General features: G+C 43.5%; 4 protein-coding genes across 6 annotated transcripts; all 4 read right to left on the reverse strand.

The window, feature by feature from the left end:
- Positions 1–7,709: 7,709 nt before the first annotated feature.
- Positions 7,710–13,807, reverse strand: morf4l1 (mortality factor 4 like 1). Its single transcript, XM_086110228.1, has 12 exons — positions 13,677–13,807; positions 13,155–13,201; positions 13,019–13,086; positions 12,856–12,942; positions 11,973–12,050; positions 11,857–11,882; positions 10,816–10,907; positions 10,586–10,687; positions 9,647–9,735; positions 9,378–9,550; positions 8,129–8,213; positions 7,710–8,045 (listed from the first exon to the last, which is right to left on the reverse strand). Exons 1-12 carry the CDS (start codon positions 13,714–13,716, stop codon positions 7,961–7,963), a joined length of 972 nt encoding a protein of 323 aa, XP_085966354.1. The 5' UTR covers positions 13,717–13,807; the 3' UTR covers positions 7,710–7,960.
- A 715-nt stretch (positions 13,808–14,522) lies between these two features.
- Positions 14,523–25,378, reverse strand: pias1b (protein inhibitor of activated STAT, 1b). 2 transcript variants are annotated; one of them, XM_086109512.1, is made up of 14 exons: positions 25,334–25,378; positions 23,492–23,912; positions 23,321–23,405; positions 23,149–23,196; positions 22,251–22,341; positions 22,016–22,150; positions 21,816–21,921; positions 20,254–20,327; positions 19,979–20,139; positions 18,337–18,470; positions 17,529–17,700; positions 17,306–17,445; positions 16,421–16,458; positions 14,523–16,336 (listed from the first exon to the last, which is right to left on the reverse strand). In XM_086109512.1, the coding sequence occupies exons 1-14, from the start codon at positions 25,376–25,378 to the stop codon at positions 16,007–16,009; spliced, it is 1,980 nt and encodes a 659-aa protein (XP_085965638.1). In that variant the 3' UTR covers positions 14,523–16,006. The 2 variants fall into 2 exon arrangements, with proteins under 2 accessions (XP_085965638.1, XP_085965639.1); XM_086109513.1 differs by having other exon boundaries at positions 24,911–25,349.
- Positions 25,379–26,360: 982 nt separating this feature from the next.
- Positions 26,361–43,213, reverse strand: skor1b (SKI family transcriptional corepressor 1b). 2 transcript variants are annotated; one of them, XM_086109096.1, is made up of 10 exons: positions 43,087–43,213; positions 36,313–36,403; positions 32,259–32,504; positions 30,371–32,084; positions 30,124–30,217; positions 29,928–30,032; positions 29,757–29,813; positions 29,146–29,220; positions 27,723–27,797; positions 26,361–26,988 (listed from the first exon to the last, which is right to left on the reverse strand). In XM_086109096.1, exons 4-10 carry the CDS (start codon positions 32,063–32,065, stop codon positions 26,894–26,896), a joined length of 2,196 nt encoding a protein of 731 aa, XP_085965222.1. In that variant the 5' UTR covers positions 32,066–32,084; positions 32,259–32,504; positions 36,313–36,403; positions 43,087–43,213; the 3' UTR covers positions 26,361–26,893. The 2 variants fall into 2 exon arrangements, with proteins under 2 accessions (XP_085965222.1, XP_085965221.1); XM_086109095.1 differs by having other exon boundaries at positions 26,361–26,991.
- A 26,900-nt stretch (positions 43,214–70,113) lies between these two features.
- c4h15orf61 (chromosome 4 C15orf61 homolog) lies at positions 70,114–71,133 on the reverse strand. The gene is made up of 2 exons (XM_086109346.1): positions 70,483–71,133; positions 70,114–70,400 (listed from the first exon to the last, which is right to left on the reverse strand). Exons 1-2 carry the CDS (start codon positions 70,823–70,825, stop codon positions 70,273–70,275), a joined length of 471 nt encoding a protein of 156 aa, XP_085965472.1. The 5' UTR covers positions 70,826–71,133; the 3' UTR covers positions 70,114–70,272.
- Positions 71,134–71,260: the final 127 nt, after the last annotated feature.

Genomic DNA, 71,260 nt, shown 5'->3' on the forward strand with positions numbered 1-71,260 from the left:
TTGGCGGCGCTGACAGCGCAGATGAATGCTGTCTGTACACGAGCCAGCATAACAACTGCTCCTGCATGCACACTGAAGGCTGAGGGAGGCCTGCCAGCTCGGCATTCATGCATATTTGCCTCGGTGAACATCTGCCAGCGCAAATAATTGATGCTGTTCTCTCCGCTAATGGCCACTGGATCCCCTCTGATAAGTTTTCGACAACTTCTACACGTACAGTAAGCCTCATTCCCCTCCATCTTGACCACAGGTCACACTTGACGGCGAGGAGGAAATTCCCAGGCGGAAAAAAAAAAGAGTCAACTGCTTCCTGTCCCTGCTCGGCTTCTGGGTTAAGCATGCTGTCAAGGCTGCGTATGCACAACAGTCACCGGTCCTGATGGAGCGTTGCCGTTGGTGGGATCGCCACGGCGGCCCTTGACGCTCCACGCACGGCGGTGAATATCCAATGAGCACACTTGGAGGAGGATCAAAACATTTGAGCTCAACGATGCTACAGCGAGTCCAACAGCGCTCGTGTGATGTTCCAACACAACGCTATCAGGTGATTAAACATCCGAGGGGAGTCTCAAACGTCGCCACGAGCAGATGCTGGATTAATGATTAATTGACTCTGTGCCATTTCTGTTTCATCTAGACCGACCCACCAATGAGGGAGAATTTAATTCACTTATGACATCCAACTGACACTATGTGGAGGAAATAAAATTATTAGGACATGCCTCCTCAATTAATTAGTCAATAAGGGGTGGATGAGATATCCTTAGGACACACTTAGTCATATTACATCATCAACCATTGTGTGCTTTAAGCGAGATAGCCACCTATCAACTTTTAACACCATAAGTGATTTTTGGCAGCACGCCGCACTTGCGGTTAGCATATCCGGCTCACAATTCTGAGATTGGGGGTTTGAATTTGGGCTCCGGTGTACTGTTTTTTTTTTCCCAGCTACTCTGGATTCCTCCCGCAAACATTGAAAACTCTAAATTCTCCTAAAGGTGAATGCCCATAATTGTTTGTCCCGCCCTCACCATTGGTTGGCGACCAGTGTATGCCTACTGTCGCCCAAAATTGGATCCCAGCTCACCTGTGACACTAAAAGGACAAGTCTCGTCACCGAAACTACATATCTATTGTAGGACTGAGACTAATCTCGAAGGAGCAGCAGGTATCAGGATTATTCAACATTTACGATTGTTGGCCCTGATGGTGTTCATGAGCGGATCATAGAGGGGGCGGGGGGAAGAAAAAGAAAATCACTCTTGACCACCACATGTTAATTGCTCCAGATAATCTTTCGAGACATCCTGCAATCGAAAAGGGAGGAAATGCTTAAATTCGGCCTGATTAACAAAATGTGTGCGTCATACGTCAGTCGATTTGTGAAAGGCCACTTTTCCCTCCTAGGAAGGTACATTAAGAGATGCGTGAATTATTCTAGTGGGGGGGTTGGGGCGGGGACACAACACTTGGGGTAAACTGGAACATAGAATGTGAGTCAGTCACAAAAGTTACTCTATTCCATGGGGGGGGGGGGGGGGGGGACAACTCTCTATTTGTTTTTCCATTTCCACTTCCTGAAGTGGTAACAGGAAGATGTCCCAATGCGCCAGTACCAGTATTGTGACTTGCCTCTTAAATCATAATAAAACCCAGACCGCTCTGCTCCCAGAGACATACCATCCTCCATTACATAAGTCTGCTTTTGAAAAACAACACATAAAATGTTAGTACACACCTGAGGAGTGATTATAGTGTGTAAAACCCTTGAAGGGAGAATAAAACATCAAATGAACACATGCACAGGGGAAACGGGAGTGATGAAAGTGTGGAAACCCCCAGACGCACATCAAGTCTGCCAACATTTTTTTTTTAATACTTTACGTGTGTGTGTGTCAGTCGAGGCAAAGAGCTGTCGAGAAGTTCTCCTCATTACCTTTCCGCCGTTGCGCAGACTGGCAGGAGGTCAGCGTGCTGCACCCCAGACGCGAGCTGCTGTCAACAAGCAAGGAGAATAGTTAGAAGATCGAGGGCAGCGCCGTGGCTCGGCGAGGTCACGCTGAATCACTCAAGCCGGAGCTGACCGAGGACACGGCTGGACAACATGTCACGACTCAGAACTCCTAATGTCCTAATCAGCCACCAATCTAACGTACACGCCACTGCACATATGCATGTTGGCAGTCATACGGGCGGGGATCACGTCGCTGTTTTCACTACTATTTATGGACCTTGACTTCACAATTCTAGGTTGGAATCCACAGTGTAACGTGAACCTGAAAAGCACATTATCTGGTCTATGAGAAACAAACTCTTCACAGTGGGAGAGTTGTCCTGTTGATCTAACAATAACTGCACTATTATCGGGTGGCCTGGTGAAGTGGTTTTAGCTCATATCCTTGAAATTTTGAACAGTTTTAACATTTACAAAATCCATGCAGCTGGCGGAGGGAAAAAAAAATCATCTTAACACACCCCATACCACAGGATCATCAGTCAGGAGGATAATCTTTTTGACACATCCGAGTACAGGGCCTTTGCTGACTTTGACGGAAAGTATGGGGAAATTGTGATCGTTTTCCAGCTGTGAATGTGACTACGAAGGGTTATTTTTCTATATACGTTGTGTGATTGACCAACAACCAGTCCAGGATGTACCCCGCTTTTTGCCAAAAGTCAGATGAGGTAGGACATGTGACCCTAAGTAAGCTAAGCACTACAAAAAAAAAAGAAAAGAAAAGCACGTTCTATAATTTCACACATCAAAGTGATCATGTGTAGAGAGAAATTGCCCTTAGAAACCTCGTTTTATGGGGTTAAACCGGGCAACTCAATAAACTACTAACTTGCTTCACAGTGTACTTTGTAGCCAATATTGCCCTCTGCAGGTCAAAAGGGGAACCAAACTTCACTGGATACCCAACGATGAGTGTCTCCTACGGAGCTTAAGTCATACTGAGAGGTCTTTCCTTATTTTCTCCAGCTCATGTAGTCAAATAAGGCCGCAATGCAATTGCATGTCATTGCAAACTCCAACCATAATAACAGTGCTTCCTGGCTTACCACAGTTGCAGTTTTTGTAGTCACTCTGATACAAAAGTACTGCTTTGTACCAATGAACTATATTGATGAGAGTTGAGGAGTTTCGTGTAGTGCTTTGCATCGATCTTATAGCATTCGCGTGCCAAGAAACTACTGTATATTGAAGCCAGTTGAGAGATTTAATGTATGCTTTGCCGCCATCCTGTGGCATCTATAAGCAATTGAAAAACTTTTTCGAGGGGCACCAATTACTCAGACTTTCGCTTTTTGTAGCTCGGGTCGGTTCGAACAATTGGGTTGTTGAACATAGTCATGGAAAGAAATTATCACACCAACCTTGTTTCCTCAGCTTTTTTGTCGGTACGACAAAAGGTACATTTGTATGGCCTGGAGAGTGGTTCATGTAAACTGGTCTCTCTTGTGCCTTTTTCTTCGGCGCCTTCTTCTGACGTCACCACAAACTAGGCATAACAAACAGAGACCAGAGTGCATGAACCACTCTTAAGCATAAAGCCTCTAAACCGGGACGTTACACTAACAATGACAACAACAAATAGCCCAAAAGAGTTTAATTCACGAGCTGATCTACCTTCCCCAAAAATTGAAGAACACGTGGTGGTTTAACGTTTTTTTTTCCATCCCTGGAAACTCACCAATTATATGAATTGACACTATTGGCAATAGTGTCAATTAAATATGTTCTTGTAGTCACAGTAGTAGTATCTGTCCGTCCAGATTTCCTGATCACAAACACACATTAACAAGTCAGCGTGGCAGTAATATCTGTGTTTTATTCTAGCATGTGCCATGAGAGACAAGCAGCAGACGCAAGCTCACAAAACATGTGACGTCAAAGCTAAGTGAGAAAAGGCCTCAACGCCTACCGAAAGCTTTCATGAATTAGCCTCCCAGCGAGAAAGATCCTGGGCTCTGAAAGCGCTTCGATACTGTACTGCTTGCATTGGAAACAGATGGATCAAGCAGCCCTTTCCTTTATTTGGACTGAACTGTTATTGGAAGGACTTTCAGCGAGAACTGCCAACGCTGGCCGCCGTTCAGCAAAACAAATAGACACAGATGTAGTTTTCCATTTTACAGGCTGTTTATGTTGTGCAAATTCCTTCCCCCAGAAGAGGGGGATATGTTCTTTCATGTTTTAGTGGCTCCGACTGACCGCAGCCCTTTGTGGAGTGTACTTTTCCACTACTAATGACATGCAGTCACACAAAGCTCTGGCAGCCATGCACGGCTAAGACTCGCTGCCCAGTATCTAATTAGTCCACCACTAACTCCCAGTCTGGGGAAACATTCAGTACCACATTAAACGCTGGCGGTTTTTCACCTCAAAAAGAGTGCAGAGCAGATGGATTTGCTGTTGAGGAATCATGTGAGGCACAAATCGCCTCCATCAGTCAGTCTAAGTGACAACATTCTGGGGCTGCGGTTGTCACTGATCCCTCGTAGTCGAATTGATGCAGCTTGGAGGGAGCCGAGGATTGGATGACAGTTTTATGTGTTGCAATGACGCTTTGGTGGTTTGTGTGCACGCATGTGGATCTCCACTAAAACATGATGTCGATATTTAGACAACGGCGGAATTCAGTCGTGAAAACGCTGTGAAATCCTGACATCTAGTGGTTGCTTCGCATCACAACATCACCCGGCCCCAAAAAGAAAACCCAGGAACCACCGTGCAATACTTCCAGATAAGCGATTGCGCGCGTTTGTGTTTTTAACAGTATAACAGCCTAACCATGTGTGAAAAAGTACTTAGCCCAGTGGTTCTTAACCTTACTCGAGGTACTGAACCCAACCAGCTCATATGCACATTCACCGAACCCTTCATGAGTGAAAAATAAAAAAGATTTTTTACAAACGCATTTATTAAAAACAGAAAAAATCAACACAATTAGTAGCAGAATAAAGTACAAGGTGTTTAATTGTGCACAAAATGAACCAGCCAGCGATGGCCAAGGGGGCGCAATTGACATGCAGTGGTCTTAACCTCCATGGCAGAGGCTCTGTCGAACCCCTGAGACTGATATACCGAACCTCTAGGGTTCGCTCGAACCCAGGTTAAGAACCACTGACTTAGTTAGCTCCTTGTTGTGGCTAATCACATCTTGTAGTTCATTTTCACAGATCTGGCAGCACAGTGGTCGACTTGTTAGCATGTTGGCCTCACGGTGCAGAGGTGCAGGGTTCGATTCTGGGCCTGTGTGGAGTTTGCATGTTCACCCCGTGCCTGCGCTGGTTTTCTCCGTGTTACACCACTTTCCTCCCACATTCCAAAAACATGCATGGTAGGTTAATGGAACATTCTAAATTGGCCCTAGGTGCGACTGTGAGTGTGAATGGATGGTTTGTCTGCGTGCCCTGTGATTGACTGGCAACTGGTTCAGGGTGTCCCCCGCCTACTGCCCAAAGACAGCTGGGATAGGCTAAAAGCATGCCCGCGACCCTCCTGAGGACAAGCAGATCAGATAATGGATGGAATTCAGAGACCACATCCAGGCCTGCTCAATGAAGAAATAACCTTAATAGAACCAGTCTGACAAAATGAAGTTGTCTAAATGATCTCGAAAAGCTGCAACCATCCATCCATCCATCCATCCATCTTCTACCGCTTATCCGGGGCCGGGTCGCAGGGGCAACAGCTTTAGCAGGGAAGCCCAGACTTCCCTCTCCCTAGCTACTTCTTCCAGCTCTCCCCGGGGGATCCCGAGGCGTTCCCAGGCCAGCTGGGTGACATAGTCACTCCAGCGTGTCCTGGGTCTTCCCCGGGGTCTCCTCCCGGTGGGACATGCCCGGAACACCTCACCAGGGAGGCGTTCAGGAGGCATCCGAATCAGATGCCCAAGCCACCTCATCTGGCTGCAACCAAATTATCTAAAGAAATTTAAGAATGGATGAGAAATAAACACAAGTGAATCCTAACGCTCTAAGAGTCAAGCGAATCGCGATGAGAGACATTATCCACAAAGGGAAAAAATATGGAAGATCTGTCTTGGAGCGGCTAAGCGAAGAGAAATTACTACCATGAGAGCAAAGTGCCAACTGATACAAGAGGTCACAAAGCAACCCAGGACATAATCTAAAGAAGTGCTGGCCTCCCTCGCCTCAGTTAAAGTCAGTGTTAAGGACTCAACAATGACGAAGAGACCTGGCAAAAACGATATTCATTGCAGAGTTCCAAGACGGAAAACCCCTGCAGACCAAAAAGATCATGGCTCATCTTACTTTTGCAAAACACATTTACATGATTCCCAACACTTTTGGGAGAATATTCTATGGACTGACGAAAAGAAAGGTGGACTGTTTAGGAAGCTATGCATCCTGTTCCATCTCCCATAAATGTAATACAGCTTTTCTGGAAAACGACCTCATGCAAACAGTTCAACATAGTCTGGGGCTGCTTTGGCACTTCAGGACCTGAATGACTTGCTGTGATTGATGGAACCATAAACTCTGTTCTTTCCTAGAAAATCCTGTGGGAGAATGTTTGGCCATCAGTTTGTGAAATGAAGATGAAGAGCATTTGGGTTTGCATCACAACAAAACAACAACTGAAAACACATCAGCAAGTCAACTTTTCAATGGCTTAAAAAAACCTTTTGGAGTGGTATAATCGAAGTTCACAGTTGATTCTGATTGAAATGCTGTTTGTTGTTACATATTTTTATGCAGTTCAGGTTGCTGCCATTACGTTTAGCTGTGTGTGTTTCAATGCACTACCTGTTTGCACTGTGGTTGAGAGAGGAAAGTAATTTCATCTGCGCTGTATGTTGCACATAGAACATATTTGACAATAAAACTGACTTGACTTGACTAACCATTGTCGACCGCTAATTATCGACCGCTGCTCAATCCGAGCATCCCTAAGATGCATGTGCCAAATCTGAAGAGTACAAGAGGAGCAAGTACTTGAAATAACAACTGTCTATGATAGTGGTACTAATTTAAAGATATACATTTGGAAAATAAAGAGAATCATTGTCTCCTTCAAGCCAGTCTTAGTGATCTACATCTGGCATACAAAGAAAAAAATGGTTACATGTGGTTTTTGTTAAGTCCGATGGGGGAAATGGTATTAAGTAACCCCATCCCTCCAATGGTGCTTTTGGCCCTAACTAGTACAAGTCGGCCAGCGCCGACGAAACCACAAATCAGTCTAAAAACAAACATTTACCATCTTTGTTTTTTTCAAAGTCAAATACATCACTGCAATTGAGGGAAAGGCTGGTGTCTGGAAAACACCCGAGAGCTTGATATTTCTCTCTGCAGCATCACATGCTTCTCATCACATCTGCTGGCAACAACAGCGCACTGTGACACGGTCAACGCAAACCATCAGAGATCAATTCATGTTCTGAGAGGATTATCGCATTGAGGCTATTTTTCAAGTTGGAGAAATCATCACTTGATTGCTAGATCCGGAGCTGTCCGTGCAGTTTATCCTTTTGATGGGCCAAAAACAAACAAACCCATTTGAAATGTGATTCGCATTGACATTTTGCTTTGCCGGAGAACTTCCACATTATACCGCAGTGCGAAATACATTCCGGTTTATCTCATTCTCACTCAAGTGTTACAGCCAACAAACAAGCTTGGATTCTGAGAAAATCTTTCATGGAAGTCCCAGAGAGCAAAGCGAAGACACGTGATGAAATGAAGCACTTTTATTAGAAAACAATGACTGTATGTGAACAAAAACAAAGAACCAAAAGGTGAAATGTTGAAGTTCCTTGTCAAAAGACGGGTCGTAGAAACTAATGGGTGGTATTAAAAAAACATACCAATACAAGGAGAGCGTACTTAGCAGCTTTCCGAATGAAAAAAACTTGACGAGTTGGTCCGAGACTTCCTTGATGATCCACTCATCCTGATCCACGATAAGCTCTCCTAATCACAAAGTTCAAACGGCCTTACGGTGGTACTCCGGCGGGGCCACCTCGTAGTCGCTGGCGCTGAAGAGCGTCGCAGAGTTCTTGACGAGGTACCTGCAACGAAGAGACAAGCGTCACGTGTCTGCAGTGTTGTCCAGGCGAGAGCTGATGTGATGAGCCAGATTTAAAAAACTCACTTGAGGAAGTCTTGCAGGTAGGTGAGCAGCAGTGCCAGGCTCTTCTCATCCAGGGGAGTGTAAGCCAGCATGGCTCCGATTCGCACTTGCAAGACCAAATGGGGACGATATTATCAAGAAGCGCCACACATATCAGATTGAACAGCATCAAAAATACTGAGGCAAATTTTCCTGCACATTCCAAAAGGTGCTCTCTTGAAATGTGTTGACCGTGTAGAATTGTCATGGTCAAGGAATAGATTAGACATGGTCACAACCCGGTAACCACCTCACCACGACATCACCGCGGCTCAAGTGTTGATACGAAGCAGGATGGACGGATGGATTCTAAGTCAGTTCCAACTGGTCAGATCTTGGAGCAGAAATTGAAAACAGGCATTTGCCAACCTTCTGTTGTGCGTCCTTGTGAGCAGACAGGAGGAGTGCAGGTTGTAGTCCTCTCGTATTGTCTTTCAACTTGGAATGTTTTGAACGCACACACCTCACGAGACTGGCCATTGTGCTGACAACACGTTCTCAAATAGAACGGACACTAACCTGGCTGGTTTTCCAATTGGAAGCTTGTTTCTAAATCTTACAGCGAGTAGTTTAAATATTTCTAAGGGACTTATCAAATTACTACAATATTTGAAACCTCGGAAAAACGGTCACAGCACATGACAGGACTTGAACTTATTATAAACTAGTAAATGATAGTCTAATGTTTCATTCAATAACATGAGGAAAGGTGTCCAAAACTGACTGTAATTGTACTTTTTTCCTCATTGTATTTAATGATACTTTTGTTTTCATAATAACTGTTTTTCTTATGGTTCCTTGCCCAATAAATAATCTGTTTCTGAAAAACAATCCCGCCACTAATTACAGACACGACTCCCAGATCACTTCACTGTGTGCTTCCGCACGTCGAGTTTGAACACGAGCAGATCCTCTCAAGCTTGTTTACACACCCCGATGCATTGAAGTGCTCTCATGTGATTGGATAACTTGATATTCACATCACCAGAATTACCTCATGAAGTGACTGGTGGATGGATTTTTAGAATCATGCAATTTAATTCATACCGCATCATCATTTTGAATGATAGAAGTACGTATCATGGGAGGTAGGTTTATCACAGTAAATCACAATATGGGAGGATAATTGATTAAGACAGTACCCCCACCCCCACATAATCATGTTAACAATGCTATCCTAGTTTGCTAGCAGATAATAACAGAGGGAGTCATGTTGTGTAAGATGGTTTACCAAAGAGCCTTAAGAGGTGGGGGGCGCCATAGATCTGCGACATGGACGTATCTGGGTGGTTGGCCAAGATGTCTGCGTACTGCGGCCTCTCAAATTTGTAGAGCAGCTGCGTGCCCAGCATGACATTGAAATATTCCCGCACGCCGGCAACCACCTCGCTCACCGCAAACTCCCTGGAGCGATCAAGATCAAAGAACTTTTAAGTCTCCAGAGAACACTTTAAGAAAACAAGCAAACCTTTGCAGAGGAAGATTAGAAACGGGCGTTACTTGCTGTCAGAGGTTCCTCTCGATTTCTTGTAGTTTGCATAATCTTCAAGCACGGCATCTACGTTCTTCTTAGCAGGCAGATGGAAGAGCTGGAGACAGAAAACAAACACAGGGTGGTGATACTGGATTGAAAGGTCATCGGAACCACAGCACACTGGGCGACGAGACCGAAATCGACTGAAGTGAACATTCAAAATGGCAGCAAAAAAAGAGAACCCCCCCAAAAAAACAAAACCTGAGACAGTAAAAATGTCAAAGAATCACACAACACAAAGACACAAAATAACACATTTCAAAGCTCAGAGTATAACATATAGTATAGAATTGCAATGTTTTTATACTACACTGCGAGTTTTTTTTGGCAGCCATTTTGAAAGTTCCAGGTAATCCTTTTTGCCAATGATAGAACTGGCAACGCAGGAAAACAAACAACTGGACATTAATATCTGTTGAATTGGACAATGTTAGCGGCTAATGTGAATTTAAGTCTTCAGAAAAAGGTGGTTGACCGTTTCAGACTTGGGGTCATAACGCTCTCATTAGAGCTAGGATGCATGTCAAAGTAGACATTCTTAGTTTCGTTGCGACAAGGCGAAACATTTGAGATGCACTTTAGCACACAATCAGGGCATTTTTCAAAAACGACAACGCATGGGTGTTTCGAGGCAAAAATGGTCAATATTCATCAGGGGACCTGAAAACACTTCCAATCCTGTACATTTATATCTGCATAAGTGTGTGTGTATGTATGTATTATTATTATTAATATATATATATGTGTGTGTGTGTGTGTGTGTGTATAAAGCCTTAAAACATTCTTCCCCAGAAAGAACACCAGGGGTCACTGTTTTACCACTGACGGGAGTCACTGACTGCACGTCAATTCAGTTGCTCACGTCCAGCAGCCCAAAGATACGAACAAATAAACACACCACTAACCTGTTTTTGTCGCGTAATCAGATCCCAGTCATCTACAAGCCAAGGTTTCAGCTCCTCAGGAATTTTGACTTTTACTTCCACTCTGTTTATGAAGGTCTCCTCCTGCCCAAACAAGATCAAGTTACACGATGTTACACGAGACAGCCAACAGCACGTCTTTCCCAACACAGCACAAATAAACACAGTACAATGTGCTCGAACTTCAACGTATAGGAGAGTGGCGAACATACACTTTCAACAGTGGGGTCAACACGAGCCCTCTTCTTTCGTGGAGGGTGGGTGGGGTCACTTCCTGAACTTGGACCTTCTCCTGGACCAGGAGCTACAACAGACAAAGACACTTAACTCTCCCTTCATAATATCAAATAGAAATTGTCGGACAATCTTTTTTTGGTTTGATTTGACTCAGGTGGAAAAGGGCCAAACGAAATTCTGTGGGCTGAGTTAAAGACTGGCTGGAAACAAGAAATGGTCTCAAAATCGGGTACTTGTGCAATTTTTCCAAGCGAGGATGTGCCATCACTTGATAAAGAATGCTGTCTGTGCATGGCCTTTTGAATAACAATACTTTTTTCATTTCGAAATCTGGTAAAACCAGAAGCTCAAAAGAGCTGATAATGACATAATTAATATGCTTCAACCAAGTATTAGATGCACCCTAAATACAATAATAATTATAAACAATAATAATAATGACAATAATAATAGAATCATACAATTCCTGGTCAGCAAGTGTTGAGTCAATTTTTTAAAATTTTTTACGCTCGTTGCAAATTTGTCTCCAGCAAATCAGGTTTTCAAAATAATAACAATATAATATTTTATTTATTCATATTTGTGAAGCAAGGCTTGGATTCAGTAACAGGTGCAATTTTTTTTCTGAATTTACAATGTCTGGTGAAATCCATTATGCGCACGCTTTTATAGGTCAATCTTGAATCCAAAACATGAAAATATCTCAAAAACTTCATGCGCGAGGATAAAGTAAAGACATTTTTTAAATAGGCGTCAAAAATACATGAAGGAGCACAAAGTCGTCTGATTAAAATTTGCTATTGAGCAGTGTAATTTGTCATGGTTGTTTTAAATTACTTATATCCACTGCAGGTGACGAATATTTGTAAAACAGATTCGGTAAATCAAAACAGAGCTCCGGAATAACTTTTTAAAAACACTTTGATGTTAGTCTACATTAACAGACACCAGCATGACAAAATGGAACAAGTGATATGACATGATTGACTCCAAGACATGACATAAAAGGCACGTACTTTTTTGTTTGTTCTTTTTGGTTTTCCTGCAATAGAACAAAAAAACACAACTGTAAAATGATGATCTGGCACCGCAAAGCAGGAGAGCCAATAAGCGTTGGGAATGTTGCACTCACACGTCGTTTTTCTGTGAAGTCGCAGGTATCTTCTTATTCGGTGCAGCACCCCTCATTCTTCCTTCAACATAATGGTCTCTATGGTAGGAAAAGAAGCGACAAAAAAGGCAACCTTTTGGACAGGGCAACAAATAAATACCACACCTATTATAGATGAACATGGGCTAACCTATATATGCAATACTCATGTAAAAAAAAAAAAGTAATGTAGAATAGGTATTAGTGTGGACAAAAATAGTTTTTTGTGATACAATAAAGTGACACCAACAAAAAAATAGTTCAAAACCAATTACACCATTAATGTGACCTATAACATGTGAGACACAGCAATTATTCCAAAAGTTAAGTTTGGTGCAAGCACAACACTGCCCATCACCAAAGTAAACTATTCGAACAGCGACACATGGACGTGTGTCGTTTTTCTTCAGCTTCAGCCACACACAAGGTGGACGGATGAAATTATGAACGGTTCCAAATAGCACTCGGTGTTAGCACAAAATGTCCAGGCCTCTACTGGAAAGCAAAAACAGGAATAGCTTAGGATAATATCTTAACTTTATTTGGGGGTTTTCGGAAGAACTTTAAATGGCGACAGGTGTGCATCGACTTCCATTTAACACAAACTTAATTGTGATGTGTTAATTTTGAACACAGCCACATAACATTGGGCACACACATGCAACCAAATTATTTTAATTCTCCTCTCAAAACAACTGCGTTGGACACGTTGTAAGTCACATTATTGGGTGGAAGAAGTTTTGAAATTATTTATCTTGGTCTCATTACGTCACAAAAACCTGTCATTTGAACATAAATGTATTTTTTAACCACTGTGTATGCTTTTTGAAAGTGTTAAAACTGAAAAATTGTTGAAGGGACATACTGGTTGGCCTTCTGAAGCTCTTTCTGTTTCTGCAGATTGCTGTCCACATACTTCAGCACTCTACTCTCAGGAACCCATTCGTCCCAACTAGGAAGAGAGAGAACAAATAAGACAACGAGGCATTTATGCCAACCAAAATACAAACGTGAACCGATTCCCTTACTTTTTATTCCATCCGCTATAATGAATGAAGTACTTGATTTGTTTCTCCTTGACGTTTATCTTAACACACTGCAGAGAGACATCATCGTTACACTTTGAGAAGGAGACGTTCAAGAAGCAGTGCTGTGGAAACGTACCTTAGCTTCGTAGAGCAATGGCCCATGAAAACACAGCACTCTTTCACCTGGAAAACACATTCATTCACATACAGGTCAGCAATCTGAACAGGTAGATCAATTAGCTTTAGACAAACAAAACGTATCACATTTTGAGAGGGGAAACAAGCGCACAAATGACGTAATGACAATAAATTTGTTGCACAGTAATAATTGCGCACACGTCAACCAACCTCGACTATTTAGGCAAGCTCAGCTAGCAGTTATCTCAGGAAAGCCTGTAGAGGCAGGGGGTCGAAATATTGCAATTGAAAACGTTTTTCAATTGATCAATAAGTTGGTTTTGACGTTATAATTGTATAATTTAACACAAACTAAGATGATACCGTGAATAAAGACATGAATACAAGCGCTGTGTGCATTGCAGCAACAATGAAGGCTAGCAGCGATGGAGATGTTAGCTAATGTCTGAGCTCCAATCCATCCACTCGGACGTTGATTATCACCACAGTTCGATTACGGTGCAAGCAAGGAGCGTGATACCTTCTTGAAATTTAGGTTTCGGGTCCTGTTTCGGCGCCATTCACGGATTAAACGATCAAAATAGGGGAAAAATCGCCAGCTCCCATTCCAATCTGAAACGGTGCCGCTCACTTATAGACGTCATCACCGATGTTCTGACGTCATTAAACGCGACCAAGCATAGCGCGACAATGGTTAATTATAGAATGGTTATTTTTGTCTGTGCGTTCTGAGATAAATTATATCTTTATTTTTGTCTGTGCGTTCTGAGATAAATTATATCTTGTTCTGGAATATTAGTGTTTACATTTTATCTGGTTTCACCTGAGCGTGAAGAAGGAAATTTCGTTTTTCTGTTGAAATGGATGGGACCACCGTTTTGAAAGGGAAAATGTACGATTAACACTTGTCTCAATTTACAAATTGACTTATTGTGAAATGCGGGCCTGTTAAATTGCACAAAAATCTGATATACTAGTAGGAACCCATGACTTATTTTGTTATATGGATGACATCAGGTTTATTGTGCCTCTTACCATCTAACGAGAATTAATGGTTCTGTCGCTCACAATAGAGCACAGTAGATAAATTAATAGATGAATATATAGATGAATAATTTTTTGCCTGTAATTCAGGACCATTTTTGGAACAAATTGGCTGAAACTACATAATTTACCAGAGCACCCTGGATGGGAATACTGCCAGTGATTAAGTTGAATTTAGCTGTTGCCCGGACATTGAACCCCTCTTTTACCCTATGTTTGGAAATGCCTGTCAGTTTTGCCTATTACTTGGCCTGTGATTCGTATCTTGACCCCCCCCCCCCCCCCACCCATTCCTTTTAAAATAAATGAGCAATCAAACAGACACATTTTCCTGTTTAATTCTTATAAATATCAAACAGCACAGTAGACCTCTTAGCGGTTCAAAATGCTCAAAGCCTCTATGGAGAGTTATTGACATCATCTGATAGATAAAACGGACAGAGAAACTGAAAATGTTACAATGCATGTCAAGCAACAATGACAGTTTTTAAATAGCATTAATTATATCATTACAAAAGAAATATTACATACAATGACAGAAATGCATAGCCACCAATCAAACAAATGCTGAAAATATATAATAAATAATAGTAATTGTAAGCATAAGTTGAGGGGAAAGAAATCTGTTCATGTTGACTTGCAATAGTTGGGCTACAACGGGGTGTGGAGATGATGTCCCAAAATATCTTGTAAGTTGACAAAAGAAATCACAAAATAACGTATGGCTTCTCAAAGCGAATGAAAAGCCATTTAACAGGTGAGCGTTGAGAGAATTTTCATTTTCAGAGACACAAACCGCTCTCAGAGTGGTTGCTACTGGTTAATGCTTCACTTCTGTGTAGCCTAAAAGGAGAAAGCAAGTGCTCAAAAACAAACAAACAAACACGCATCACATCTATTTGTTGAATTAAATCTGAATCTGAGCGGAGAGTAAGTCTTTTCCACTTCGCTGACACTGAACGAATGCAAAATGAATGCGGAGCAGCAAGGCGGAAGAAAACATGTTCATTTCTGTTTTCTACCCGCTTGCTGGATCAAAACCATTCATTCACACACACACACTGAGGAAGAATCTCCCTACAATACTGATTATATAGTCTTAGCTTCAATTCATGATGGATAAAAATCAGCTTGATCTCACTCAAAATGACAAGCAAGAGCAAAGTAATAACATAGAAGGACCTGTTTTGTATTTCTAGTGGCAACAGTTTGAGACAAGGGGAATGCTTTTTAAAAAACATAACAGTATTCATCAAACATAACTTATATTATAAATAAGTCCTTAAAATAACATGACCATAGCATGAATGTCTACAGTGATGGCAAAAGACTTTCTGCTTTTTTTTTTTTTTAACAGAAACTGTGCGATTTTTAGAAAAAAAGTTACCCTTTTTTCCTCATTTGCTGCAACTTGCCTTTGTGAACACCGGCGACAATGCCCATTTTCTTTTGATGCTAAATGTCATGTTCCATAAGGTCTCACCTTATGAGGGTTCTGTGCACATAATCTAATAAACTAATGCCATTGACATGGAATATTGAAAACAAACTGTAAAAACCAAGTACAAAAGGTACAATATAATCAAAGGACCACATGAAGAGGTGTGAAAAAGTCTTCAGTATTCACAGAAAATATTGAACTGAAGCGACCCACTGGACAGGAAGTGTCCTAAGTTTATATACATGATAAGTAAATTGAAAATAGATTTTTCCTCTCTGTACATAGTACTGTATACTTTCAACTCTCCGTATTTACAAAGATCTTCTTGTCTCAATGTCTCCCTTGTGCATCAGTTTTGTGAGGATCTAATCCAGAGAGATGACGTCAGATATGGAGCCATAAATAGCCGCCGCCGCCGCCTCCACCGAGGACCTCGACAATCCCGAGATGGCGTGGCTGTCCCTGTCGCGCTCTCGGTCTTTGTCCCGCAGACTGCTGGAAGACACCAAACTGCTGGTGCTGCCGCTGTTGCTGCCTCCGTTAGTGGCTGCCAGCGTGCTGCTGCCCGGCGTGCCCGGCGGCTCCCGCAACATGGGGGTCGAGCCATACGGCAGGTAGCGGTTGAGGAGCAGGTCCGAGTCCTCTGACGCCGAGGCCGATGCGGCCGCCGCGGCAGCCATCACCATGTTGTAATGCTGAAACAGAAGAGGAGAAGAAGAAAATGGAGGCCAGGCGCGGCGAGTGTGATGAACTTCACATGCGGTCACGATGGGTGTTACCTGATTGTCGCCTTGGAGGAAGGAGAAAAAATTTAGATCTGCAAAAAAGAAAAAAAAAGTATCCATTAAAAAAAAGGCAGCTCCACACAACACTGACAATGAATGAAACTTTCTTCCAGCTCCGGCCTCCCTGTGTGGAGTTTGCATGTTCTCCCCGGGCCTGCGTGGGTTTTCTCCGGGTACTGCGGTTTCCTCCCACATTCGGAAAACATGCACGGCAGCCTGATTGAACACTCTAAATTGTCCCTAGGTGTGAATGTGAGCGTGGATGGTTGTTCGTCTCTGTGTGCCCTGCGATTGGCTGGCAACCGATTCAGGGTGTCCCCCGCCTACTGCCCGAAAACAGCTGGGATCGGCTCCAGCACCCCCCGCGACCCTAGTGGGGATCAAGCGGTTCGGAAAATGAATGAATGAAACAACTTTCAAATGGCAAAGGCTGCAATTTTGAATCGAATAAAAAGCTCCATTTTGGTCAGTTGCTTGGCTTTATTTCTTTTTTAAATAAATATACAGTATGTATATTTTATTTATCCATTTATAGAGTGCAGGAGTCGGGAACCTTTTTGACCAAGAGAGCCATGAAAAGCAAAATATTTGGACATGTATTTCAATAAGAGCTATATATATACAGTATATAAATGAAATTACCCATGCATTTTTAACAGTTGTAGGAAAGTGTCAGTTTCACTCGGAAGGGATTATTTCTATTATTCATTCATTATTTCCTCCGGGAGAAAAAAAAGAAATAAAAATATGGCTTGGTATGACCTAAGAGGTTGTTGCGCACTTTATAACGCAAACAATTCCGGCACAGACTCAGAATACTTACAGCAAACAAACAAGTGTGCAACAAGTTGCATTTTGAAAACGAGTGCCGGGGCCTACCTGGCAAGTCACTAGCTGAGTGATAGAAGTGGCGGTAGTCCTGAATGAGTGGTGGCGGAGGAGGAATGTAGCTGGTCTCTAAGGGGGGCATGCTGGGAGCTCTTGTCACCGGTGACGTCTGGTTGTGAAGGTTCAGCACTCTGCGAGGAACAATGTCGCATCATGTCACCAGTTGGAGCAAAGAGAGCTGACGAGAAGCTTTTCGCGGAGCTTGCGGACCGACCCCTTTGTTGGCGGCGGAGAGATGGGCGACAGCGAAGGCCTTTTCGGAGGCGGCTCATCATCCAGCTCATCTTCCGACGAGCTGTCCAGTGTCAGGTCTATCACATCGACTTTTTTACTCTTCTCATTGGCCGACCCGCATTTCTGCTCATGGCTTTCGGTTTTAGGCACGTCTGCGCACAGAGAGTCACACAGATTCCACTCATATGGGGGTCCCTCAAGACTTTTTGATTCCATTTTGAAATGACACCGAAGACCACATTGTCCGAGGTTGTCCAAAGTTGTGACAGTACCTAAGTGACTTGCATTTCTCTCCTTTATCATTTATAACTGCTTCAAACAACAATGGGTATGCAGAAAAGTGGTTAAGATCGAATGACTGTCTGTGTCTTATGTGTTGTGTTGTATTATTTTGTTATGACGACTTCAAGATGGCGCCGCGAGAGCGGCTGCCTTTACAGCAGCTCCTATACAATACTTTTTGTTCTTCTACTTTCTTCCTTTAACTTTGCTGCTGTAAATTGGGAATTTCTCCATTGTGAGACGAATAAAGGATTTCTTATTCTTATCTGCTCTGAAGAGACCCAAATAAAACCACACGGTTCCACTATCGTGATTGTGTGATCATCTTTTTTTTTTTTTTTTTAAAGAATGTTTAGTTTGAGATTCGGCACTACTTACAATCATAAAATCTTACTTTATAATGTGCCAAAAAAAATGTAGACTTTATAACGCTTGATTTAAGACCTTTATGTGTGAATCGTGTAGAAGCTATACACAGCTTGGAAACCTTGGTAGTACGTACGCACCGTTGTCTACTCCATAGTAGGGGCCAGACACCTCCTGCACTTGTTTTTTTGACCTCATGGGCGCCCAACTTCCATCTTCTTTGAACTGAATTTCATCACAGTCAGAACAGCTGTTCAGGATTTCCATAAACAATCTGTAAAAGAGGAGGATGCTTGAAAACAAACGCCTTTTCAGCATGACAACTGCTTAAACAACAAATCACTTTACCTCCCAACACTCTTTCGTTTCCCTTGGAGGATTTGTTTCAATCCGTATTGTTTTGTGTTTTTTGTTATTGTAAAGTGTCCTTGGGTCTCTTGAAAGGCGCTTATAAATAAAATGTATTATTATTATTATTATATTATTTCCCATTATACCAAACAAGCTTTGAAACGGTTGTTTTTGTCCCGGTATTAAAACTCATTCACTCCCAAAGACGTTTTTAAACGTCTTTTCAGACTTGGTCTAGAATTGGCTGGTACTGAATGAGTTAACCTGCATCAATTTCCATAGAAAGAAAAGAATGTCGTTTTCTTTGGCGTCCACTACGGAAAAAAAATGTCGCCCCCACCCCCAGTCAAAACACGCCATGGATGGAAACACAATCACAAATAAATAGACATTTAAAATGTTTTTAAGTCAACATAAGAAAATGAGTCTTCAAACTGCATGGCTGAGCCAGTGCATAAATAAGCGGAAGAGTCACTCTGCGGCCCCTCAAACTCTCTTATGCTCGACCTCATATAGCACGGGTCAAAAGTTTCCAACATGTCGATAAATCACTGCTTTTGCAATGTAGAAATGTTTGGCACAATTGACTCCCTGACTGCCTGAGAGTCCTTTCTGGTCATATGAAGAACAATGTGAAAAGATTCCACTCATGTGGTGTGTTACTTAGCAGGAAGTCAACTGGCTTGTAGCTTTTTGAATAAAGTTCAATAGAGGAGTCGGATAAGTCACTAAATATAGCGAACAAAATTGCGCTTTTGTCTTCTCTATGTTGGCTGTCATTTTCACTTGTTGTTACATCAAGCGTGAAAATGTCGGAAGTGATAAAGGCGCCGATTTATTTGCATTAGAGCTGTAATCTGATTGATGACTTACTGACTTCTGCTTACACCGCACTTGTTTGGCAGAATTTTCAAAGAGCTGTTGAGGTGAAGGCTTAAAAAACTGCAAGCCAGTGTTTCGTATGTTAACAAGTCTAATGGAAGTAGATAAATATCATTTTTGGTGTAAACATGATCTCCAAGACCAAAACTTTTAACCGGTATGTATAATAATAAATCTGGCATAGTTTAATTTAATCCCTTCAGGGACAGCGGTGACTACAGTGGACAGTTGATCATGTTATCAAATTACAGGGTGCATGAAAGGTTTAATATAGATTAATTTATAGCTTGTGTTTGTTTAAAAAAAAACAGGGAAGAGGAACTTGAAAAAATAGTCACATATTATAATCACATATTGAATGACAATATCATTTTTTTTTTAAATAACAAAGAGACAATTTAGAGGAATCAAATTACAGGAATACAGAAGCCACTAAAAAAATGACAAATAGACTTGAAGTAAAAGATAACCGTTTCATTGCCTAGCACTAGTCAAACGTCATCAATAAATATTGCATCGTCGCTCAACGGCTGTGAACGAGGTGCTCACCCATCAATAATGAGGTGCTCGTATGGCGCCTTCTTGTCACACACTGGACACACCCATGTGGGCTTCTTCTCATTCATTTGGATATAAAGCGTAGCGTCAAAGCACTGGAGGTGGGAGCATGTCAACGCTCGGCATGCGATTGTCAGCCTCATTTTTCCCAGCTTTAAAAAAGAAAAACAACAACAACAACACATATTAAATTACTTTATATATTGTGTACTTCTCAGTGATGGCATGTGTATTGGCAGCCTGAAGATAAAAGTAGTTCAACATACAGGACACAGAAGAGACACTCGTAGACTAGTGGTGGCGATCTCGCTCTCCGGGTCAGCTGTCAATTTCTCTTTGACTGTGACGAGAATCAGAAAAGTGCAAAGATGAACAGAGAGAGGAAAGCATGAAGATAAATGTATGTGCTCCGCTGCAGTGAGGACCAGACAAAGGGACTTTAGTTGTATGAAGACATTTTTTAAATATATTTTTCCAACATTGTGACACAGGTAAGCATCTGATTTCATCGTAAAAAGTCTCAATGGCTATTTCCGTCTGAGGGGATGTTTTAGTGTACAAGGCCTGGGGCGGTAATTAGAATATAAGCCACTAATTGTGGACATCGGCTATATGACATCGGCTCAGCGCGTGCATTTGCAAGTCGAGTTCACCGAGCTTCCCATGTGCTCAGATTTGATCAGTCTGGCAAAGGACTTAAAAAAAAAAAACAACAACACACAAAACAGATTTTGACCCATTCTTACGGACAAATGTTTGCCTTTCAGTTTTTTTTTAGATTCGGTGGGTAACACGGAAACGGATAAGGGAACAAAACTACGAATAAGATAAGCGACAACAACAGAAGCTGAGTATCAAGAGTCCTGGACCGGAGAGGATGAAGCATAATTAGCAAGTAGGCCATGTGGTTTGGAGTGGAAAGAGTGAGGAATGTTTATATATTCACTGGCAAACGTAACGGTCGGGGTTGAATGTTTTTTCAAGAAGAGAAGACATTTTCAGAGGCTGCTGGATGTGCAAGTGCTGGATTATTGTGGGCAAAAGTCAAACAAGCGGGACACCTGGATAAATAAATGTATTTGCGGCAGAAACGTCCTGCCTTCTTACAGGCAATGGATGCTTTATGAACACGTCTCAAAAAACTTCTTTCAGAGACGGACGGTAAGATGCTCAACTGGTGAATCGCTTTCAAGCACTCGAAGCATTATTAAAAATTGAAATAATTCAAACAATGTGGTTGCACTAGTGCGGATTCCCTCCCATAACTGGGATGCGGCTGTTCAAAATTAACCAATCACACTCACATTCAAGTTAAATGGGCGGCAACCTGATTAACCTCCAATACGTTATGTGTTCGGGTAGGCTTTTCCTGACATTTGTTTTGCATGGCTGACTCGCATTTAACATGAATTTGAACGTGATTGGTCAATTCTGAAGACAGCCAGATCCCAGTAATGACAGGGTGTACACACTTGTGCAACCACATTCTTTCAGGTCTTTAGTTTTACATCCTCCTTGTAAAAAAAAAAAAAAAAAAAAAGTGTATATTTAAACACACACACACACACACACACACACACACACACACACACACACACACACACACACACACAGTGTGTTGTACAGGTTCATGGTCACATGATTGAACACTGGTGCTAAATGAAAAATAGTTTGAAGCTGTTCCTTTATTTTATATGACTGCAAATGACAAGGTTAATTTGGTAAGCTGTCAAATGTATTTGAGAAATCAGTTCAGAATGTGAAGACAAATGAGATCCTGGTTATCATGTGAATTCATTTTGAGGGGTTTTCAGGCAAATAAACTTACTCAAAGCTCTCGAGTGGTCGGGGTTTCTGATTCCTCTGGCTCGTAGTCGTTGCAACAACACTGCGGACGACTGCTGCATTACCAAATAAACAGCCATGGAAAAACTCTGGCAAGAGACGTGAAAAAAGGGGTCATGCTGAGGTGACTCACTTCCTCCTCAAAACATCTGTTTCACAACGTCTTTCCAATGTCCTTCTTACCCTCCCAATTTCCGAAGTCCACGATACAACAATTGTGTTGGGGACTGTCGTGGACAGTCGCACAAGGGAGGTTATGTTTATGGGGCGACTGGGTCTTTTTGGTTCAACTCCATTTTTGGTGGGGGGGAGATACCCCTGCACAAAAAACATTTCTATTATTTCATGCTCTTCAGATTCAGGGTGAGTAAGACTTAAATAAACAAACGGCGTCTGTGGAGGGAGAATCTGAACTCACGGGGAGATTGCACGGCTTTCCATTCACCTTCACGCACAGATTTGGAGGGAAATGATCTTCCTGGGGACAACTCGTCTCTGACAGACAAAACCTAGAGGACAACAACAGCAAAAAAAAAAAAAAAAAAAAAAAGGAAGCTACAGAGCAATGCTGTTGAATGGTTTTCTTCACAAGGGTGACCTACTTACTCATGGCCATCAAAGACCGGAGATGACATGGTCTTATAGCCTTTACCATTCCATTATTTCTTTCTAATCTCCTGCGACAACTCTCTTTTTTTTTTTTGCTTCCTCGGGTCAATGCTTCGTGTGGAAAACACCGAGTCCCTCTGGTGAAATTATGGTATTTAAATCTTTTGGGGGGCTGGGAGGGAGGGGGCGGGGGGCATGAATTTTGTCCAGACCTGTTTCTTGAGTTTGTTTCTAAATAATTCTGTTGAACCCCCAATTGAAAAGCAATTATTATTCTAGTTCATTTTCATTTGATATTTTTTTATGTATTCTTACTTTTGTCAAATTGAAGATATTTTTGCTCCCACTAATGTTTTTTTTCTTCCATTAACAGAGGGGTAACAACAAATTTTCCATGTGTGTACAATACCATTCAGCCGTGCAATTGGTCAACATCAAGCTCATGTGAATTTTTGATTGGCTCTTAGACATGTCGACATTGGTCACTAGTGATTCAAACTTTCAATTGCAGTAAAACCAGTGGCCCAAGGTTGCAAACCGTCCCATAATTCAGACGGGGTTCAGCCATGTGACTCAGTGTGGGGCTGGCCAATGCATGCCACGCTGCCATCCCCGTTTTGACAACCAGACTCCTGGTTGCATGAAATGAATCTTCTTGTAATTGTTTCTTAACGTAAAGATAAAACACTTCACTAGCTGGTTCGTACCTTAATTGGACTTGAACAGCAAAGTCACATTTGGTCCCCGATATGTCCCTGGAGGAAAAAAAAAAAAGAGAGAGAGAGGAAACAGCAAATGTTAAGTTTCTTTCCGTTCCGCCCTCATCGCGTTTTGTTGCTCATTGACAGTATTAACGAGAACAAGAAGTGTGTTGCTTACATGGAGCTGCTGATCTGTTGAACTTGTAGCGGCGATAAAGCGAAGGCATAACAAGCTTCCTGGAAACGCTGACTGTTGTCGGAGGCTGCAATAAGCAAAGGTGACAATAGTTGGTGCAGTGGAAATTCTACAGACATCACTGAGCAGAAATATGTCAAGTTATAAACTCACTCAGACTGGTGGGCTTAATGAGCTCGTCGAGCACATCGTAGAATGGCAATCTCTGCAGTTTGACATCGGGGTGAACGGGGTGGAGGGCGGAGGGCAAGTGAGGCAGACTGAGCTCATGCTTGGGACCGAGCAATGAAACAGGCAACAGCGGCGAGGGGGAACCATGGCTGTCAAAGAGGCCCGCAGGAAGGCTGGAGGCGGAATGGACGCCGGGCAGAGCGAGGTCCACCGGCGAAACCATTTTTGTTGGGAATCTCCGTCTGTAGAGCTCTTTAATCTTCATCTGCATGGCAGGGCTGCAGCCAGCCTTTACTAAGTGCAGCGCTTTGGTCAAAAGTTCGTGTTTGCGCCCGTGCTTATTCCGTCCAGCAAAACCCAACAAGACTTGCAGCTCTGAAACTCGAAGGCTCATTACCATTTGCTGGGGGAAAAGCAAGTCAAGTTAAGGAACACATTCTCCTACACTTGCCAAGGAGAAAGAGATACTATATTAAAATGTGTAATATTACTGTCACAACTCTTACATTGAATTTCAAGAAAAAAAAACATGCTTGTCTTTTTATACGACTAGCAGAGTGAAAGCCTCACTTTGCAGGCTTTTAAATGTTCACACAGGAACCAACACAGCACTCTGAAGAGCCAAAACTAGAAAGAGATGGTTTCTTTTAGAAAGACTGAATCTACTTTCTCAAAGCTTTTAGCTTCAACACATGCAACAATTAAGAACACACGCTGTATTGTCATAACAAGACTGGGACATTTGTTCTACCGATTAGTACTTAAACACCATACAGCATAAACACCTAACATTTGACAATCGTGGTTTAGTTAAGAAAAAAGCTACACCGTTGGTTGTAACATGAAAAAAGAACTTCACCTTAGCGTAGAAGTCATTCAATGTCATACATCATCTTGAAAAAATCAAAATCGAATATGGACTACATTTGGCTTTGGAGTCCACCAAGATGGCTTTGCCTCCCTAACCCAAGTATTTAATTTGAGGTAAATGAACCAAATGCCTGAGGTAAAGTCAAGATGATTGCTTAACGGTTTGTGGATTTAAAGGAGCACTAATTGATTGCACCAGTGTCATTTGTAGTCATAACATATCTGAAATTAGCGAGTTGAAGCGAGCTGTCAAAATTGCCATTCAAACACATGACGCTGATCAAACACACGGAGGAATTTGAAAAAGTAAAAATATGCAGCTAGAAACAGTAATCTGTCAGGGGACGACGTTTATGACACACAAGATAGCTAGGCTAACTAGCCGACTGATGGCGAGGAAATGAAAATATATTCAGCATTTCTACTTCGTCTTAAATTGAAGACCCTTATAATTTCTTGCTAGCCAACAATATTTGGATGGCGATGTTTTCCCGTCATGAATCGACACAAATTACACAGAAACAACGCTACCTATGGCGAAGTGTAACTGGCTTCCAAGGAATAGACAGAGCCCGTTTTAATAAGATATAGCAATGTGGCTGCTTATCTTCGAGTAATGTCAGTGGGATCTGGCTGTCGTGCGTCTGTTTCGAAGGCGTTGGAGTTATTGTGGTCTCGTTTTCAGATTCGAGGCGGGATCTGCGTGCAATCTGCACGAGAACAGCACAGCACAAGATGACTAACGAATCGTCGGCAACAATAACAAAGCTAAGGCTAGCAGGCTAGCCAGCGAACAGTTTGTGTGGTGCCTGTCCTCTTCCTGTGGATGTACGGGGGTTGATCAAATCGCCGTTGGCTGCATGATTGTCGACAGATGGTGTTTCCGTTATTTGAAATTCAAACGTGACAGTGCTAAGCGCCTATTTGTCAACCTAGTGGAGGGGCTCGCTTTACCTTCAGTTCCGTACTCTCCGCCATCTTGTGACATTGTGTACGCATGCGTAACAGCAGTCCTCGGGGGATGTGTCGCTTCTGCATAATGGACGACAGAGGGCGTAGTTGCTCCATTTAAACGAACCGCGCCGGATCGCACATTCCATTCAAATTGTTGGTGTGATTGTAGCTCTAAAAGTATCCTTCAAGTTAATATTGGATTTACTGGCATTTTGTAGAAAATTATGACAATAAAATGGTGAGTCCATCATGTTGTTAAAAAAGTATATAGTAAATAGGAAGTTGGTCGAAGCAGTAAAAGAAAATAAGTGGTCATTTCGCAGAATCGGTGCCATTTGCTTTTTGTAACTCTCTTAAAATACATTTAAATTTCCGTCTTTTTCAACTCTAAATCTAATAATACACATGAACTTCTGCTAATGTGTATTGACCCATCTTAGGCAATTTAATGTCGTTATTTTACTGTACTGAAAACCTTATTTGGATATTGACAGTATAGCAGGAGTGTGGCTTTATCCTACATCAGCAAATAAAACACTGTACGGCCACATCATCGCACTCATGTTTTTATGCATGTAGTTTTAATAAAATACTGAAAACATTTTTCAAGTATTGAAATGATTATTTCATGGTGAATTGTAATTCCGTTTTGTGTTTGGAATATTTCCTTCTCGGTTTACGATTGTGCATCAGTCAAGCGGAACGCAGTCATAATCATTGAAAATATCTGGGAAAAACACGTGTACCCCATGAATAATGAAAAAAAAACATTCTCAGGAAGGCAATTAAGTGGTAATTGAGCGTGCCTTCGTACCACGTGACGATGTATACCACTGCGAAAAGTAGAAGTTACCTCGAAATGTCGTGTGACGGTACGGAGAACCCCCATATCGACGTCATAAAATAGGGTCCGTGAAACAACCAACAGTGAAATAAGAAATTAAAACAAAAACGATGATGGATAATTGATGAAATTCGTCAATATGTATACATAATAATGCTGTGTATGTATAATAATCCAAACGTGTTTTAATAAAACGATTTATTCACGGGGGGGGGGGGGGCTGTAAACAAATACCACATGAACAGTTGAATCGAATATGTGCTTTAAAAGAGAAAGTCGTGGGCTTAACAACTTGTCTGCAAGTCTTCAAAAGTCACGTCTTCCGCAGCAAATAATTTAATAGTCTTGTCATGGTTTCACTCATTTAAAGTGCATGATGTCCAAAATGAAGTCAGCGACCGGCCTGCGTGAGGACAATTAAGAACCACAAATGTAAGTTTAAAAAAAATCCACCAGACTTTATGAATAAGTTATCAATAAGAGAAATAACAACCTCTATTAACTATTACAACTTAGATACATACATTATCATTGCACGTTGCCACAAATAATAAATATGAAACATTACATTATCCGTTGAAATCAAAGGAGAGCGTCACACAAAAAATGCTGGACAGTACACATTGTTTTTAAAATAAAATACACAACGACAAATGAGTCTATTCCTCACAGCGTGGAGTGGAAGTTTCCACGCTGAGTTTGAGTCTTTGCGTGCGTCACGGTGGGAGCAGAGGAGACTTGAAGGTGCACGACCCCGTGCAGTGGCGAGGAGTTAACATCTTGCAGGAGAAATGGTGCAAGGCGTCGTGAGCTTCTGAGAAGAACGGCAGCCAACAATCAACCGTGTCCGTGTAAAAAATCGGAAACATACGTGGATCTTTATGTCAGCTTATGTTATATTATTAATTATCATTTTATGTTTGAGCATCATATTATTTCATGTTAAGCATACCTAAATTATATTCTGTTGTTTAATAATTGCTTAGACATGTTTTTATGTTGATAGGTTCTGATTGGCTGTTAAAGTAAGCGAAGCAAGAAGTGATTTTAGTTACGAGAGTTGTGTTCTCGAACGTGTTACGGTACAGACGTCTTTTTTCCCCTTTTAATAAGCCGCATTAAAGGATTCAATCTCTCCTTTTGTCATTCGTAAAGTAGAGCTATCAACTAAAAACAACGAACCCCTCAACTTACATTTAGATTTAAATCAGCGTGCAAAATGCGTGGCTCGGCTACAAACTCAATCGATGCAAGGAAATTGATGAGTTGGGCATCAAATCATTCAAAATCACTTGGATGAATTGGGATCCTCGATTTACGACGGAGTTATGTTCTTGCGATGATGGCTACGTCCCCAGTGAGTAACTACTAACTAATAAAGTCACCCATCTTTTTCTACACAAAAAAAAAAACGAAGTACGGTGGTAACCGAGCGTGGCTTTCTCTGACTATGCTGCAAAATATTGCTCGCTGTTCGTAACCTCGTATGTCAGGAAACATCGTGAATGGAGGACCCCCGGTACTGGATTATTTTATTTTTCTCACCTCTGACGATGTGCAGCTGCTGGACCATCTCCTCCCTGTAGGATAGTTCTCTTTTCATTTGATCCTGGAAGTTATCTGAAGATGTTGGGGGGAGGAGGGGGGGGGGGGTGCACATTGATTTATAGCCAAAAATGGGACGCGGTTTGTAAAACGAAACAATTTAAGGAAGTAAAGAAATACTTGATTTTCCATTCCTTAAGTATTAAAGTGAAAAAAATGAGAGGCATCCAAAGGACAGTTGACTTCTGTAAGTGCTGCTGTTTCGTTTAGCAACAGAGTTCAGAAAGGTGGAGTTCATAAATATTTAAACAGGAGCAATTTGTCCACTTTAGAAATGTGTTTGTTTTTAAGTATGTAATGCAGTCAATCTTAACCATATAGTAGGAGATGACGATTGAATAAATAATCGGAGTATGTTTAACAATGATTTCTTCACACTCAATGTAATTTCAAATTAAGTTAATAAAGAAAAATCACGGAAGGATAACGACAGAAATAGATGAGAATTCAACAAGATGATATTTTACTATTGTTGTATTAATAATAATAATAATAATAATAATGCTAATTATTATTATATGGTGGAATGAATCGGGATGTATTTAAGCAATGGTCTAAAAACTGTGTTTGTGGCGTTTCGTGTTTATATTTTGAGTCACATAAACACATACTTGGGGGGGGGGGGGAGCAAAATAGGAAAATTGCACTTTTTATATGATGAAAGTAAACGATTGTCAAGGTCAAACAGGAGCTCCAAGTGAAGAGTGTGGAAAATGTTGTGTATAGACATGTACGCTAAGGTGTCGATTTTCGCTGCTGCACAAAGGTGAGCCGTTTCAAAACCGACAGTAAAATCATCCCTGACCATCCAAACAACACGATGCGCCGCTCCTTGGTCACTGCAGGTACGAGGGGTCTAGAGTTCTTCAAATCCCGCATGGATGCAATCGTGCGCACCTTTCAGCCACCGTGGACTGCTTTATTCGCCCTCATTCCTAATATCCACCCTCGCAAAGTGCAAAGAATTGGTCGACATTTGAGCACGATGTTATTGAAGTGGCTTAAAGGCGAAAATGAAATAGCCACCTGCAACGAAAAACACTTAAGAGTCCACATTTTAGTTTGCTCTTGAAATCCCTTTTCAAAGCTATTCATACACAGATTGGCACTAGACTGAGGTCTTAACCTATAGATGTTGAAAAAAACGGCAAAAATGTAACTGTATCTATACGGACGGCGGATCCAATAATATCGTGAATATGATCCACAATATTAGAGAAACGGTGCAGCACAAGACAAGCACAAAAATAAACAGTTCAATTCACAAAATGGGAAAATGTTTGTAATTAAGTAGAGATATTCAGGTTTCCACTTATATATATATATATGTGTGTTTTGGAGGGGCGGGGGGGGGGGGGGTCACCTTTTAAATGTTGAAATTCACGTTCCAGTTTTTTCCTCAACTCGACCTGCTCTAATAGTTGCTTCTGTAGTTCCTCTAAAAAGACACATAAATACATTATGTGATGAGCTTGAAATTGAGCTTTACTCAAACGTCAAAACATTCACCATACAAATGTAGAATGTGACGAAATAGCATGTCCCTTTCTTCGTGTTTTTTTTAAATTAATTGTATGGTTCACAACATTCATCGAAATACATGATATTCCCTGACTGCAAATTGCAGACCATTGTGGTAGCACAAATGTGTATTTTTTTTCTTTCAGTTTCTTTTTTTTTGCCTCAAAGCTTTGAAAATATTTGAGTTCATGGCTCGATAAAGAAAATAAAAGTGGTGCAAAATATGTTAAATGAACTGACTGAAACATCAGAAAGAGCAATAACGGCTTTTAAAATGATCACAATCATTAAAAAAACAAGTTAAAAATAACGGTGAATGCTAAAATAACAATCCGTGTATTAATTATTATTATCATACAATACGTACATCTTTATTTATAAAGAGCTTTTGCAACAGCTGCAATATCATTACAGTATTTAAAAATATGCAACTATAAAAATTCCTAATCCTACCTTTTGCAAGAGTCCGAATGCCTCTTTGTGCGTGCAAAGCTCTTGCCGACTCTTCGTCTGGATAAACACACATACACACACACAAACACACGCACACACTTTAATTTACCACGGTGAGAAAAAATGCAAACTAATTGTTTTTTTGTAAAAATCCTCCCTCTCTCCTCGTACCTTCATCCTGCTCTTGCTGGTTTTCGTCGCTGCTTTGTTCCAGTAAAGATTTGCTTTCCACCTCCTCCACCGTGGACGACGGCTCCTCTTTGCTTGTTGCCTCATCTTGCAGGAAAAAGAAGGATTTGGATTTTTTTTCTTCCGATTGATTGGTTGGTTGGTTCTGTTAAATTAATTGATTCGGCTGATGTCTGACCATGAATTGAAAGCTCCGCAGGTTGGTAGCTTGCAGGTCTGAAATGATAAGGACTGCTCCGAGGTTGCAACTCGCTCCTCTCTTGTGTGTAAACCTGAAAAAAAAAAAATATGGGGGGGGGGGGGATACACGCAATTAATTCAAAGTGTTGAAAACAAAGCTATTATTTAGTCGATTAATTACGCTAAACAATATGATTTTTGGGGGGAGCGGGGGGTTACAAAAGTCGTGTTATCGGGTCACTCACTTGGCTAAACGGTGCTAACTGTTTGCTCTGCACTTCTCGGTCGCAGGACTGCGGGGCCACGCGTGGCCCCACTTTCTGGGACTCGAGCAGATCTATTTCCTGCGAGGCCACCTTGCAGTCCGAATCGCTCGGGGACACGCTGTGGGTGAGCCCCGGGGGGCTTCGGGGACACATCAAGGACAGGGGTCTGCAAGGCTCCTCGTCCTCGGGTGTTTTACTGGTCTCCACGTCCACGTCCGCCTCGCCTTCGCTGTCCACGCACGGAGACACGGAGCGGTAACTGGAGCTTTCGCTTAAAAAGTCAGGTGATAAGTAGCCGGTTCGAGCGTAGGCTCCTCTGCTGCCGTACAACTTGGCGATGCAGTCCGCGTCCTTCACCACGGGCCGGAAGGCGGACACGTAGCTGGCCTTGCGTGGGGCCAGGGCGGGCCCCTCGAGCGGCCTCGCCTCATCCCCGGACTTGTCGTCGTCGTTCCGCGCGGACTGCGTGCTGGAGCAGCGGTCGTTGTCGGCCAGGCTGTCTTTGGACGTGTCGGTGGACTCGGAAATGTCCACGTCGGCGTGTCTGTGGAGAGGTAGCATCTCGGGTGGGGGTTTGTGCGGCGGGCCCTGGGAGTAAGGAGGCATGGGCAGGGGGCCCGCAGCGGGCCAGAAGACCGGGAAGGACGGGTAGGCGCTGTCCTTGGTACCGGGCCACAGGACCCCCGGGAGGCTCGCCTTGCTCGGCTCGCCCACGATGCTGTCGTCTTTTTTCGGGCAGAGTCCGAACGCCGGGAATCCGTACGGGTGCGGGAAGAGCGGCGGCGGGATTTTCTGCAGGATCCCGAAGCCTTTACTGGGCACCGGGATGACCGGGTAGCTGCGCGGGGCCGCGCTCACCCGGTTGTCCTCGCAGTTGAGCATCTTGGCGGGGATCTCGGGGGACTGTCGGTGGAGGTTCGGACCGCGGGACTTGAGAGGCGAGCCGGACTCCGACCCGCAGCCTGGCAGCGTCCTCTTGCGGCTGCCCCCGTTGAACATGGCCTTCACGTCCTCCCACGCGTGTAACACATCCGTCTGGCTGTTCTTATCGGTTAACTTAAGGTGTCGCCTCCACGAGTTGAAATTCGCCGCGTCCGGCTGCGTGTACTTGGACTCCGGCGTGCGGTGCGAATGGAAGATGAATTTATTTGGGGAGAAATACATGTTGCAGTAGGAGCACTTGATGCACTTGGCCCTGGAGCTGTTGTACCTGGCCGGAATGAAGCTGCCGCGGCTGCCCCACGCGCACTCGTGGCACACGTCGAAGGCGAAATTTTCCGGCAATTTGGGAGGCGAGTGAGCCCCCAGAAAGGATTTGCAGAGTCTCTCGGCCTCGCGTTTGGTGATCATGCCGCACCTCCGCGATGAGATGGGCATGGCGCCGGCCCTGCGGAGGATCTCCAGCTGGACTGGGGTGCACTGCACGCAGGTGATGCCCAGCGCCACGCGTCGGTTGTGGATCTCGTTGTAGCTGTAGTTCTTCAACAAGGTGTTGGAGATCTGAGCCAGGCACAGCCTCTCCTGGCAGTCTATGACCAGGGACACGATGGGTATTCCGTACAGCACCGTCTCGCCCACCTGGTTGGGCTTCAGGTTGTTGGACGGCGGGTAGGAAAGTTCTTGCTTGGAGCCCGGCGAAGAGCTGGAATCGCGGCCCGCTGGAATGGGTTCCATGTTGCCGGAGAGTGCAAAGCTGCGGGATGATTATAGACGTTGAAGCACTTTGGCTTTAAGCCGCTAGGATGACAGGCGCATGCTTTTTTTCCTCATAAATACTCATTTTCCCCGAGAGTCTTTTTTTTTTTTTACTGACTTTTTCATTTTTCTTCAAAATTAAAGCACAAAAGGAAGTCCTGCGAAAACTCACCTGTTCAGTGCTGGTGTGGCGCCTCTCTAGTCGTGCACCACACGGCCGCGGTCACACGCGCGTTCGGGGGGGAAAAAAAGCGAAGAGTGTGTCGGATGCTGCTGGGGTGTTTGTTTTAGTGATGGGACTCCGTGCACCGCCTTCTTGCCTCCCTCACTCACTCCAGTCCACTCCACTCACTGCCTCTCCCTCCCACCGTCGTTGCATGTGTGCGCCTGGTTTGAGTTCCACCACGAGCGCGTTCAACTGCGAGAGAGACACACACACGCACACACACGCGCACGCACGCACGCGCACACACACGAATGAACGTGTAAGTGTGTTTGCGTACGTACCATTTTTATTTTGCATTTACGAAACCCAAATTAGGATTTTATGCGAGTTCTCGGGTTCAGCATTATTGCAGGGCCCCCCCGTCACGTGCCGCGTTCCCACGGAGTCACAGTGCCCGTAGTGACAAGCAGCTGCTCTTAAGATCACAATTTGAAAGAAAGCATGTAAACTAGCAAGAGACAATGGGAAACGGTGCAAAGCGCGCTGTCCATTTAACAGCTTCAAGTAAATGGAAGCCGAGTTAATCGTTTATAATATTGATGAAGATAACAAGACTCGTCTCGTCGCTACGGGTGCTGCAGTGGGTCGGAGCTGTGCAACAAATGGCAAGAAGTCGATAAACATACGGTTGAATACTCAAACAGGAACGCATGTGAACAGAACAAAATACAAGTTGTTAAAATAACAAGAATAATGTGGGATAATCATTTTTTATGTCGGTTTTAATGCGATCATTATTATTTTACAGTTGAAATAAAATAATTGCTGTATTAAAAAATTATATATTCTTCCCAGAGCCATTTATATCGACTTAAAATTTCAAGAGACAAAAAAAAAAAAAACAAATCTCAAAAAGCAACATGCGAGTCTTTCAGCTACTTATAACGTGTTCCAGATGAATTAAAAATGTGATGGATGCTGGTGAACACAACTCAAATGTCTTGGTGGTTGTCCACAACATCGACTCATCCATTTTTTTGGGTGCTTTCTGTGCATTCAAAAGTCAGCATTGTCACACAAATACAAAATAGCAGGTGTTTGCAAAGCTTTCGCGCAGAGCAGTGAGATGAGCAAAGTCGGCAAGGTCATTATCTGGTGTGTTCTACCTTTTTTTTTTGTTGTTCTTGTTGTGCAAGAGAGAGCAGCTCTTTTCGAAGTGCGTCTGCATTAATCACAGTGTTGCATCAAAGTATGATAATCACCTGAACACTCTATTAAAATAAAAGTGGCGGCCCAGGGGAAATCTTACCTTACTCTTTAATTGTTTTGAGGCTTTGATAGGCTTTTTCAATCTAAGATTAATTTATGCACCCTTAAATAACTCTACATATGATTAATAAGCTTGAGACTGAAGCAATTATAAGAAGTGATTGGTCATCACCTCATTAGATAGTGTGAGAAAGATGCACTTTGGTAAGCGCGTGTTTGCCTTAGTGGAGAAGCACAAAAATGAACAGCGGAAGGCGAGCAGAGATGACAATTACAGGGCTGCTGGCTAATAAATGTCCACGTGTGCACTGTCGTCAAGTCGCAGCTATTTGAGCGATGGATGAGTTATTGTAGTTTACCTTTTGTCTTTTTTTTTTTTTTTTTGCAGTCGCAATCCAAAAGCATCAATTGCTGACCAGGGGCGTCGCCATGAATTTGATTGACACAGAATGTAAGAATATGTTTATAAAGTCAATGAAACCAAAGTACTGGCTTGTTGATGGCCAACAAGGTAAACACGACCCCGAGCTGTCCCGATGTTTTATCTTATAAAATTGTTTTTTAAAATTAACTTTTATTTTAAGACTTCTACTCTATTCATTCATCTGTTCTGTGATGCCTTATGGCCTGTCCATTGTGTATTTGTATTGAAGCTTCGATTAACATCTGGCAAAGGGACAACAGCTGTGAAAGCTAGATTTTAGCTCTTTTAATTTTGCAAGAAATTATGATGCATGTACTTGATTCATTTTTAGGCCATTGAAGAATCAAATCCTCTTTACTAAAGACAGATCATTTCAGGGTTTGCATTCAGATCATTAGTAAATTTATGCAGTTAATTATAAATGAATTGGGTCAGTGTATCAAGGGATCTAAGAGTATTGGATCCATCTGAAAATGGCAGGCAAGTCGCAGGTATCAAAATCTTCCCCTAGATGTACGGCGGACAAGAGAGTGACCATGGCCACCACGTAGCTCCGCCCCCCGGTGTTGATTTGTGTGGGAAGCAACAAAAAAAACCCCTAAAAAACAACAGCAACAGCAGCTATGAGGCCGCCGGAGACTTTCTAAGTGTCTGTTAATGTGTAAACAAGACATCACTTCTCTGCTGCTCTCATGTTTGTTTGCCTTCTAAAAGCCCACCCATGGGTCCTGACCCCTCCCCCGACCCTGTAACACCCTCTGTTGCTAAACGGAATGCTTCTTCTCAGAAAGTGTGCGTCACACTTGTGCATGTGTGTGAACAAGAGAATGAGGCTGTGCGGTAAGGATGAGTGAAGGTGGGGGGGGGGGGATTTCATCACTGCATCAAATGAGGTTGAGCGCAGGGACCCCTTTGTCACAGAGTGGGACTCATCTGCCAGTGGTGAGCTGTGAGGTCCTGGGGGAGAGAGAGGAACAAAGGTGCTAAAAGGCTGTGTGACAATGAGGGGAACCTTCAAGTGTGGGACGCAGGCTGCACGGGACAAGCTGTGCCCATCACGCTGCAATTACTGTTTTGTGAAAGGCAGACGCCTCACGTGGGCTTTGGCGGAGACGTGCAAGGACACAGGCGGACGCGATCCAGGGCCTCATTTTTGTACGGCTGACCTGAACCTTATCGTGCCATGTAGATGCATAAATAACTTGGTGGCTTTACACATCAAACTGTACAAAAATGTGTTATAATTTGAGAAACATAAATCTTGTGGATCATGCCTGAAACCTGTACATAGAACAACTAAAGTAAGGTTTATATGAAAAGTAATGCACCACAACTGCAATATTTAGGGCTACTTTGACTGATTTAAAAGAATAAATATCCATCCACTCATTTTCCGATCCGCTGATGCTCGCAAGGGTCGCGGGGGGTGCTGGAGCCATCTACGGGCAGTAGGCAGGGGACACCCTGAACCGGTTGCCAGCCAATCGCAGGGCACACAGAGGGAAACAAAACATCCACGCTCACACTCACACCTAGGGACAATTTGGAGTGTTCATTCAGCCTGCCATGCATGTTTTTGGAATGTGGGAGGAAACCGGAGTACCCGGAGAAAATCCACACAGGCCCGGGGAGAACATGCAGACTCCACACAGGGAGGCCGGAGCTGGAATTGAACCCTCTACCTCTGCACTGTGAGGTTGACGCGCTAACTACTGGACCACCCGGCCACCCTCGAATAAATAATTGATGGAAATAATGCACTTCAACCTTGATTGACTAACGAATAACCTTAAATGTTTTCCTTTCTGAATTCTGACTAATTTCCCCATTGCGGGACAAATAAATTACTGTGTTTTCCACACTCTAAAGTACACTTAAAATCATCCCATTTTCTCAAAAGCCGACAGAGCGCCTTATAATCTGATGCGCCTTCTATACGGATCGATATTCTGAGTTCTTGGACGTAGTGTTTTAAATGTTCTGTAAAACGTTTTGTTACAGCTGCAGCTGTTGTGCAAGGTCTATATAAATAAAGCTGTATTGTATTTCCTTTACCGTAGCTCCATCTAGTAGATGCATAACGCAACCGCAGCCACTGTTGTGGCTTCTATGCGCCTTATAATGCAGTGTGCCCTAAACGGGATATGAAAACGGTTTTAAAATTGGCCATTTATTGAAGGTGTGCCTTATACTCCGAAGCGCCTGCAAGTGCGGAAAATACGGTACTGGTATATGGTTTTGGTGGATGGATATCCCTGATGGTATCAATCAAAAGTGAGCATGACAGAATTATATTTCTTATGGAAAACTGAAAGCTGTTTTGAGCAGAATCGTTTTAGAATGTGCAGGTGTGCCTGATGTTCTTACCAGTGATTGCAGTACTTTTAGAATGTAAAATCAGTCTCGAGTTGAAAGATGAAATATCCATGGCCAGGACCAAGTTCGCTTTCCTTGGAGCCTAAAAGAAATAAAATGACAAAGCATGCAGAAAAAAACTGAAGTGAAATCTTAAAGTCATCAGAGAAAAAAAAGCACCCATACAAGATAAATTCTGTGGAAAACAAAGAGCGGAAGTAAAAAGATTGCACCTATACTGAAACGTCACTCGAATCTCACAAGCTATGAGGTTTGTGCATGCGTGGTCACTTGATGAGCAGAATAAACAAAGACACCGGAATTTGTCTATATCCAAGCCGAAGCGGCATGGGCACTGTAATGAGGAGTCAAGTGAGAAACGGGAATTATCGTAATGATAACAAAGGTCTGTGCGCCATATAGCTCGGGGCTATATTGTAGGGCATTACCATAAAGATGTGATGTGCTTGTATTGCAGGGGTTTTGGAGAGGGAGCAGCCCAAAGAGATAATAACTATTAGAAAGATGACAGTGCTTTGCGGGATTCCAGCTGTGGAGCCTAAATTTCCATACAGATGGAATGGCTCTGGGTGGATCATATGCATACATGGGGAAGGGGGGGGGGGGGTGCCTGAAGTGTGTCTGGGCACTCGACCACTCAGGCGGGGGGTCTGGAGGTGGCGCGTCTCAATGAGTTCTTGGTGTCCACCGTTGGATTTGAAGGTTGACGTGAGAGCCTCCGCTTTGAACAATCTGCAAGTTCGTGGAGAGGAAATCTCCGGAGCACTGACCTAACTTGCTGTCGCTTTGGCACGGGGAGAACATGCAAACTCCACACAGGAAGGTCAAAGCTGGAATCAAACCTCTGCATTGTGAGGTCGACGCGCTAACCACTGGACCAGCTGGCCGCCCATCATTTTCGTAAATTATTTTCCAACATTAAGTGTTGAAAATGGCTTATTCTCTTTGATAATGTAATGTTGATGGTTCAATAAACTTGGCATTTTGGGTGTTTAAAAAGCGATGGTTTTGGAGATGTGAGGATTCTGCCCGATGCCTGCGATATCATCAATAAAACATGTTAAGTGTATTTTAAAGCGGTATCAGTTGCTTACATATCAAATAATATCTCAAGGGTCAGCTCGGACTTAATCGTAAATGTCCTAAATTCGTCTGGTGAGATTGTACCATCATGACCCAGAAAGGACGTGATGATATATCCAGGGCTAGGAAGGCAGGTGTGATGAGTTATCCATGAGAGAAGGTTAGGTTAATTATAGCAGGGGTGGAGAAATTCAGTTTGCAATTATCTGCCCTTCATTAAAAATAAAATCCAATAGTGAAGAAAGCTGCAATTTGTGTGTCGACAAACGAGGCCCCCGGGGTTGGAACAGGCAAGAGGGAAGACATCCAGCGGCAGACGTGTTGTGTGCATTTATTGTAAGGTGTAAAGCTCACACAGCGGAGACAAAGATAGTGAGAGCAGGAAGCGTGAGGACACCAATCACCCCGTAATTATCCCCCCGATGTGCAAACTGCCCAACTCGCTGTCCTTGATAGATTCGCCTGACCCATTAACACAACACGGACCACAGTGGGCTGGAGGCAGGACGATAGAAGACGACTACGCCGTGGATCAGCTGAAGCAAGACCAAACATCTGGGGGTGAGGGGGAGGCTGTGAAATGAAAGAACTGAGAAAGTGAACCAATCCTGTCATGGCCCTCCACGAATAGCCTGGCAGCTTCACATGTGAGGTGATTCACTTCCATTTGGAATTAAAGAAATATCCCTTGGCATCTCCCTGCGGCTCTTGCGCTCCTTACCTCAGCTTTTCAAGACGCTCTTTTGACGCTCAGAGTGATGTATTAAGCCATTTCAATTAACAATGGAATGACTTATTCCAATGCAGTATATGGCCATGTCGTTTTCTCAAATGCTTTACGGAGTGGGACGCGAGCTTAGCATGCGGCAACCGGAGGCTGGGCCAGCGAGGCGTGCAGTGGGTCCAATATGGCAGGCATTCATATAAGGTCATTACAATGGCGAGAGGGGCAAATAAAATGAGCCTCATCAGTGGCTGGGCTACTGCCCGAGTTCAAAATATGTCATTCCATTGGGGAACCTGTAAATATTGTACACTGAATCCCAATAAATAACAAACATAAAACAGAACTAAACAACTTCAAAAGAGTATCTACCAGGCAAGTGTGTCTCTAATGAGACTTGGGGTAACAATGAGTGTTGCTTTCAACTAATTTCCAACACCAAAAGGAAACAAAACGCAACTCAACTGTATTTATAGAGCATTTTAAAACAACCTCTGCTGTATACAAAGGGCTGCACATGGAGCAAAAATAATTCATGCAACAACAAACCATAAAACAATAAATTAATAACGAAGAGAGTAGAAACCAAGTTCGAGACTGGTGGCTTAAGAAAAGGAGCCAGGAAGCCGAAGTCTGCAGGATGGCATGTACAAGGACCACTGGGACCAAACACCGCCACTTCTGTTTTCTTTTCATTGAAATTCAAGAAATTCAGTGCCATCCAGTTCTTGACTTCCTCTGGTCAGGATAAAAGTGCCTCAATGACAAAGCGTCTTTTTTGCCCAGCGGTACATAGATCTGACAGTCATCCACGGAGCAGTAGAAGGAAATACCATGTTTCCTGAAGATGTAACCCAAAGAGAGCATTTACAATGAAAAGAGAAGAGGCCCCGGAATTGAACCCTGTGGAACACCACACGGCAATAGGGCAGCTCGTGACTCTGCACCAAGGCAAACACTAAAGGTTCTGTCAGCCAAGCTGCACAGGAAGTAACGCTTTTGTGCCTACAGGGACCAATTTAAAAAAAAAAAACCCTCTCAAGTACCATACTTTTGTGTGCATGTTCATATCATAGACAGCTTCCAAGATTAAATTACAGCATTTGTATGGTGGGGTGGCTTGCAGTTTCCTCTTGGAAATAGCAACATTTAGGGTAGTTGCTCAGCTCCACCAAATCCTGGCAAGCAACAAAACAAACAGCCGGCAATGAAAACAACAGCTTTCCGCTTGGCGGAAGTACAAAGTGACTTTGTTTGGAGCTCTAGGCCTTGTTATGAACTTCAGCGGTTGCTTGTAAATCTCATATTAGCGCCCCTCATGCGCTCTGTGTGTGATGCAGAGCGCTAAATCATTCGCACGGAGGCCCTTGGTCAGCTGAATACAAATGAGGATACAGTGGGTGCTCCGTCGGTCCTTCGGGGGGTGTACGGGAATAGATGTGAGAAAAGCACAGTTTGATTGATGCCGCTACACTCTGAGTAATGACTGGTTCAGAGGTCAAACTACTTCAGCGGCATGCATTATATCATTAATTACAGACATCAATAAATAATAGGACACAGCACATATGTTTTAGGAGTGTCTATCCAGCTGCATTATTTCACAATTAGTCACCGCTACGCCACAGATTGAAGCATACAAGAAAAAAAAAGGGTGGCAGTCTGCTCCGAAGAGCTGTTGATCGCATCAGGATATGATTCTTGAAAACTGCGGTGTAGTAATTACACGTGATGATAGCAGCACATTTGGATTTCACAGTTACACACGCAACTAAAATATTATTCATTACCTCTTAAATAAAAGCGTGGCTCTCAAATCCCATTAAATTTGGGCTAATTGTATGTGTTTAATTATAAGCGGCGAGGCAGGAGGGAAAGAAGGAAGGACGGAAGGAAGGAAGTTTGGGAGAAAGTGAGGCAGAATGTACTGTGACCTAGATTATGGAAGGAGACATTTTGTTTCAAAAGTGACCTTGCGGGGAAACCTCGGCTCAGAATAGCTCAGCTTACTTTTGCACGGCGTGCAGCTCACTTCAGGGCCTGCTTAAATAGCACCTGGAGCCACGGAGAGCGTTCCAAAATGTCCACCATTTCTACGGCAAAAGTTATTGCGCACTTTACTGCGCTGTAAAAACAAAAGCAATTGGGTAGAGCACAGGCAAAGCAAAGAATCATAATAATACGAATAAAAGCAAACTAGAGATGCTGGCTTTTATTTGAAATGGTCATACATTTACTGATACAGTTTGATAAAAAAAAATTCTACTGGCAGAAATAAGAACAGATGTTTGGTTGTTTAGCTAGATTGACTACACTTTTGCCTCCATTACATTCACGGTTATTTTGCAGTTTTATTCCAAAGTACAAAGTATATGCAGAAGGCAGGTGTGTAAAATTGGCGACTGAAATAAGATGCGGTAGAGCGGCGGGAATGGTTCAACTTTATAAAGGGTTAGGTATAAGTAAAGAAAGTAAAATTAAAATGAGATAAGAAAGGCTAATTGAGATGAGCTAAAATTAGGCAAACAAAAATGATCCGATGATAACCGCATTTAATCTCAACCCAAGAGTGCGGTTTTAATACGTTCGTTCACATAATTCGGAGCCTGAAAACTCAACTTTAGAAAACATGCCCACAAGTGGAAGTTTCTGTGTTTCTGTAAACAACACACTCAATCATTTCTGACTTTCGTTCGGATAGACAAGAGGCCATCAGCAGTTAAGAACTTCGGCTTGGTAGTAATTTTATAAACATGTTATTCGCTTGCCTATGGCTTGCCAATTGCCATTGGAGCGACGTTGCAAAATTGCCACCGGGCAAGTGTTTCTGTCCCCGCTTGCAGTTCAGCACTAAATTAGAATTTAGGTTTTTCCCTGGCAAGTTTCTCAAAATAAAATCGGATCTTGACAAACCGTGCAGCAGAAGTGCCACTACTGGACGACGACGGCACAGCAGTCGAGGACAGGAAAAAAAAAAATTCTTGCCTGGCGGCAATTTTGATTTGCTTCTAAAAACTACCAAATCCCTTTTTAGAAGAAAAATGATTGTGTGCAAAGGAACTCAAAGGAATTAAAGTGTTTCAAATGTGTTTCCTGTCATCCGGCTGAAGACCATTTAGTTGCTGAATGGATTCTTCTCCATTCAAATCAACATGTTTTGTTATTTTATTTCAAAGACCTGAACTACAAAATATATATATTTTTATCTATAGCTTTGCAGCTGCCTGCCTGTAAGATATAAACTGTTGGCCTGGGCTAAGATACTATCCCCCCCGCGGGCTCTTTGAGAGCAGCTTGGTTCAGGCCGCTGGCTCCAACCTGCAGGCAGTCTTAGGACAGGCCAAGCGGAGCTGTCTGCCACTCCTGTGCTTCATTAGGAAACAAAATATAAGGTTTCCACTCCATTAGGAATGACTTTAGGAGTGAAAGCACATAAGACGCCGACTCACCTCATCAACAATGCATTGCAATAACGGCGGAGGATGAATGAGTGTAAGCGGAGCGGGAGCGAGGGAATGGCATTAGCTTGTGTACAATGTCTTCACGGCAAAGTGGAAAAGAAAGAGGAAAAAAAAATCATTAATGCAATAAAATGCGGTCAGATTAATCAAATGCCTCCAACTCTTATGAAAATATTGCAAGGGGAGACTTTTCTATTACATCTAATGGTATCTAATCTAATAGTGGCAGTTAGAGGCTTGGGCATCTATTTATTGTGGGGCACAATTTAGGAAGTTTAAAAGGAAGCACTGAAGCATGAGTGCAACATCGCCGACAGGAACACGAGGCAGACATCTTTTGCCGCTATTTTCCCCTCCTCATAAAAGCTTACCATTAAGAGTGCCGGTCAGGAGAAAGGAACGGAGAGGAGGAGAGGCACCACATAATTAGCGCGTCATAATCAAAATGACCCACTCGGACACTTTATGATCAGCCAGACCAAATCACTGCGCCACCGGTGGCAATCTGTGGGCATGTTTTAACACCATTAGCATAATGAAAATACAAACAAATGTTAATAGCCCACCTCTTCCGCGCACAGACAAGGAGATGAAGCGCAATGTTAATTTCGCAGCGCGGTTTCGCGAACCTCTGCCGAGGAAAACACACTGTCCTCCGCCTCCTCCGAACCAAATGTAGAGGAGGGGGAGGAGAAAAAAAAAGTATCCTTGTTTCCTCAAACAATCTGTGAAAAGCATCATTCCCATGCTGCACATCTCCGGTGAGAGTCACCATGGAGGATCTCATTTTCAATTAAAATCTCATTTGCTTGCAAGTTGAAGTGAAATCGTGTTGTGAATTAGCACACGAATTTACATACTGGGAGGCGTGCCAGTTTGGTCGGATTTTTCAACAGTATATAGATATAGCTAAAAAAAATAATACACACACACACACACACACAGAAAACAACATAGGCATTGATGGTGTGAGAGCAATGAAGCATGAGTGAAATGTAGACGAGAGAAAACATTTACCAAACATCCAGCTGCAATGAGCAACTGGATTGTGAACTAGTGAGGGAAAACTACAATTTGTTTCTATCCATGCAGAGAAGAAACAAATGAGTTTCTGCAAAGTTACAAATAACACTAAAACAACAAAAGGTCAGAAAAGCGTTTCAAACTTCGCGGACAAACACTGAGATTGCTGGTGCTTCTCGGAAGTATTGGAACAGGAAGGTCAAGGTCTCTATTTTCAATGTGGGCTGAAAATATTTGGATTTGATATCTCAATATAAACATGAGACACAAGATCGACATATCATCCGTCCTTGTTTGGTGTTTATGCCCCCCATTTTGGTCTATACCATATTCCCCCCTCCACAAATGTATACTGTACAAAAGTGAGTGAGAGGGAGGAAACGTACGAGGATCGGAGTTTCCGCGCACAAAGAGGGATCAATATGGCCGCCACCAAGCTGGACCAATACATTTCGTGCAGTTTAACATACAAACCTGGTTCAGATGAAGTTGGGACGTCGTCCACCCATCCATCCATCCATTTTCCGAACCGCTTGATCCTCACTAGGGTCGCGGGGGGTGCTGGAGCCTATCCCAGCTGTCTTCGGGCAGTAGGCGGGGGACACCCTGAATCGGTTGCCAGCCAATCGCAGGGCACACAGAGACAAACAACCATCCACGCTCACATTCACACCTCGGGACAATTTAGAGCGTTCAATCAGCCTGCCATGCATGTTTTTGGAATGTGGGAGGAAACCGGAGTACCCGGAGACCATCCATCCATTTTCTACCGCTTATCCTGGGTGGGGTCATGGGGGCAACAGCTTTAGCAGGGAAGCCCAGACTTCCCCCTCCCCAGCCACTTGTTCCAGTTCTTTCTGAGGGATCCCGCGGTGCTCCCAGGCCAACTGGGCGACATAGTCTCTCCAGCGTGTCCTGTGTTGTCCCCGGGGCCTCCTGCACGGAACACTTCACCAGGGAGGCATCCAGGAGGCAATCCTATTCAGATGCCCGAGCCACCTCATCTGGCTGCTCTCAACATGGAGGAGAAGCGGCTCGACTCTGGCCGAGCTTCTCACCTCAGGGAGAGCCCAGACACCCTGCGGAGAAAAACTCGTTTCGGCCACTTGTACCCAGGATCTTATTCTTTCGGTCACGAAACCATAGCTCGTGACTATCGGTGAGAGTTGGAATGTAGACTGACCGGTAAATAGAGAGCTTCGCCTTTTGGCTCAGCTCCTTCTTCACCACGACAGACCGATGCAAAGTCCGCATCACAGCAGACGCTGCACCGATCCGCCTGTCCATCTCTCGTTCCCTCCGGATGCCCTCACTCGTTTGCAAGACCCCAAGATACTTCAACTCTTCCGCTTGGGGCAAGATCTCCTCCCTGACCCGGAGAAGGCACTCCACCTTTATGTTGATGTTCAACCAATGTTTAATTGAATACACTACAAAGACAAGATATTTATTGTTCAAACTGATGTTATTGTTTTTAGCAAAAAAAAAAAAAAATCATGAACAGAGCTATACTTTGCTCCAAAATGTTGGTGGGGAAAACGAATTGTCACCGGTGTCATTTGTAAACTGAGGTTACACAATGAAGAGAAATAAAAGCTTTTAAAATAACAACCTCGTGAACAGTTGAGAGAGCCCCAGCTTGGACTTTATAGTTTTACACCTGCACCGCGCGCAAAATTGTGCTCAGTAAATGACTTGCTCATTTCACAAGGCCTTCCTCCTGACAAAGTGCAAGAGCCGTTATTGATCCGTTCTTTCAATTAAATAACGCTTTGCACTGCCCCTCCTTGTAAATATCCGGAGACTCGCTGTGCAACATAATAACCTATTCTTTCGACACTGCTAACATTATCAGTCTGCACGCAAAATTAATTCCCCCCGCTATTGCTGAAACAACTATAATTGCAAACTACGGAGAGAAAGAAATTGGAAAGGTTTAATATACATTTCCAGGTGTATTTTCCATTTGTTCGAGTCAATAACATTTTTCATTAACATTCGTAATAAAAAAAAAAAAAAAAAAGCAACGTCCCCTGCTCATTTCCTTTTTAATTCAGAAATGAAATCGCCCCACTTTGCAAAATACCTATGTGGCGCACTTTTTCCCATTTAATTTGGTTTAAGACATCCAAATGAGATTAATGTTGGCGATCAACAATAAAACATTTTAATTTACATATTTATCAATTGAATGAGCCATGACTCACAATAGGTAAGATCTATTAACATGATTGCATGTTGATACAACACTTTGGCGTAATAGAAAATTGATATATGGGATGAATATGAAAAGAAACTTTGGTATTGGGTCGCTTCTCAATAATTCGATGGTTGTAACTTTTATAGACTTGATGATGTTTGGACGGATGTCTATTAAATGACTCCGGGCAAGGGTACGTGAGGTGCGGTGCCTTTGTGCATCACTAAAGGGAAATGCAGGGGCACTGTCAGCATGCAAAAGTGGATATATGGATAGACAGAGGTGTAATTATTCACTAAACGGAGCCCTTTGCTCACACGGGCTAGTTGAGCTTGTGCAAGAGATCTTTGCGAAAAAAAGTCATCTTGAAGATCCTTTCCTTTCCAAAAATATGATTACCGAATGAGCCTGCGCTAGTTTTGGGTACATTTAACCCTTGCAGGGACAGCGGTTACTACAGTGGACAGCTTATCATGTTATCAGGTTACAGGGTGCATGAAAGGGTTAAAGAAGGATAAGGATGTTCAAGCATCCCCTTCTTAAACAAGCGGGGGAAATAAATCGGTAATTTTCTTTTTTTCTGTTGATTTTGATTTGTGTTATAAAATGTAACAAACACTAAAGGACAAAGTATTGTAAAACAGTCAAATGTTTTGCCTGCCTGTACTTCACAGGTTGATTTAAGTTTTAAGGGAGCAAAAGAATTTATTTGAAGATAAGATAACCTTTATTTGGGTGAGGGATTAAAAAAAAAGTGCCTGATGCTAAATATTGGAAGAGCATCAGGATTAAAAACAAACAAACAAACCATTAGTCGGGCTGTAGGTATGATATGTGATAATTAGCAATTAATGGTATTCATGTATAGATATCAGTAAGCAATATTTTATTTATATTGATATTCGTTCACATTTTCCAATGATCCCTCTGACAGCATTGAAGTTTGGTGACCTGTGTCGTGTACATTATAATTATACATAGTTATTCCTAAAATATTCGAAAGCACTAAAGTAGACCAGAAGACCAACTAGGATGCCTTTGAAAGTAAGAATATCCAAATTGAGTTGAAATAATTAAACACAGCAGATTCACGCATCTGGTTTGAACCCTTTCATGAACAAAAAAATGATAACCTGATAACCTTCCCACAGTAGTAACCGCTGTCCCTGAAAGGGTTAAAATCTTTTTATCTCCTAAGTGATTATAGTTTCAATAATATGCGAATTGCAAGATATTGTCTGCTTGGCATTCTGAACACCCTTTAAGCGTTTGAGGTAAAAATGACCTCCGTTTCCACAGGGGCCAAGAAGAAAGTAGAACAAGAGAGCGAGCGAGATCGCCACCTCGCTGTTCACCTTCATTGTTATCCCACAAACCGTCCGACAGGCACGCCGAAATCAGCATGTCCTGCCCCTGAGCTCTCCCGAGGTTAGCTCAGCGCTCGCTCGTCCGTGCTGTAGCTTGGCCTTACGCCGGTGGCGCACAGATTTAGCTGCGACCCTGAACGCGGCCTCCCCCCCAAGAGGTTGACAAATTTTAGCAGCACAACTTTGCTCAAAAAGTCCACGTCGGCCCACAAGTATCTTCCCCTAACCTCACGTCTCATCTCATACATAATGGCAAAGGAGACCTCTGCGAGCTGGAATCGTTTAAGATTCGCGGTTGGATGATGAGGGGAACAGAGCTCTTTAGAGTCTTGAAGGTTGGAAATGATTAAAGGCGCGCGATTGTTGCCGCGATCGCTCACGCAGTTGTGATCTTTGACACATTGAAAAATGTTGTACAGACACAGTAGGTCTTCTCTCGTGGAAAAACCTTACTCTGTGTAGTTTAAAAATATTTTTAAATGACTTCAGACATTATTTGAGGAAATATGGCCGGCAACCAGTTCAGGGTGTAGCCCGCCTATTGCCCAAAGACGGCTGAGATAAGCACCAGCATGCCCGCGACCCCCGTCGGCATGAGCGGTTCAGATAATGACGGATGGATGGATGGGTAGATTCCACTGGACAGACGGACTCACATTTGATACGCAATTCATACAAATGTAAGATGATTCACGCATTCCGTCCGTTATATGAATCGCTTCATCCTCACGAGGGTTGTGGGATGACGAAATAACACGAACATTGCTCGTCCCAATCAAACTTCCACAGCACACAGGAAGAGCTTCTGAACACTGTCTATTAAAAAGGATTACGAGTATTACATCATATCGTGTATATGTCCAAATATGGATTCATGTCCATAGCATCTCGCTCTGGTTAAGTGTCATTGTACAAGCAGGCAGCAGGAATTTTGAGGAGGAAATGAACAAACATACTGTAAGGGAGTGGTCCCCAACCCCCGGTCTGTGGGTCTTTTGGTGCCGGGCCGCACAGAAAGAAGAAATAACTTACATTACTTCCGTTTTATTTATTTCGGAATCTGAAATACATTTTATTTTGAAAAATTGCCGGATTCTCTGTGACATCCGTCTACAGCAGGCGTGCCAAACTCATTTTTGTCGCGGTCCACATTGGGAGAACCGTTATGAATTTTGGGAAACCAGATAAATCACATACAGCACACAACAAATTGATGAATAACTGGTTTTAAAATCAGAAGTCAAGAATAATGACTGTTATTGTGGATTACATAAGACAATTTGAAATGTTGATTCAGACTTTAGCAAGTATGGAACTTGACATGCGTGATTTGCTTTCGCGGGCCACATAAAATGATGTGGTGGGCCAGATTTGCCCCCCGGGCCTTGACTTTGACACCCGTGGTCTACAGTATGTCACTCTTGACGGAGGGCAAGGCGCGCTTCTTGGCCATGTGATAGGTTACCGCTAAAATGAAACCCAGGAGCTAGCAAAATGAATAAAAAAACCAAACATCTTTGGGAAGGGGAAAAGCCGACCAGGAGACAGAAGAGGAGCCTACGACTTTTAAGAAATAGCAGGCTACATTTAATAGACAGTATCATGTCCTATTTAAAATACGGATTTATCTCAGCGGGAGATTATCACGCACCAAGCCCACTCTGCATAATATGCGGCGATGGTGAGTCGTATTTTTCATGCACTTTGTATTTACGGTGTATCTTATTTTGAAGGCACGTTTAAATGTTGCCATAGCGACCAAAGAGCGTTGCGGCCAGATAGGACATTCCTCGCGTCTTGGTTTGTGTTTATTATTATGTTACGAAAATACCACATTTTTCATGCGGGACATATCATATTATTTTGTTGTATTTATTCATCACACCTTAAAGGCCGGTCCCTGAAAATATTGTCTACATTAAACCGGTCCGAGGGGCAAAAAAGGTTGGGAACCGCAACTGTAAGGGACACGATGAATCAGAAAGCGGTCTTGCTAGCGGCTGCGCGTACATTAGGCAGCATATCTTGAAGAGTTTGGGAGCAAAGCGCCGCGCGAAACCTCCATTACTTCCTGACACGCCATGCAAATGAATCACAACATGGGGTAAGACGGAATTAAAGACCCTTCTCTAATCAATGACAAGCCACAATGAAAAGGGGCCTCTTGCGCTGCTGTGCCACAGGCAAGCTGCACACGGACATGAACACATGGTGCGCAAACTCCCCGGATGGTTTCCAACGTTACTTTCCCAAAGCCACTCTCTCTTTCATTGCAACGCTTTTATCTTAACTAGCCCGGGTTTTTACATTCCGCCCTATTTCCGAAATAGCACGGGAGCGTAGAGGTGAGGGGAAGCGACGTCGCCGCGACTTCCGACAGCTGCACGGACCTGCGTACTGTAAATGACAGGCTGAGCCCGAGGATGTCTGCTGGCTGCCGAGCGGCCCCGCTCCAGCCTGCTACAGCCTGCAGGTGAAGTGTCTGCGGCGCCATATGGAGCAGGGAAAATTAACAACGAGAGGAAATTCTCCACAGCAGCGGGAGGTCTCGCTAGTCTCTCCTCCAAACAAAATTTAAAGACGGAGAGAAACGAGAGAGGGGGAGTGATAAAAATTAATGGGGTTCAACGTTTTACCACAACACCGACGGCAATGTTTGCACAGAAAAAAAAAAACCAAAACAAGAATTCCCTTTACAGTTTAGTCACTTTGCGCTCCTGCATTATAAATCAGCGCCTTGCTTAAGTCGTTTGACCTGTTCTATAAATGCACATTAACCCCGCTGGCGTTGGCGCCTCTCCGGTAGCAGCCGCCCGCACCGGCCCGGCACAGTGGCTGTTAGTGCAGGTGAGTTGCCTTCGTCCCCAGTGGCCTCTTACGCTTGCTGTCATCATAGCTGCGGCGTGCCCCCCCCTCCCAATCCCCATCCCGTCCCTCCCACGGAGCCTCTCTCGGTTTGGGTCATTGATTACAAAGAGCCTCCTGGTTTTGTCTGACAGATGTGAATCCATGCTATTTAATTTGCAGAGTTACCCTCAAAGGGACCACCATTAGCTATCCAATCTGACCACAAATAGTGTTCCATTAAGCAAAAGAGTTTGAGGAGCTCCGCCGGTGTGTCTCCTGACAGCGCGGAGGACGCCTTGGCACATTACGTTGAATGTTAAATGCTCGGTTGTTTAAACAAAAGGGAGATCTTACTTTAAAGAACGTCTTTGTTTTAGGGATACATAAAGAGTCGCCTCAGCGGGATTCTTCAGGCATATTAGAGCTGAAACTGTCCTTGTTTAGTGTCTAAAGAGGGTGGGGTTGGTAGTTAAAATGTTAATAAGTGCAATTCAGTTTTAATTTAACAGCCCTCTGCATTCCTAATTACTCCACTAGCTGTGAATAAATGAGGACGAGAGCTCATCCCCTGCCCTCTGCTTTCAAAACAAAACATTCTTTCCATTTCCGATACGGAAGGCGTCTCAAATCATGGTCTCCTCGCCAACACCAAAGCAGCATGCTTACTGAGAGATTTCGGGGGCGATTACTTTCTCAGTAGGCAGAGGTCTCCAAATCATCGGGAGAGAGCATTTTGTTCATAAAGTAAGGCGGCAAGTTTTTAAAAGTGCAGATGAAGCATCTTTAAAAAGGAAATAAAAGGAATTTGATGAATGTGGAATATAATGATCCCCCCCCCCTCCACCACCACCACCACACAAGAAAAAAAAATCAACAATAGGGGCAAGCGTCCCTGCGTAGCCACGGCTAGATAGAAGTGTGCATAAATTACTTCATGTAATCATACAATGCAGATTAGCATGATAATGGCGGGTGTTAATGCATGGCAGGAAGAAGGGAGTGACAGCACTCTCAAACGAGACATGCTTGGGGCAGTGGGCTCAAATACACACACAAACACACTCACACAAGCATAACATTAGGGAATAGCGACAAAAGTGAGTGACGGGGAGGAAGCCACATCTTCCCAGCAGCCTGAGGATTCATACAGTCTTTCCACAAGCCCGAAGGCTCCCGGCCTCCTGAGGACCTCTATTAATTGTGAGCAAAAAAAAAGGTCCAGCATTTGATCGACTGCATCTGAAGAATGCAAAACTGCGTACCCAACCAGCAGAGCCGGATTCCAAAGGCCGCTCATGTAAATGTAATCGAAGATAAACGAACACCCCCCCCCCCCCCGCACCGGCCGCAATTCTGCACCCCCGTGACTATTTCACTGCATTATATTGAAACGTCAGACTGAAATTCAAAACAAACTTGGGTCCCCAGATAAATTCCACGGAAGACGAGTAATCAAAGTGATGGGGATTAAATCAAAACGCACCCTCCATTCTGATCAATGTGATTTAAGAGACCTCCTCGAGTGGGCCTAAATCTCACACGCTGGGAAGCCGAGACTAAAAACAACCTGCATGAAGACTTTGATGGAAATTTCAATCAACAGCGCAGCCATTAGTAAATCAGGCAAGATTTAACACCCCCCGTGGAGACAAAAGGTGGAGGACAATAAGATTGAAGGAAGAGTCTGGACTATTTATTTAGGAGGCCCCCTCGAACAGTGTTGGCACATGGCCCCTGAAATATAACAAGTCATCTTCCTTTCATCTGCGAAAGCCCTTCTAAGCCTCGTCGGGTGCGAAGGGGAAACATAAGGAGCCAGAGATTTACCAAGCATGTGGGTATGACCACTTCAGCGGATTAATCCGAATCGGACTGGCTTTGCGCCGGCAGCAAATTGATCAACCCTGATCCGGCTAATCCACAGGTCCCTCAGATTTGTATGCATGCGCCGCGAGTGAGAGCGCCACTTAACTCTTCTCCGTGGGCTGTCGAGTAACTTTGGATACCAATAAGTCTCGGCTAAGCGCAAGCTGCAAAGAGTAATGTTTAGATTTAATTTTTTTTTAAATCCGTACAATTTCTCGACCGCTTGTTCTGTTCAGGTTCGCAGGGAGCTGGAGTCTATCCCAGCTAAATTTTGGCAAAAAGCAGATTCCCGCTCTGGACTGGTCGCCGGTCAGTAGCAGGGCCCATTTCGAGATGGACAAGCATAAACACAAGCGTTGTCACGAAGTCGGAACTGAACCTACGCCGCTTGAAACAGTCAGATGAATGTGCCACTCTCGGCAGCATTTCATTAAAAAAAAAAAAAATAATAATTAAAAATTGGCTTATGCGAAAACAAAATACCGGTACACTTGTAGAGTGGTAGCACTGTGCTAATAAACAACCCATTAACGCTTTCATGCACGCTGTAACGTGCAACATGGTAAGCTGTCTCCTGTAGTAACTGAAATGTTTAAAATTTGGGCAGATGCTGATAAATCTGCAGAAAAAAATATTTTTTTTACGTAGACAACGTTATTACAACATACTTGCATCGCGGTCAAATGAAGGCGATGACTTACAGCGCTCACTTTTTAACGCAAACTACTGCCGCCTAAAGGACTGGAGTGGAAGACAACTACGCAACACAGCCATTTACATTTTTTTTTTTTTTTTGAAGCAAAAGATTTGTTGACCTTGGAGTAGGTTAGTACACTACTGACTATCATTCTAGTTTCTATTCTGTTAATTTTGCTTGCCAATGATCAAATCCTGAAAAGTACCAGATCATAAGAGAATATTCCAAGTAACAATTGTTTTTGCTACTTTCATGAACACAAATATATAAAATGCATTCCACAAATGGAAACCGATGACATCTTCATGAAAACAGGATCTCTCAATGCACAAGCACATTTCTATTCATGTCTCCCCAGGCTCGTACACTGGCGAAGTAGTGGAGCTCCCATCCGGGGAACGCGCCCCCTTGACTCTTTGACAGTCAGGACTGAGTACCGAGTTGAATTCATGAGTAAATCGAAAGGGTCAACATTGCCACGCGAGGACTCAGAGGAGAGCGGAGAAAATTAATTACAAACGTTTGGTGCGCGGTGACTGACGGGCCGCTTTTGTTGCTCCTCGGCACCGGCGGCCGACGCAGGACCGTCCTGGTGCCGGCGAACTCCCAGCGGCCTCGGCAATTGTTTGGCTGCCAAGCGCCCGCCTTATCAGCTCCGGCATATCAATGAAGCCGCTCTCTTATTTGCGCAAATGGTAATTACAACATTTCTGCGCATTAAAACAATGTCGGCAAAGGGAGATTAGACTCAAACGGACGTGCGCCGCGGTAGAGCAAAAGATCTGATCTGTTTTCCACTCATGTATAAATGCGCAAGTCCAGCCGACAATCTCGTTGATCCCATTTCCCGGCGTCTTGTTTTTCCATGTTGATGCCATGGAAAAAAAAAAGATGGAGAGCGTAAAAGCGTTGAAGCGGGGATGAAGCTCAGAGTTTAATGTGTTCCATCAATCCCATTCTCGCAGGGTTGCAGCCTGTGAGACCATCAGAGTAGTTTTAGCGGCAGGTTGCGGATTAAAGGTGCAGCCGAAGAGTCAGACAACGAGGGACAAAATAGTCTCACCAACCCTCAGTTTTAACTACCCGCGTTCCCTTTGGCCCGCACTCATGAAACGCAGACCGCATTTGTCCTTGTAAGCTTTTACGCACGTTTCGTACGCACTCGTTTAGTTGTTCACAGCTGGCCACATGCAAAGGCCATTCGGTGTAAATGGATGGTGTTATGCCAGAATGTCGGATGAGCGCGGGTTGCGGGGGCAAAGCAAATAAAGGCCACCATTAAAGTGTTTTCTGACAACACAGTACCTCGCAGAAGTTTCTACTTTAGTGACATGCGGTACCAATAATGGAGTGCAGTCGTGAGGCTTTAGCCTCCCTAAAAAAAAAAAAATGGAGGGGAAAGGGATCGGAGAGGAAAGTGACTAACTTCAACCGGTGAATAATTTAGCAAGGATCACCGTCAGGCCCAAGCGTCAGCGACAACGCTGATACTTAAAACCCGGTTTCTGCCAAGCAATTCCTTTCAGTGCGTTTATATGATTACAAGTGACATAAGGAATCAAGTTCAGTCATCTGGACTGCGGTGGGATCACTTGCGTTCAAAAACAAGAATGGTGATTCCGTTTTTGTGCCAAATCAAGAGCTCAAGCACAGTTTGCCAACAGGCACTATTTCACAATATGATAACTGCCTGTTTGTGTGTAATCGGTTTCATGTATGAGCTCACTTCTGAAGAACTGGGGAGACACTTCTTCGAAGGGTCTTTTAGGATGCAAGTTGTTATTAACTCTTTCGGGGACAGCGGTTACTAGAGTGGACCGTCGTTTTTTCTTATATTCATTCATCTTAATGTCACTACAATGGACCCTTATGTGTGTTGCCATCCCCTGCCATGATTGCTATTTTTTATGCCTAAAGACTACTAAAAACACTTGATCGAGAGAACCCTCATGTAGGTTATTACTATTTTGCATGTAAGGGTTAAATTGGATCTCTCATTATTGCCATAGTGCTTGTAATGTCTCTTGTCGATTGGATAAACGATCAGCAGATATGATGTCATATTATTTAGGTTCGTTCTCCCACCATGGCAAATTTGAGCCCACACATCGCATGTGGGATACAAAATCAAAATTGGGGCTGACTGTATGAAAGGAACAGGACTGAAGCATACCTTCTCGGTTAGCATAGGTGTCAAGATTGATTTCGCTAGCTAGTATTACTGCTCGGAACAGTGTCTTGTTTTGCTTCTAAGTGTGGTTTGACTCGTTATTTTTAATGTACAGTGGTACCTCTACTTACGAAATTAATTGGTTCTGGAAGAAATTTAACTCGAAAATGTTGTAAATAGAGACGTGTTTTCAATGCAAATGCCCTAATCCGTTCCCAGCATGCCAAATTGCAGACATAAATGTTTTATAAAGCATAAAAATGCATCAAGACATATAACAACTACATGTTACAATTAGATGATTGCACAATAAATGAGATTTGTGCATAATGTAAAAAAAAAAAAAACAAGAGAAAAGACTAAAAATGATGGTCATTTAACTTTTAACTGCGTCCTCATCGTTTTTTCCCCTTTAATTCATGTTTCCTCTCAGAAGTTGTTTTTGCCTGACGTTTTGTCACGAAGCGATCCAAGGGCGTTTGATTTTGTCGGCTTTTAACAATCCTTCAAAAATGTCCAAGGCAAACATCAGCATAGTGAGCGATCACTTTTTCTGGGTGATTCACATTTACGTATAACTATCGGAACACCTCATGGCCCGAGGGGCAAATGACGAGGACGCTGCATAAACACATATCTATCTACATACAGAGACACGTACGATAAAGGTCCCGGTTAGCCAATGGGATGCCAGGAAGATACTAGCTAATAGCCAATGGAAGAGCATCTACAATTATGTTGCGTTCAAGAAAACTCGGAGCTGCGAGTAGCAGCCCATTCTGTATTTTTATCTTTTGTATCTTGAAATTTCTTTCGTAACAAGTGGCAGTATTTTCCTGTTGAGGTGTTTTGAAAATTTCATATGAAGAGACGTTCGTAAGTAGAGGTACCACTGTATTGAACGTCACCTTGTGGAAATCAGAAAGAATTGTGTCATTCCGACCACTACGGTGAAACACGACCATACTTCAAGATCATTTGTGCTGAGAACGGCTAGACAAAAGGAGGACTTTGTTCTGTTGTGGGGATTGGGGAAGGCAAGCAGTCTGGGGTCAAACGAATGAAGCTGTAACAGCCACAGTCAAGTGAGTCAATTACCACGTTCGTGCTTTGTCTCGACCCCCTCAATTAGTGTGGAACTGTAACAATCTGCCCAACAAATACAGTCATTCATCACCAACTGCCCAAACCACCGAGCTTGCTTCACTGAGCCACCTCACACGGGAAGAGGGAAGGCAGAGGTCAAATTAAAGTCTGGCCTTTGTAACTACCCTCCCTAATATCTGCTGTTGAACAGGATAAGCTCCGATGGGCCCCGCCGTCATTGCCCGTGCATTGCGAGAAGCCACACAACATGAGCCTTTTCAAGGCTGCTCACAAAACGCACGTGAGTTCATGAATCAAGAAACGGCACTCACTGTCAAGAGGTTGGGGATTCAATAACATTATTAAGGCTCGTATCAGCGCTTGAGTGGAGCCGAACTCGATTCCAAGCATCCTTTCTCAAATGTGACTCGTTTGAAAATGTAAGCGAGGCTGATGATGAAGTAACTGTGAGAGGATGAGGTAAATATAAGATCGAATCAGGTGACGTGGCGAGCGTGGAGTCCAGAAATGTTTTGAGCTCCGGACTTGCTGTCGTCCGTCACAGGCAGGCAGAGTCGAGGCCCTGTCGCCGCTCTCCTGCTGCGGTTTGAGTTGCGGGTGCGGTAAAAGGGAAACGCTCATGATTTAATGATGACACTTGGTTCATTCAGTCACAGAGGTTGGGTTTCCAGTCAAATGGTGAACTGATATGAGCCAAGTTCGGTTTACCTTTACTGAAGCGCAGCTTGGTGTCCAAGCGTCTAACACTTAATCTCCCTGGAAGGGCAGCCAGAGCGTGTGCGGGGTCTCCGAGGGGAACGTCCTGTCCCGGCATCGTCCTCTAGCAATTCTGACGTGAGGCCTAGTTTATTTATGATGGATCGTCTGACCATGTCTGCCTTGCTACCTGCGCTTGTTCGGCTCTTGCTCAACACACTGAGGAATTCTAGAATGCGAATAACTAACTTCAAAATGTGTTTTGTTTTTTTAAAGCAAAAAAATAAATGTTAACCCTTTCAGCGGTTACTACAGTGGACAGTTTATCGTGTTATTGGGTTACAGGGTGCACGAAAGGGATAATTAAGCAGGTCCACGGTTCACTTTGTGTTTTTTCAGCAAGAAATAAAATATATGTCATTAGTTGTGATTACACTAAAGTCGGTTTTGCTGTTGAAGTGCAGTGGTGGAGAATTAAACTGCATCACGCTGAGACAGGTTTGTGAACCTAATTGTGCTATAAAGAGGCAACATTATTAGAAATTTAGCTTATAAGGCAGTAAAGTTATATCGCACTGCAAGCACAATCATAAATAGATCTAAAACGGAGAATTCACTTTTTTCTGTTAATCTTTGGAAAGACAATATTTCAATAGTTCAAAAGTTCTTGTGCAGGTGTATCTAATGTGGGCCGCTTAGTGTAGGTTTTTTTTTCATCAAAGTGCAGGCTGCAGAGAACTCCCTGTTTTTTGTCCCCCCCCCCCCCCCCCACCCCGAATGACAGTGTAATTTTAATTAAAAAGACAGATGGTCGAGTAAAAAGCAAATTGTATTTAGGTGTATTCAAACCACTCGCTCCCCTTCTCTTCTACACATGATCCTTCTTGACCGTTACGTGAAGTCATGCCCAGGAGAGCACCTGGCAGAATTATTTTCTGGGAAAGCAATCGAAAATAATATCCCCACTGACCTGGTGCACACAAATAAACAGGCTGTTGTGGTTGTCCTGACTACATTTTTTTTCCTTCTTTCTTTAAGAAACACGCGAGCATGAACATGAGGCATAGCATAAAACAAATTATAGGGCACACAAACGCTCGGCCTCCCTTCTACCGAAAAACAATCTCGCACACCCAGGCGGCAGCCCCACACGTCTGACTCGAAGCTAAATAATACTGTCGGTGTTAGTAATCAATTCTCCTGGATTACTTAAAAGTGGAGAGCAAAATACGAACAAATCAGAAAAGCTCTTCTGCAACAAGCGCCATAAAGGCCGAGAGCAGCAGAGCACTATAGATTTTCTAGGGGTGCTCAATTGCGTGAGAAGTTGTTGGGCTTGCATTATCGACTTTCTCAGTATGGTGGAACTGCGGTAGTTAGGCGCCTTTCCTCAACTCTAATTATGGTGTCATAAACAGCAGAGGCCATTAATGAAACCCACTCATGGCTTTACAGCCACAGATAGGATTTGCAAAGGCGAAAGAGGGTGGGTGGGTGGGTGGGTGGGTCGTATGGGTGTGGGGGGGCCGAAAGAGGCGTTCGGGCCGCAATGGTATCAATCACAGCAAACAACTCCTCTGTTGAGTAACGAGCATGAGAGCTGGTCAATAAGTCCGTCAAAGAGCCGTCGGACTGTAATAGAGACACAGCGGAGGATGGGAGACGGCGGTACTTGACCGGCGACAGCCTGTCACATTCGCAGCGCGGCAGTCGTGCATCACTGAGGGGGGGGGGGGGGGGGGGGGGTCGTCGGTGCCGCGGTGTGCTTGAGCAAAAATCAATATCATACAACAATGACGCATGTCACGTTTGCCTCCTGATCGGGAAAAGTCTGCTGACGTATTTGCTGCTTCTGCTGCTGCTATGAGTTGTATATGGATTGGAAACGTTTTCCTGAGCATCATTTCACGAGGATATAAATATGAATGTCAACTCAGTGAGAAAAAAAAAAAGCAAAGGTCAAGTTTTATGACCAAAAGTGCCAAGAAGGCACCCGAGCAGCTATGCGGGTCACCACAAGTTCAGCTGCTGGAAGCGAGGTGGGGGATCAATATAACATTTGCTCAACAATAACAGTGACATATTAGACAGAAGAATGTGACGGACACGAAGAAAATGGATTCGGTGGGTTGGAATGTTTCATGTGATGTTGATGAAAGCCGTCTGACAAGAACTTCAAAGGCAACGCATGTCTTGATGGCACTGGTAAATCTTGTGTTTAATTGCAGCTGGGAGGAATTTCAGTCACGATTGATATTACATTGACATCCTCCTGCTCCAAAAACCAGCTTTGCAAATTCCGCTATGTATCTGGCTCATCATGCTCAGTGGCTTCATCCACATACATCCAGTTTACTACGTTGTTTCCGTGGTCATTCTTGAGTTCATTCACTATTCCCCACCATGATATAGAATTATCTTCAAAAAAAAACCTCAACGGACATAATTACACATAACAATATTGGGAGCAGCATGGCTGTAATCAAAGAGTGTCGGATCACAATTCTGCTGGTGTCTGAACTTGAATGTCTGCAAAAAAAAAAAACAGCGGTGTACTTTCCTCTTTACAGCTGCGCTGCATCTTTTGTGCTCATAATATATTGGCGTACTCCTAAACTCGACTCGTGCAAACGGCTGTAGCGGCCCTCCGTTTGATGGTCAAGTCGACGCGCGTTTACGGTATGATGACCGCAGCGAAGCCATCTCGACTTTGTAGACTAAGAGGCAATAAAATGTAATTACAACATGTTTGACTATTAGCTTCAAGACAGAATCTCAAGCGGACCAAGCAATTTCACGCTGCCTTTAAAAAGCGTGCAAGGCAAGGCGGGGGGGGGGGGGGGGGGGGGGGGGGGTTGCGGCGGAGTTACGGTTGAGAGCCCAAGACGCTGATGGTCCTCTACGAGCCGCGACGTAGACCCGCCAGCTGCACGGCTAAACAAGACGAATCTATTTTAGACACATATTAGATAAATATTTATACCCCATAAACTGCGTCAATCAATCCCCCATGGGCAAGGGAAGCTATTCCGCAGCGTGTCAATAACAGATTCCACCGGCAGATAATCATTTTTCTCTCAATGGCAGTGGCTTGATATGACATCGATACATGCTGTCAGAGTTCATTTCGGTCGGCGCCGCGGGGGGAGCGTCTCACGGAGGGGTTACGGAACCCCTTCTATTCAGCGCCATTGATCGTGAGCCGGCAGTGTCAGTTTGAGTGGGATGTCACGTCTTATGTCGGACGCCGCATTCAACTAGCGGGAGACTTCAGGCCGCGTTGAAGGTCTGCCGTTCCATTTGGCCGCGGTGTTACAGGGGACAAGGGTGGGGGGGTGGAGGGGTCCGGCCTTTTAATTGTCTCGTTGAGACTTGACTGCGTACAAGGAGGGGAGGGGGCACACGCGGGCCCGAAATGGCAATTGCACGGCGGCGCTACTCTGATACGACGAACATACACAATCAGTCAGGATAAAGATCTCACCCTCGGCGCTATGAAAGGGGGAAGTGAGCAGCGCTCGGGGAAAAAAAAAAATCAATACGGAACCGCTCATTTTGGAGGGACATGTGTGTCACAGTCAATAGGAGTTAATAGGCTGGCTTGTTCAGTGAAGACAGGCAGCTTGGGAGAGGGGCCCACTCTGACAGCTTAATACATACTGAATGGCAAGCTGCTTGCCCGGAACACTCACCGCGGATACATCAAGTCTGGAATGGGAGCTGATGGGCGCAGGCAAAAGTTAATTATAGAATAGAGCTGAAGGTCTTACACACAGAACTACAGAATCACCCATCCAGTAATCGGAGCAGACTTATATGCGCGACGGCGCCGCTGAAGTCGCGCACTCACACCGGATGCATGTTTATTCTCCACAAACTATTCACTGTATTTGTTTCGGATTGATATTGTGATTGGTTGTTTTGAAACAAAATGAATCAATTATTTGCCATCCACTGACGCAAGCAGCAACTGTATGCCATTTTTTGTAACCTGACAACATGATGGGCTGTCCACTGCAGTAACCGCTGCCCCATTCCATCCATCCATCCATTTTCTGAACCGCTTTATCGTCACAAGGGTGTGCTGGAGCCTATCCCAGCTGTTTTCGGGCAGTAGGCGGGGGACACCCTGAAGTGGTTGCCAGACAATTGCAGGGCACACAGAGACGAACAACTATCCACGCTCACACCTCGAAACAATTTTGAGTGTTCAATCAGCGTGCCATGCATGTTTTTGGAATTAATCGAAGTACCCGGAGAAAACCCACGCAGGCACAGGGAGAACATGCAAATTCCACACAGGAAGGCCGGAGCTGGAATCAAACCCGGTAACTCTGCACTGTGAATGTCGCCGCGCTAACCACTCAGCAGCCCACCGCTGTCCCTGAAAGGGTTAATTGGATCTTATTCAATCGTGCAGGTGTGCCTTATGAAGTGTCCGGTGAAAGTATTTTTATTTTCTATTGCTGATGAGTTTAAAAATAAATAAATAAATCACTAAAAAGGGAGGGGGAAGGAAAAAAAACATCTTCATTCTCCCCTTTTAAAATAAAATACTTGGTCAAGTTAAATTAGTTGAAGAATATATAGAATATAAGAATATATAAAATATCCGAGCACGGAGGATTCAAACAGTTTATTTCTTATGAACTAAATAATGATTGAATCAAGTCCTTTCGACATGACATCAACTTATTGTCATTTCATTCAGCAGCCATCATCTTGATTACTTTCAATTTTTAAATATGAATGAAAGAAGCAGCGTACATATACTTTTTTAAATTCTCATTGTGCATTCTGTTTACAGGGGAGAAGTGACAAGTGATGCGTAATAGTTCGAAATAAAAGAGACTTGCTTACCTGAGAGCAACACGCTTCCCTTCACTTTGATTAATTAGCCACGAGGCTCATCAGTATGGATTAATTGGCTCAGGGCTTGGGTGGGGTACCTTGTGACAAAAAAAAAAAAAAAAAAAGAAACAAGAAGAAACATATTTTACATTTCACTTGAGCAAGAGCCAGATCTGCCAAACTGCCTAATAATAACTTCATTAATTGAGGTCTACAGGTCACACTGTTTGATTCCATAAAGACGGACTCTCCTTTTAATTAGCACCCATTAAAACTTCATTTGGATGAATAATATGTCTTAATTTTAAACGGCTAATGAGTAGTTAAGTACACTTACTTTATATAGTCAAGCCACAGAGTATTTCACAGAAAGGAAGCGTCAGTCTCTTAACGCGGAGTGACAACAGAAATGTGCTCACACCCTGTTGCATTATTCCAATGGGGGATATTCATTGGGCAGATGGAGTTTCGGATATGAATTCAGAGGATATTAAAATGACTTCTATTGTGTTAGCAACGATTAGAGAGCAGAAAGATGGGTGGCATTCTTACCACCTCCGTGAAGAGAAGAGGAAGGGAGGAAAAAAAGGTGGCTTGGCTCCAATTGACATTTCAATAAGTGGAACAGAGCGTTAGCAATTCATTTCCAACTTTTCTGAAACAATTATTGAGATGGTACCTCCAGGCGGTGTACGTTCCGGGTCCCGGGAGTCCCGCCGGCTGAAAGAGTAATTGACTAAATTGTAGCACACACACATCGGGGCCATTTACAAATTTGCCAAAAATGAATCGTTTAAAATGAAATGAGGGTGACTCTCAAATTAGCAAGGAGAATGATTGAGATGTGGCTCTGGGAATTAAGAAACACGATTTAGAGCTCGGCAGAAAGGAGCATCCTGTGAATAGTCCAGCGTTACTCACCAAAGCCGCTCTGAATCGTATTTAAATATCAGCGCCGTTTAACGGATGCTCGGAAAGACACGACGAGCAGCGCAGTGTTTACACTTTTGGGATGGCTCGACAGAGACGGGGGACAAATCGCTGAAGAACGGATCGTTACGGGATCCAAATTCTCTACGAGTCTTTGCCAAACAGCTTTCTACAAATGGACGGACTGACGGGCAGGTGGATATCGTCAGATGAACACGAGCAACGCTGGCTTTGGGAATGCGGCGTTAGGTACATTTTACAAGGTGTAGCCATTTGGGGAGAAACAAAAACAAATGATTGCGATTGCGAGGGCCTGACAGGCATGATTGATTGTTGTGCAGACACTGTGTTGATTGTTGCCTGTTGTTTCATTCCTGTGGCTCCCAGCAGCCACTGCTCTCATCGCCCCGGCGAAAACCCTCCCAACCACTGATGAGTAATTACTAAGTTCATTAGCCACGCTAGTGGTCCAGAGATGTATTACAATGAGATTTGTCATCAAATGTCCTCTACCCCCGCCCCCCCTCCCCTCCTGTTTCTCCTTACATATCTGATTCTCACATGCGAGTTTGAAGGGCTAATTTGGATTACTGTTCGATGACAACGAAAATAAACCTGGTCTCACTCAATGCTGCAAAGCAGGGACGTGCAGTCAGGGGAGGCAGGTGAGGCAGAGCCTCACCTCTGAATGCGCATTGCATTGCGTAATCATCACAAACTGGGTTGATACATGCAACTGGCTCGTGCTGCTTGCCTTATATCTACATGTCGCAAATATAATGTTTAGCCAATTGAATAAGCGACCCTTTTTGCTTTATATATTTGTAAATGTGACACTAAAGGAGTCACAGCCTCACCAGCCATGAACCTCACGGCACGCCACTGCTGCAAAGGCACACAAAGTTGTGAAAGCTCCTATCGCGCTGAGGGGCGGACGATTGCAACTGCCAACAAAGGGCGAAAAAAAAGCCCATTGACATCAGAGTATGCCAGGGTTCGTTCAAGGTCGCAAGTGTTCGCAAAAACACCAGATGTTCATCAACAGTTGTAGTGACTTCTCTTGTCGCGAGGGAATTTTGAGGCAAACATCCCGCGACTGTTTGCCGCACATTTGCGACCTTGAATGAACCCTGACAACATCTGACGTGCAATTTTTGCTGCATTCGAAAACCCTTTGCAAACGATTGTTTGCTCCTCAGCTGAATGAATATTTATTTATTTATTTCAGTGGGACAGTGCACATTAATCAACGCAACAGTGTAAATGTGCCGGACTTAGCATAAATGCTCGTTTTCAGCCGTAGTCCCGAGGCAGGTTTCTTAACATAAACAGTTAACATAAAATAACAACACATTATAAGATGACACATAACATAAAACACGGACAGTCATTCAATCTTCGCCACTTTTCCTGCATACGCTTTGTTGTTTGAAGCGGTTCTCGATCGAGATGGAGAACCACGGCTTCAGCGAGGGAACGCATGGATCAGTGAGATACTGTACTCTTACTTGGTCTCAAAAAATGTTTCGATTATACGACACCGATACCCCTTTACCAGCCTGACTGACATATACCTTCCGGGTAGGTAGGTGCAGCAAGAGCTACGGTATATGTCAGCTGTTTGGCGAAACTTGAAGGTAAAAAGGCGAAGAACACTTTGTTTGCAGACTGCAAATGACACACTGCAAAATAGATGATGAACTTTGAAATGGCATGACCGAGTATCGGAACTTGGTATCGGCGGCGACTCAAATGTAAGCACTCTGTCTGAAAAAAAGTGGCATCGGCGCATCCCCGACTTCACCCCAACCCTGCCTTCCGATGACCGGATGTTAAAAAGGCAGAAAAGTAGCAAAGGAAAAGATGTAACATTTTTATGGGCAGCGGTTATTAAAATTGGTCAGCTTTTCATATGTTGTTTTAATCATAATGTGACAGTTGTGCATCAACCACGACAATGGACCCTTATGAGTCTTGTCATCCACTGCCATTATTTTTTTTTCCTGCCTAAAGACTAATAAAAACACTTGAGGAAAAAAAAAAATCCTGATGTGGGTTATTATTATTTGTGCATGAAAGGCTTAATGACACAAACCTTCCGACGTCGAATTAGCGCGTCATCGCCGGTCCGCAACCAAAGAGCCACGAGCAATCGCAACCTAATGGCAATGTCCAAGTGGCTTTTCTTTAATAGGAAAATTGTTATTTATTGATCGGCACTTTGTAAACCCTCCCAGCAATGCTCCAATCACCTTGGCCGTCAAAACCATGGAAATAACACCGCGCGCCTTGGCGATTTGATGGCACACCGATTCCCATTACTGGCTCGATTCCAACGTTAATTACTTTCAACGTAACATCATCTCCCTTTCCAAAGAGTCTCGCGGAGATCGCTCGCGTCCCACCACAGGACAGCGGGGGGTAAGAATGATAGGTGGAGTCGTGCTTTGCCTCCGACTCCTGGCCATTAGGCAGCGTGATGGGCTTTTTCTTTTCCGGACCATTTCCCATGGTCAAAATGGCATCAAAACAGCATTTGTGGTTCAATAGCAAAGACTTCAACTGAATAATCACGAGGGTGAAACTGTAGTTATAATAGGGGCACCTCTGGGATAAGCATACATAACGGGGGTGTCAAAAACACTGTCGGATTTCTGGAGGGCAAAGTGTTTCAAGTGTATGCTGTTGGCTCTCGCTCCAACATCTGCTTTTAATTACTCAATTAGCGCAATCATTTAGCCTCCTTGACATTCATCCAAATGGCAAATCATAGCCGGAAGTTGTTCTGTTGAAACAGAGCGTTAAGCGGAGTCATGAAAAATGCATGGACGATAATGTATATGGATACTTAACTAATTGAACCAATTAAAGGGAAGGGAAGCGGTTGGGGTGAGAACAGACTGGCTCTGGCCCTGCGGGTAGAGGCTGTGACATCTCTGATCTACAGCCTCCCTGCTACATATTCAACGATGCAGGCCTGAGGTTATGATTTCCGCAGACAAAAGGTCTCCGACTTCAGTCATACGACAGCGGGGCCAGTTCTTGGAAAATTCATGCACACCGAAGGCCAGAGAGAGCAGATTCGCGCTTGGTCAAGGATGCTTTTCGAGCAACAAACTAAATCATCAAAATTAGGAATCCTGTCCACTGTAACCTAAAGACCTGCGCATGCTGAGTTTAAAATGATCTTACATATTACTAAGGACCGGCGTACTCCCACCCCCTAGCACAAAAAATAAAGACTGATCGTACCCCTGCGGTCGTGATTTTCTGCATGCTACGGATGCATAAATAAACATGGGCATAAATACACAGAGGACACTGACTTGGACTAGACGGCCAAGTGGGGGCAGGTGTTATTAAAAGGGCTATTTATCACTGTCACCCCTCTCAGGTTCTATCCCTCTCTGCCCTCCGGCGATGTCACTACAGGCCGCACACCGACAATGTGGCTCATCCCAGCAAACCTGCAGAGAGCCCCGTCGTACAAACCGAACTGCGGTTTGTACGACTTAAATGAGGGCTCTTGCAGATTTCCGCCAAATACCTGCACACGGCACACTTGTTCATTTTCCGCTCTCTTAGTTTATCGATTGCGACCACAATTACCCACTTTTTCTGAAGCACTGCAGTAAGTGAATTCCCCCTTTGTTGGACAATAACTACAGAAGGTTGGAGAAGTCACACTATTCTTCAGCCTGAGGGGAAACTCCGCTTCTCCCGCACCCTCATCTACATTAGCAGGCAAGGATCAAAAATAAAATAAAACAACATCGCAATTAGTCCACATCTGATGAGGACGTTGCATCAACCCAGGCTGCCATTTCCCCTCTGAGGCAAACGGCCGTTTCTACCGACGGCAGCGACGTGGATTTGATTTCATACCAGGTCGGGCGACCGGCACCAGCATTTTATCCCCGCACAGCTCGTCTTATTGTGTAAGTAGCAGCTCTTGATTCTGGACATCCAGGGGCCACCTATGAAGCAATCCACTCAAGATTAATGAAGTGCTTACTTAACCAATTTAAACCCTTAATTCCTATGAATTCAACATAATAGCCACCCTCGCTGGCAGAATTAACAACGCTCTGGCAGTAACCCGCAAATCTCTGCAGGCCCGGAAAGAGTCGACCCGGCAAATTCAATATTCATTGAAAAATATGTACCGGTATGTATATCACTGTTAAAATGTATAACCCCCCCCCGTGTAAGACCCCTATCAAGTGCGCTTTACACCTGTATTACATTTCTCCCTCAATCAGCAGCTTTTCGCCAACAGCCGCCTCCCGCGAGGAGCAGAAACCATTACATGGGGACCGCAGCTCATTTGCAGAGAGATTGGAGATCATGCTGTATCACGTGAAGAATTCCCGGCGACCAAATTGATTTATTCCGTTCTGATGTTTGCATGCAGCATCTGTATCGGTGTGTTTAATGTAAATCCCCAGTCTAGGTTTGAGTTTCAAGGGTTGCTGCTTGTCGCGCAAGAAAGAAGTGCAGCTTTGAAAAGGCACAAGAGGCAAAAATCTACATACGGGCATATTCTTCATCTACTTTTTGCTATTTAGACCTGATCTGCAATGAGAATCATGATGCAGGGTAACAAACGACAACCCAAAACAGAACACGCTTTTTATCCCAGAATGTGCTAAAACAAAAGGCAAAAGCAAATAAATATTCAAGACAACTTCAATTTTAAGTGAGGAAAACAGATCAAGCGGCGCCTGTGGCGAGAGGCGCCTGACTGCAAGCTGGCGGGGGGTAAAAGACGGCCTGGGGGGGGGGGGGGGGTTGTGATGGAGGGCGTCTGTTTTTAAATGAGCTGAAACTTTAAATACTGCATAATATATAACAAAAAATGGATCGTTCATTTAACGCTGGAGAATAAGTCAGAGGAAAACTATTAAAGTTCATTACACTCTTCATGTCAACAGAGTATTAAGTATGACTAAAGCGCACATCACACATCATAAACAAAAGATCAGTTTTGTTTTGAACGAACAAAAGGCTCTCGCTATGATGGGTACATGCGCAAGAGCAACAATGGCGACAGTATCATGGAGTCTCGTGTATATACAATATAAACCTACTCAAAGTGTAGCTTGAACCCAGCCTTGATACTCGAGATGTGTCTGTCATGTATACGTGATGGTAGCACGGGTTTGGGTTTGGGTTTTTTTTTCAATGCGTAAGAATACGTGTCACTTGTGGCAGGACGATTTGTTGCCCTGAGCATCTGACAGTTCCTGGCTGAGAAGAACATCAATGTGCTGGAGCAACTTCTTTCCTAACATGCCCCGGCTTTGTCTGATTTTTTTGTGTTAGTATCCAGGGGATTATTAAGAACTTGTTTGGATTTGAAATATCTTTTGTGATACCAGTTCTGAGACTTTTCTGACACATATCTAGTAGTACACCGCTACCAAATTGCACACTGACTGGTCACATCATGCACAGGCCAGTGAGAGCCATCGCATGACCTTCATCAAAAATTCAACAGATAAATGGAACTTATGACTGAGCCGTTCAATTTAAAAATATAAATTCAAATAAAACAAAAAAATCCCACTGGTGTAAAAGTGAACTGTTGCGCACTGATAGGTGGGTGGTTTTTTCCATTTTGTCAGCCTCATGGAGCCCAAAGAGGTGAGCAAAATATTAGAAACTGCTCTCAGGATGATGCATTGCCACCCTACCTCGACACCTACATACGACATCTAAAACAATAAAACAATGTTTGTTCCCAATTCTTGAATACTATCCACTGTGTGCCTAATGTTATGACTGCTGAATAAATAGCTTCAATAGATACGTTTATCATGTATAGCATGCCAAAAAGAGGAAGATAAAAAATAAAAAATAAAAAGAATTACACCCACCCCTTTGTCAACTGTTAAATTAAGATATACACCACAATTGATTTCTGCTGGAGTCCTGCCCGACAAAATGAAAAACTACCAAGACAGTAATCAAAAGCAATCATGACTGACTGAACCAAATTGCAATGTTTTGCTCTCTCGCAGCCTCCGTCTGTCTGTGTGTCTGTCTGGTGGAGACGTTTGTAGGTTGAAACGTAATGAGTTTTGCGTTTCAGTCGTCTTCAAATTGGGAAAGTGCCATTACGCCCAACGTTGTGACAACGTGCGATGACACCTCTGTATTCACACCTAATTCCAACGTGACGCGATCGGAACCCCTGCCGTTCATGGAGCAAGCGCCGAGGAGATGGGGCCGTCGGTCCATCCGGAAACTGCATAATGATAACCGTGCAAGTGTTAGCTGCAGGGGTTATTCGCACAATAATTGTTTCCGCCAAACCATATATCTATATGACAAGAGGAGCGGAGGAGGGAGGGGGGAATAGTCCAACTTTCCCTGTTAAATAATTCATTTAGGAAGCTGCAACTATTTCAAGTGGGTGACCAAGATGATTTTTTTTAAGACGACATAACGTATCTAATTAGACTTTGCAATTAAATTGTTAAACACATCGCCGCAGCACACAATTTCAACACTTGCTTCGCTTTACTTACCCAAATCCTAAACAGTACGAGTACTTAAAGATTTCACCTTGACAAAATGTATTACCGGCATCTGCACGCAATTAAACTTGGCATGGAAGCTTTAATTCTTTGTTCATTAGCACTCGAGTCGAGCGCGTTGGCTAATTCAGCCGCTTCATAAGAGCGTTAGACTCGCGCGGCTATTGCAAGGCATCCATCTTGTGGCAAATGTAGACAAATATGCTTCATTTGCGGCGCTGCGCTGATGGGGAGTGAGTCTGATCTGTGTCCCCCCCCCCCCCCCCCACCCACCACTGCCGTATTTGAGAACGTCTCAAAAGGTGAAGCCCTGTAAACAAATACAGCTCACTCGCATGCGCCGCAGTTTGGATTTCAACGACCCAAATCATCCTGGAAAGAGCTCACAAAGCCGCAGTCAGCAGCTCACACTACACGACTGCGTCTGGCCATGCGGCAGTATCAATGCGGCTAAGGGGTCAAAGGGTCAATGAGTAATTAAGACATGCTTGCCTGAGCATTCCCCATGCACACTTTGAGTCCTGATGAAAGGTTGCAAATGAAAGGGGGCGGGGGGAGGGGGATTTCAGTGTAGCCTGACACCACAGATCACATTTCAGTAAATGTTCCTCATTCAAGGCAATTAGAATGATTAAGATAGTGTGGTGTCATCGCACTGTTGAGGGGGATTTTTACACATGAATGATGCATGAGGTTTTGACATTTGATGAGCACAGCGAAAGCCGGGTCGCGCAGAACAAGCGAAGTTGGGGGAAAGAGATGCAACAGTTGTTGTACAGTAGAAAGCCTCAGGGTGAACCAAATCCATTTCGGGAAATGCTTGGAAATGAGAAGCATTTATTTTCTGTGACCACTAAACCAAAACTATTTTAACAAAATGGGGTTTAAATATACAGTAATACCCCCTCCATCATGGGGTATGGGTTTGCAGTTTTTTTAATGAAATAAAGTGAAAACAGGCAGTATCTTAGTCTGCTGGAGATTAGTGAATGTGAAATCCACTTTAATCCTGCTTTTTATGCCTACAGAAAGAGACAGCTAATTTCATAATGTACATCTCTGGTTATTTGTATTTGATTTGTTGATGAACACTGTCAGATGATTAGGAAGGATTTGTTTACCGTAGACATAAAGGGATCGATACACTTTAGAATAAAACACTGTACAATAATTTTGTCGTATCCATTGCTCTTTCTCACAATTAACGATCTAGTCTGTTTTTAAAGGTGATTGTACTATTGTGTATTTAAAGACCTTAAAAGAAATACATTTCGGAATGCTATAAAAACACGCCGAGAGAGTATTTAATCATGTTATTTCTAAATTGTGGGTTTCACTTATTGCGAGGCTGGTCAAGAATGTAACATTTGTTTTCAGAATGAAATGACTAATGTACAACTACGGGTTATGTCGTCTTTGTATGAATGGAAGTCCTTCAAAAACTGAAAACTCCCTCTCCTCCAGATGAGTACCATAAAATAAATAATATCCAACTCCTCTTCGTATTTCAATCAGCGACCCAGTTAAGTGGTCTCAGACAAGCAAGTACTACACTCAAATAGGCATGTCAGGTATTTTCTAGCCTTCCAGTGTAAAGAAAGGGTCAAAAGGGGACATTGATTAACATGGATGACAAGAAATGGTACCTTTTTCCACATTGCGGCTGAAAATGAAGAGGCTAAAGACAGAAAATTGAGGTCGCTGATGAATCCTATTAGGAGGAGATGCAGAGGGATGAGGAAATCAATATGGTAGTTTGTCACGCTGCCTCTCCCGGGGAGCAGAACTGTGCAGCAGAAGGTAAGAGGCTGCCCCGTCAGCAAAGCACATTACCAGAAATCAAAGGCTGAGGAGGGCCTGAAGGAAGACATGCATGTGTCTGCGGACAAAGGCTGCACTTTGGTGATTAAAACCTATTTTATCAGACCTGTCTTGACACAGTAACACTATTGACTAGCTGCTGCATGGAGGCTGATCACTAATTCACGTTGAAATAAATGAACAGGGATTATTCCGATTTTTGTATTGGCCACGCCAAATTGGAGTACGCGGCTACGACTGTGTGTTGTTAAAGATGCCACATGCATAAAGCTCCAAAAAGCAAAAAGCTACCATAACAGAGTAGCTATTTTGGAGGAGACGTTTCATTCATTTTTAATGTTAACAGTGCTCTCTAAATAAACGCTGTTAGTGTTGTGTGTCAGTGTAATAACATGCACAACCGACTATTCTATTACAATTTCAAATCTTTAATAATTCAACAGAAAATGACCACTTGAGACACAGACTGACACACCTGTCAGTTTAACCACTGGCACCTCTCCTTAGTAAATGTAAATAACGCACACATTATTGTCTTGCATTGGAATATTGTTTGTTTTGGGGGCTCAATATTGAGCACCTTCTTCTTCTTTGTAGGCAAAATAGACTCTGACAGGACCGACGCTCGTCTGGACCGTTTCTGCAGCACCCACAACCATCCAGCAACCGATTCCATACGCCAAACAGGGAATACCTGCAAGACACAATGCTTACTGCTGTATTGTTTGATGGAGTATTTATTGATCAGATAATATTACATAATGTATATTACTGACCTAGATTGATAACTTTGAGCATGGTGAAAAACCTGTCCTCGAAGTCCAGGTTCTGTGGAGGTGCTTTGGTGCAGTGGTATTTTATGAAAGGGAAGCAGCCTGTTCTCAGTATGTGGTAGTTGGATCCCCGAACGCTCCAGTTAAAGTTCGACAGTCCAAACTGGTCATTGTGGACGGCAGAGTAGCGGACACAGTAAGAAGTCCACGGCGGAAGGTTCCGCTGCTCGAGGTGGCAGGTGAGCACCTCCGAGGCGGTGGGACGAGGCATCGATTTGCCAAAAGTCCTCGGAAACAGCGTGACGTTTACAAAGACGCGGTGTACTTTTTTCAGAAACTCCCTCATAACTTGAACTCATGTGATATGTTCAATATTACCATATCTTTTGGAGATTCAAAATGAAGTACAGTACAGTACTCGCGTTTTAACGAGCTACTGCATATTTAAACACAGGCTAGAAGACTGGGTCGGCTAAAGTTAGCAGAAACTATCCTCCTATTGGAGGACACACGCTACTTAAAACAGAGTTACATGCACAAAGACAAAGGTTTTAAATACATGTACTGTGTAAATAATATATTTGTCCATCAAGGACAACAAACATGGGAACGAGCTGACCTGAGTTGCACTTGCTGCTACATACCGGTGAAAGGGTCCTCATATTACAGTCGTCCGGGTGGAAGCAAACGTGGCGGAACTAATAGTCCTACCCCCCCCCCCTTTACAAATAAATAAATAAATAAATAGAGGCGGCATATTGTTCATCTAAAAAAAAAAAAT

The sequence above is a fragment of the Hippocampus guttulatus genome, chromosome 4 (genome assembly GCF_054856545.1).
Source record: "Hippocampus guttulatus isolate MCC_2025c chromosome 4, RoL_Hgut_1.0, whole genome shotgun sequence".
Classification (NCBI taxonomy): Eukaryota; Metazoa; Chordata; class Actinopteri; order Syngnathiformes; family Syngnathidae; genus Hippocampus; species Hippocampus guttulatus.

Bases quoted from the DNA above. Each gene is read 5' to 3' on its own strand.
- morf4l1 (XM_086110228.1), bottom strand. From the start codon at position 13,716: ATGGCGCCGAAACAGGACCCGAAACCTAAATTTCAAGAAG. The intron at 13,202-13,676 runs GTATCACGCTCC...TGTGTTTTCCAG, and splicing joins GAAACCTAAATTTCAAGAAG to GTGAAAGAGTGCTGTGTTTT. The intron at 13,087-13,154 runs GTACGTTTCCAC...GTCTCTCTGCAG, and splicing joins CATTGCTCTACGAAGCTAAG to TGTGTTAAGATAAACGTCAA.
- pias1b (XM_086109512.1), bottom strand. From the start codon at position 25,378: ATGCGTACACAATGTCACAAGATGGCGGAGAGTACGGAACTGAAG. The intron at 20,140-20,253 runs GTATGTTGAACT...TCTTTTTTAAAG, and splicing joins GAGTGTCTCTTCTGTGTCCT to CTGGGAAAAATGAGGCTGAC. The intron at 16,337-16,420 runs GTAACACCCATC...CTTCTGTTTCAG, and splicing joins TCCTCCAAGGCGACAATCAG to CATTACAACATGGTGATGGC.
- skor1b (XM_086109095.1), bottom strand. From the start codon at position 32,065: ATGGAACCCATTCCAGCGGGCCGCGATTCCAGCTCTTCGCCGGGCTCC. The intron at 29,814-29,927 runs GTACGAGGAGAG...GTGTTTATCCAG, and splicing joins CCAGCAAGAGCAGGATGAAG to ACGAAGAGTCGGCAAGAGCT. The intron at 26,992-27,722 runs GTGAGAAAAATA...CGTTCTTCTCAG, and splicing joins GCAGCTGCACATCGTCAGAG to AAGCTCACGACGCCTTGCAC.
- c4h15orf61 (XM_086109346.1), bottom strand. From the start codon at position 70,825: ATGAGGGAGTTTCTGAAAAAAGTACACCGCGTCTTTGTAAACGTCACG. The intron at 70,401-70,482 runs GTCAGTAATATA...TGTGTCTTGCAG, and splicing joins GCTCAAAGTTATCAATCTAG to GTATTCCCTGTTTGGCGTAT.